We start from the raw sequence: 72,089 nt of genomic DNA on the forward strand, positions 1-72,089 counted from the left end.
CCTTAAGCAGATTACCATTGCCAGGAAAACCAGAATCAATTCCACAACCTGCCGAAACTGTTCTATTGATGGAGCCAATGAACCAATCTCCAGTTTCCACAGCAGATATTAAAGGTTGGACGGTTAAAGATCCAACACTTTCTCGAGTTCTTTACTACATTGAAAAGGGTTGGCCCAGCAATACTAATCCAAAAATTGAAAACTTGCAACCATATTGGATGGATCTGACAAAGAGAACTCTCTACACAAGATGGATGTATTTTGTGGGAAAATAGAATTGTTGTTCCACAGCCTGGTAGAAAACAGTTGCTACAAGCACTACATGACGGTCATACTGGAATTGTCAGAATGAAAAGTTTTGCTCGGGATTCGTTATGGTGGCCTAATATGGACAAAGACATATCAAAGCAGTGCGATACATGCCAATCCAATCAAACTTTACCACCTAAAGCACCATTGCACCCATGGAATTGGCCAAATAGACCATGGTCACGATTAAATATCGACTGTGCTGGACCATTTATTGGAAAAATGTTTTTAATACGATGCATACTCAAAATGGCTTGAGGTAATTCCGGTAAATTCCTCAACGACAAATACCACAGTGGATAAGCTCAGGCTTATATTTGCATCGCATGGATTGCCAGATAAAATAGTATCCGACAATGGAACATGTTTCACCAGTGATGAATTTCATACATTCGTAAAGCGAAATGGAATAAGACATTCTTTAACAGCCCCATATCACCCATCATCGAATGGTCTTGCGGAACGTGCTGTACGCACATTTAAAGAAACAATGAAACGTACGAAAGATGGATATATCGAAACAAAAGTCGCAAGATTCTTATGTTGTAATTTGTATGTTCTTGTTATCAGTTTCTTGTTTTTAGGACCCAAGTGGAAATAAGTTTTTAACTTTTCTTGGCATTCCTTGTAATCAAGGCCTGTTTTTTCCGTGCAATTGTTTTTCTATTTTCTATGTATTATATTTTATTGTTTTTTAACCTTGATTACCAAATAAAGTTAAAAAAAAAAACAATTCAAGATTCCTATTTAAATATAGAAATACACCTCATAGCACAACTGGCAAAACACCAGCAGAATTACTGAATGGCCGAAAATTGAAAACGCATTTTGATCTTTTACACCCTTATCAAGCAGATCGTGTTATCACTCAACTTGAAAAACAGAAATTAGCCCATGATCGTCATGCAAAGAACGCACTTTTGCAGAAGGAGAGTAGGTGTATATAAAGAACTTTAGAGGACAAAATCTGAAATGGTTACCCGGAACAATAATATTAAAATCCGGTCGCATCTCATTCAAGACAAAACTAGAAGATGGACGAGTTTGTCGTCGTCATGCCGACCATATCAGGAAGCGTTATAGGCCTGTTCAAACTCAGGATAAACAGCTTACAAACAAAGATGATCCTCCACAATTACCTCCAATGCTCATTAATCCAAATCTGAACAGTGGAAACATCACAATCGACTGTCGAAGCACAGTCTATTACTGCTCAGCGAAGAGTATACCTTACTCGCGATAGAAAACCGCCGGAAAGATATGGACATTTTTAATAACTGAAATATAGAAACTTTTATAGACATTATTACTGGACAATTTAAAATGTTGATCTTATGTTTTACTTTATACAGTGCATTATACCATATACATTTAAAGTGTTATTAAACCATAACTTAGTACAGTGCTGCTTTGATTCAATTATAAATAAATAGCTTAGAATTGTTTATAATAGAAGGGAGGGAATGTAATGTATTGAACTTGATTAATATTACTTGCTACCAATTATTTATACTTCCTTCACCTGTTACCATATATATTATGTTAACCCACTTCTATATAACCCTGGCTACTTAATGGTCACTAATGGCTAAAGTAGACCCCTCTGCTGAGACCACTAAACATTCCACCTTGACAGATTAATTACCCATTACCGATATTGTTATTATATATAGTAGATGTAGAATAAAGAATAAACACTTCAGTGCTAGCTTTCAACTATAACAGAACTTGTCTCTCTCTCACTTATTTGTATTGTAAATCGGTACATTACAAAAAGTATTGTAGGTAAGTGTACTAGGTTGATGAAAATAATGCAACTAGCAAGTAAGGATACACAATGATTTACATTTACGTAACTTGGATAAATGCAAGTGGTCCGTAGATATATAGGATAAATACTATTAGTACTTACCCTAAATTAGGTATATGTATGTAAACCCTGTTCTTGTCTCTGACTGTTACCTTCTTTGTACAGTACCTACAGCGGACATTGGGTGGATACCATCATCATTTGATGGATTGGTCATAGTAGCGTAATGATCTTTCTTACACGCAGTATCAAAATGAGCGAATGTGACATCTATTGATAAGAAAGAGCAAAATACCTTTATTTGTAAATAAATAAGTATGTTGAAATATATTCATTTGGTAAGTTTCACCAAAAATGTATTCCGATATTAAAGACATATTTTATGATAAAACAGTACTAAGGGACAACCTCAACATTACAGTGGTGATAACTTGGATACAATGGCAATTTTATGTTATCCAAATAAGCATTCAGCTTCATGTGTAAACAGTATGAGTATGCGTTTCCTGCAATAGAACTCAACTGGTTTGTCCAAGTAAGGACTAGGTTTGTCCAAGTAAGGACCAGATTATGTCATGCTTTTACATACCTTGCAATCTTGTGTTTCCAGCAATAGCTGGGTAATTATGTATACCATGAAATGGAAAAAATGGAGCACCATTATCACCAGACATGAAATTTGCCCTCACGTATCCAGCATTTCCATTGTCTGGACCACAAGGTGCACACTGTTTTGCACTTTGACCTGCATTCTCCGGTTGATTCTGAAATATTTACATGAAAATGTTAATGGGAAAATGTAATATTTTAATCAGAATTTATAAATTACGTGACTGATTACACAATGGAATGGCATTATCAGTACACGTTAAGAAAAAGAAGGTAGAAGAGTAAGAAAGTCCTTTGACAAATTTCCTTATGAAAGTCAAGTATGCATATATAATATCTATACATTGATTTTATTTGACAGAATGCAAAATATAGTTCCCCAAACTGACAAAATAATAACATTTGAAAAACAGAAATAAAATCTTTTAAAATGAATAATAAAAATGTTCATATTTATTGAAAATGTTTATATCTTTTTTTTGTGTCTTTTTTGGGTTTCCCACTTTTATTTCATCGTCATTAACATTGTTCCATTCATCATGATTTTTACATTTATACATTATCTAATCTAATTCATCATAATTGCTTAATTACAGTATTCAGTTTGTAACATGCTACAAATGTTTATATTCTTACTGAACCTACCTGTAACTCATCGCAATCAAAGAACAGGCTTGTACCAATTATAAACGATGACTACATTCTCACACATACTTATCAACAGCTTCATGACTAAGAGAAGATGGCCCAATGACAAATGGCATCACCCCAATGTTGTTGTCTAAAATCTAAAATGTAAGTTACTATATAAGGAAAAGAGAAGTATTTTGGTATTGCTTACCTGCTCCAACTGTGTGGTGAATTACATTATCCTGAATTGCATCCAGATAGCAGGACTGAAGCCATTATGAAATGTATAGGTAGAATATTGTTATCAGTAGACATGTATACCCCTATTAATGATATCTTAAGTACTCTTGGATGGAGTAGACTTACAGAAAAATGGAATGAAAATATTCTTATAATGCTATTTAAATGTTTAAAAGAAATAGCTCCAAGATACTTAACAATATTATTTCAATTTACTGTAGATAACCATAATAAATGCACTCGCTCCCAAAGTAATAATGATTTATCTATTCCGTTATGGAATAACTCTCAGGGTAAAAGAACTTTTGTTTATAGATCAACTAAATTATGGAATTCTCTACCAAATAACATAAAATCAGAACTCCATAATATGTCTTTGGCAACTTTTAAATCTTCACTATAGAAATCATATATGTATTAACCTTTTTGCCTTCACAATTGTAAATAGTTTTATATCTGTTTTCTTTCTTTTTGTTTTTCTTTTATATTTTATTTTTGTTGTAAATATGTTTACTGAACCACTTTGGAAATCAGTACATCTGTATTGAAAGTGTATTTCAGTTTAAAGAAAGAACAAATAAATAAATAAATAAATATTCACGTACAAACGATGGACTTTCTACAGTAACTTCTCCAATATCCAAGAAAGCAACTGAATAATGTGGCTCATAATAATCTGAAACAAATAAATAAGTGTCACTATCGAATGAATAAGTGCCAGACAAAAACCTCAGGGAAAAAAAAGTTACAATTACAGAACTAACACTTTCCAATGTAAGAATGTTCCTTTATAGAAGTATTTTAACACAACCTGTGTTATTATAATGTATTATTCTGGTCCTCAAGCTTTACTGGAAACTGAGGAAATTCGGATTAGGCCCTCCACGGACCCTCGACAGCCAGCAGTGCAGCGCCTACCAGATCAGCACACCGGGAGACAATCCCCTACTTTTTTCAAACAGTGTACCACGTTCTTTAATGTGCACTGTTAAGTACACAGGACCAACGGCTTTACATCTCATCCGAAGAATAAGGCAATGAGAGTAAAGCATCCTGCCTAAGGAACCATGGTGGTCTATTTATAATTATTTTCTCTCAATCTAATAACAATCATTGCCATGATTCAATAAATTGTTTATTAATTAAAAATATAAAAATCATCACCATTAATGACCAGAAATAATGAGTGATAGAGCTGATAATGTTAGTTTTCCCAACGATTATATAATCTTAAGTTTCCAAAGAAGGAAAGAAGGCAAATAAAGAGAATGCTAGAAGTTTGGACTGGCAAACAGTTTAGTGTACACATAAACAGTAGTTACTGGCACTGTATACTTCAACACAAAGAATAATTATTCTAAATATTTATTTCTTAGGCTTAATACTTACAATAGTTGATTAGATCCACTGCTAGCACTCTTCTTCCTTAGATTCATTCGCATAGTCTGACATTTTAACTTAAGGTACCTTCTCTGTGGGTGCTCAAATGAAAACTGTCAATGGATGTCAAAGGTTGAAAAAGCAATGCGTTGCTCAATTTCTAAACAATGACCCTGTTGTACACACATTTGACTGGATATTTGTTTAATTAATGTACAGTATGTATATGCATGTATGAACATGCTCGCCTGCATCTTAAATTGAGAGGATCTGTGTGTGTAGCATCCAATAAGAATTTAGTGAAGTTCGAGAAGCTGGGAAGAGCAACCCTGTGTTGATCTGGGCCTCCGTGGATAAATTGAACTTATTATACCTATTCATGGTAACAGTAACGTTTGTTGCTCTTAGAGTGGATACGGTAGTCTACAATTGAAGATGCTTTTAAAATTGGAGTAGGGGGAAGTATTAATAGAAGGTAGTGGGTTAAATAGAGGGAGACCTGCATTGAAAATTTGAAATGGACTGTAGTCTTCAAAAAGAAGTTGCTCTTAGATTGGATACACTAGTCTACAATTGATGGTGATTTTAGAATTATAATGCAGTATTAAATAGAAGATGGATGGTTAATTAGAGAGAAAAACTGCATTGACAATTTGAAAATGACTTATAATTAATTAAAAAATCACCAACCTTGGAATCCAGATGTTCTGCAATATCCATTGTAAAATCTTCAATTAGATTAAACTGAACATCAAATTTCTCAACAACTTTTAGTGTTGATCTGCGATTGATATGTGGAAAACACCCTCAATGACAGAAAACTCTGTTGAGTTGATACCTTCTAGCGTGGATGAGTTGGAATAAACAATGCTGAATTTAAAGAAGTAACCACTTCCTGACAGATTAATGGCAAGATCAGTGAAGTTGGCCCAGCCATGGATTATATCTACAGTGTTGTTGCTGACGAGCTCTGCATCAGATACTCCTGGGCATTTTCCATGGATGTAAAAATCATTGAATAATTCCTTTTTTTTCGTAGAATATTTGTATCAAACCTATGGTGTATTACCACAGCTTGATAGCCTATATTGGAGTTTAGAAAGAATTGTGTTAAATCTACACTGGTATCCAATATAGAGATGCAAGGTTGAATCTCAAATAGCATCAGCCGTTGTAAACGTATACTCATTGTGCTTGAGAATTGATAGATGATTTCTACTCCTGGGTCACTAGATGCCTCTTCTTCAGCTTGCTTCTCAGAATACCTGTGAACCAATTAGTTATGTTGTTTTGTAATGATATAGGCATTATGGTTATGTTCGTTACAAGCCACACATGAGAATACAATTTAAGACTTTGGACAAGACGATACAAGCCAGTTCTTTACAACAGTAACTCTACAGAAAACTCTACTTCAACTCATTACTTCTTAAATGTGACTTACGTTTTATTGCCTGTACTTGGACCTCCTGTTGTATTTGTTGCTCTCACACCCCTTGTTGGGTCTTCGGCTGGGGGAGAAGGATCGGTCATTGCTAATAACCTCAACTTCAAGACTCTCGTACAAAGTACCGGTTTGTGCTGCATTAACAATTTCTGCTTGAAGGTTAACTAACTCATCATGTTCTAGGGTTGAATTGCCTGTAAGGAAGAAATGTTAATTATTGTTTAGATATTAAAAGAATAGGCAATGAAATAAAATTCAACTCATTTCTAAACATATAAAACTGAAAAAAGAAGAAATCTGGATAGATTATGTGATACTTTAATATGGTTAAAGAAAGCTATTTACTTACTGTATTATATATACCAAACTGGCAAGATTGTTAACAAGATCTTCTTCATAGAAGTCATCAACATCAACAGAAGCCACACCAACGTCAACCATTATAACCGGTGTAGTGATGATGTCAATTGGGTCACTACCACGTATAAGTATCCAAAGAGTCTGCCAATCGCGATCAAAATAGTTCTCGCCATAAATGCTGGAGTCATGAACTGATCGTCTGGTCTATTTGGATCTTCTGGAACCCATATGAACATATCTCCATCCAGCTGCCTGTTATTTGGCATGACATAGTGACCTTGATGGTACGCATCTAAGCGTTGAGGATTGGCATACCAGATGCCGACAACTATTTTCTGATCTGGAGCTGTGTTCAGGAAATGAAGTCATAACGTTTGAGGATTCGTTGAACTCTCATAAACATCTCATAAGTCTCTCCAATTGCAACGATAGACATAAATGTGCTGATGCGCTCTTGACATGTGTACCCATGACACCAGCCGTGATCTTGTGGTCCATTGATCAAATCAACATAACCGTTAGACACAATGACGATTGGTGAAGACGTCGTAATTCTTGTGTCAGGATCAAGACTTTCAATAATCAACATAGCGTAATCGTAGTCATAGCATTCAAAAGCCTGCCAAGATTCATGCCATATGCAGTCTTCTGTACCAATGATACCTTAATGAAAAGAGCAGATTAGATAAAAGATTTTACTACCATTGATGTCTGTAACCATCATGTTTGAAATTCTATAATCCTATAATTCTAAGTCCACGTCTCGGATCTCTGTCCCACTCGTATGCAGAATCAGGAATAACATAACCAGGCCGTGATCCTACTAGAATTCCACCATCTTCGTCTCTGATCATTGCATTCTTAAATGCATCACAATCCATCTCCACGCACTCAGAAGGATTAAAGACCCCTTCCCTTCAATTTGTGACGTTTTGTAAAAATAATACATATATATTACTTTAAAAACATTAAACAAGGTCATTCCTTGTCTTAAATGTACGTTTTATGGTAAATTATGATAAAAAGTGAGAAACAATGCACTACCTATGTAGCTCGCGGCGAATGACCTCTCGTGGGCAGTCTTTAGGTCTAGCCTAGCTAGGCTGAGTTTTGTAGGCCTAGCCGGTAAACATCGGTAACGTACGAATATCGTATGCTAGTTATATACCTAGCCTGACGTTGTATAGTTGCTGCATTAATTGTCTTTCTATATTTGCCAGACTCCGTTGATACAAAATGGGGAAAACCTGGTACTTTCGGTGAAAATTTATGAGTCTTCCATTTGTTTTGGCCTCACGATCAATCAAAAAGTGGGTGAATTACAGAAGAAAAACAAAAATATCAATCCGCACGCAATGCATTTTGGGATTTATAGCGGGCCGCTAAAATTACTAGAATCAACTTATTTTTCACATTTTTAACCATTTAAAGACAAAAAAGTTACCATATAATATTTATTTTTACATTAATTGTAGTTTGTGACCTTAAATTAGATCTAAAAAACGTAGGGAAGGGGGTCTTTTTAACTTTACTGTAGTGTTAAGATTAAATGAAAAGTATTGTAGGTACAGAAAGTGTACTAGGTTGATGAAAATAATGCAATTAGCAAGTAAAGATACACAATGATTTACAATAACGTAACTTGGATAAATGCAAGCGGTCCGTAGATATATAGGATAAATACTATTAGTACTTACCCTAAATTAGGTATATGTATGTAAACCCTGTTCTTGTCTCTGACTGCTACCTTCTTTGTACCTATAAGCATTCAGCTTCATGTGTAAACAGTATGAGTATGCGTTTCCTGCAATAGAACTCAAACAATGGCAGTTGTTGGTTTGTCGAAGTAAGGACTAGGTTTGTCCAAGTAAGGACCAGATTATGTCATGCTTTTACATACCTTGCAATCTTGTGCTTCCAGCAATAGCTGGGTAATTATGTATACCATGAAATTGAAAAAATTGAGCACCATTACATGAAATTTGCCCACACGAATCCAGCATTTCCATTCTCTGGACGAGGTGCACGCTGTTTTGCACTTTGACCTGCATTCTCCGGTTGATTCTGAAATATTTACATGAAAATGTTAATGGAAAAATGTAATATTTTAATCAGAATTTATAAATTACGTAACTGATTACACAATGGAATGGCATTATCAGTACACGTTAAGAAAAAGGAGGTAGAAGAGTAAGAAAGTCCTTTGACAAATTTCCTTTCGAGTGAAAGTCAAGTATGCATATACTGTATAATAAATATACATTGATTTTATTTGACAGAATGCAAAATAGAGTTCCCCAAAATGAAAATATAATAAAAATTGAAATACAGAAAAAAAAAAAAAACATCTTTTAAAATGAATAATAAAAATGTTCATATTTATTGAAACTGTTTATATCTTTTTTTTTTTTTTTTTTGGTTTCCCACTTTTATTTCATCGTCATTAACATTGTTTCATTCATTATGATTTTTACATATATACAGTATTCGGTTTGTAACATGCTATTTAATGTTAAATCTTACTGAACCTACCTGTAACTCATCGCAATCAAAGAACAGGCTTGTACCAATTATAAACGTCCATTCTCACACATACTTATCAACAGCTTCATGACTAAGAGAAGATGGCTCAATGACAAATGGCATCACCCCGATGTTGTTGTCAGCAAGAACAAGATCAGTCATTTGGAAAAAGACTCCATAATCCCAATTCTTCCAGATGAAGAAATTGGCAATCTGTGTGCAGTCTCTCTGACCATCCCTCGTCATGAACACCGTGCAAAGAAGTATGGCCTTCGTTGTTGCTCCATTGACTTTCAACGTCACAATCTCCCCACTGACATGGTACAGCACCATCTCAGAGCCTACCACAGTGTTGTCTTGTAGGATGACATCTCTGGAGCTCTCAATTTCAATACCTGCTGGCCACGATATATCCTCAGCATTGTAGCGGTCTTGATATGTACCAGGAAAGACAGAACAGCAGATTAATCTAAAATGTAAGTTACTATATAAGGGAAAGAGAAGTATTTTGGCATTGCTTACCTGCTCCAACTGTGTGGTGAATTACATTATCCTGAATTGTTAGTCCTGAAGTACCAAACATCCCGATAGCAGGACTGAAGCCATTATGAAATGTATACAACCGCTGGACCTTCTACAGTAACTTCTCCAATATCCAAGAAAGCAACCTAAGGGAACATTATACTTACCTGTTGATTAAGTTAATTAACAATTGGGATGAAATATTTTACAGTACTTTGTACTTAATTTATTATTAACATTAAAACATATTTTAGTGTAAATTAAAAATAATTTTATTTTATAGTTGTTTATTTATAATTTAATTTAGCATTTACTTAAACTATAGGCTTAATATAATTAAGTTAAGTTATCTTGCCCAGTGGGCTAGTCACAACAAAAACAAAAATCAAGCCCTGCTGAAATGGAAGCCTTATAATTCTTTTTTGCACTTTTTTTTATAAAAAGAAGAATTATCTGCAATTGCGCCATTGGCTGCAACAGTATTTTTAATTAATGATTTATGATTTTTTTCAAATAACTACTGCATATATCACAATATATCACTTTTTAACAATTAGCCAGTAAATCATGGTCTGGTGTTAACATTCTGAATTTTCCACTGATGCAGTGATGCCTGAATTTCACTACACTGCATAAAATATTAGTAAGCCTATTATAAGATTACCTTTTCCTTCAAATAGAATACAGTAAATGTCCATCTGGGTCTTGTCTTCTAATATGTGATGCTTCAAAACACATATCCAGTCGTCTTCTGTTGGTCATTTTGAGATTTTTTTCTTCTGAAGAAACAATAACAATTCTACTAATTTTTTAATTAATTATTAATTATTAGGTCGTACAGACAGTGACCAACAACTTTATGTCTTGTCTGAAGAATCACCCAAGAACACAGACAAGTCAGCACAGATCTCGAATTATAAAATATTGCTTATTGAATCTATCAAAAGATGTGTACGGCGTAACAGTTAGCGTTATTTAAATATTCCTTGTTTTTAACTATATAAATATTGACTTTTTGGAACTGAAGTTGATTTATAAAAAGCATATAGGCCTATTTACATCGTATTTGTTACATATAACCCTGAATAGTCTTTGGTTTGGTGTTTAATATAGGACATGCGAATAGATTGTACTGTATTTATTAGGTATTGGTATATAGGCTAGGCCAATACTAGGATGATAGGTCCCAGCATGTAGGCTAGCCTGCTGGGCCTAAAAAAAATAAACCTTAAACCAAAATTACATTTCCTAGTTTTTAGAATGAAAGCTGTCAACAGAAAACCTAATTGAATATAGGGTCTTCGGCCGAGGCTAGCTTGATACTAGACTAACGATATAGCCTTTATAGTAATAATACTAGCCTAGCTAGGCCTTAGGCCTAGGCCTAACCCATTCCCATAAAAGAAAGAAGAAGAAAACAGATCTGTCATATAGGCCTAGCTAGCCTAACTAGGCCTAGAGCTATAATAGACTATAGGCCTAGTAGGCCTAGAGCTAATACTAGGCCTAGGCCTATTATTATGATAGGCCTAGGCCTAGGCCTATTCTATTGTTGCAACCACTTTACCTTAAAAAAAACAATTTGTATCCAAAGCTAATTTGATACGAAGACATCCTTCCACATGCCAATAAAAAAACTACTAGCTAGGGGCCTAGGCCTAGCTAAGTATAAAAAGTGTATTGCTATACAATACAATACAACGGATAGGCCAGCTAGGCCTAGGCCTAGGCTAGGCCGAAATCAAACTTCCCCGCAGGAGGTTCGTGCAGGCCCACACTTTTTGAGACTCGTCAACTTATTGTTTAAGAATGCAGATATTTTTTGCCCCGTCGATATAAAATATTTTCCGGTAGAAGTAATTATTAGTTTATTACTAATTCTTATGTTAAGGTAGTATAAGTATAGGATTTGGTAAATCATTTAATACAAATAAATATAAGTAGAACCACCAGAACTATTTCCGCTATACAGCCCTATTTAAAAATGGCCTGGTCTAAATTAACATTCTACCTACTAGGGAACGTAGGTTGGCCGAGGCACTCTGCTTGACTTTCTAGGCCCCCCACACTACAAGTCCTAGGCCTACCCGTTAGGCCAATTTCTCTCGCGTTGTGGTAATAAGGATACGCAGCTAAAGTGAATTTCCTCCGCTACACTGAACCACGAGCTAAGCCTACATATTTACCGATACTCGTCAATTTATTTTTTTATGGCATCAATGCTACACATTTTGCCCATTGATAATACATTTTCTCGTACTAAAAAGTACTTATTAATTTAATTCATTATGTCTATACTTTATTTATTTAGATATTTAGTTTCCGTTTCTTGTTGAATAAACTGCAAATAAATACCCAGGTAGCAAGCCCATATGGGAACCATATGGGACCCATATGAGAGCATACATGGGTACCATATGGGTTTCCCATATGGGATTCCACTATTTTTGCACCCAAGAACCATGTGGGTCCCATATGGGAAGGCCCACATAGCCCATATATAACCCATATGGGACCCATATTTCAAAGCATATGGGTATCATATTATGTTTCCCATATGGGATTCAACTATTTTTGCACCCAAGAACCATATGGGTCCCACATGGGAAGGCCCACATAGCCCATATATAACCCATATGGGACCCATATTTCAAAGCATATGGGTATCATATTATGTTTCCCATATGGGATTCAACTATTTTTGCACCCAAGAACCATATGGGTCCCACATGGGAAGGCCCACATAACCCATATATAACCACATGGGACCCATATCAGAAAAAAATTATGGGTACCATATGGGATTCATCTTGTTTTGCACCCGATACCCATGTGGGTCCCATATTGAGTAGCCCCATACAGAACCCACATGGGGCCCATATCCAAAGACTTAATGGGCAAATTACGTGTTGCCCATATGGGATTTCAACAGTTTTGCACCCAAGCCCTATGTGGGTCCCATCTTGGTAAGCCCATTCCAAACAAAACCCATATGGGGCCCATATCTGAAACCAAATAGGTATCATAATTGGTTGCCAATATAGGATTCTTCTGGTTTTGCTCCCACGACCCATGTGGGTCCCATCTTAGGAAGGCCATTCCATACAAAACCCACATGGGCCCCATATCCAGAAACGTATGGGCATTGCAATGGGTTATCGAAATGTAAAAGAATGCACAGATGCACATACAACTTACACATACAGGACAATTATAAATACTGTTATGAATTTATTATTTATAATTTGCATTACAAAGGCTACTGGAAATAGCTGAAGTGAGTACTTGATGATTGATTTATCGAAAGTTAAATTCTTTCTACAACAAAAAATAGACTAAATGATCTATAAATAATGAAAAATTTGACAATGTTCAACATGAATCTGTAGCGTTTAAACCAAGCGTCGTAAAGTTTATCTACGGGTTTTATTTCGGGCTTATCAAGCCTTCCATCGCGCCCCATCAGTACTTCTTTTCCTTCTACAAAATTGTCACTTTGTCATTTGTTGCCACAATATTTGATTTTTGGTTCCTGAAAAAAGAAACAAAAATGTAAACTCAATTATTTACGTATCTTAGATTGCTAAATTTGTAAACAAAACACTGTTGAGGACAGATTTATTTCGATCGATTATGATATTTTTATTAATGATTTAAAAAATAAATCTATTCCAAGATTTATTTATGTTACCCTCCTATTAACAAGTTAATATGTTTATATGTTAATATTGTTTTATTATTTTCTATAATTTAGAAAAACAATGTCCACCTTGCTTTTGAAAGAAGAAATAATTATGAAATTTGAATTATAGTATTATAAGTGTACGTGAATACGTTCCCCAATAATTGAAAGAAGACTAATATATAATGTGATTTAAACGCACTTACCGATGTTTGATTATACAGGCATCTTTTATTTCTTCTGAAATCTCTTTCTTATACCGGTCCAATTGATTTTTGCTAGCTAGTGCTGCAATTTTATTCTACTGGCTATCTCGGCTACATATATACGAGCCTATGATCTGAAAATGTGTTAAATAGAAATATAACTTAAGATGATTTTTATATAATAATTATACACAAAACATGGACCTCTAACATTTTATAATCTGCTAGTCATGGCCTAGCCTGCTTCTTAAACATACATGCTACACACATGCATTAATGCCTAAAATAATATTGTAATTAAAAGCTTTACATTGTTACATTACCGGCCGTATTATATAATAATAAATAGAGTATTCAAATTAATAACTTACCTTACATCTTGTTGCACTATAGTTTACTTTTGAAGACATAATTATGCTGTTGAGTCAATTTCATTTGACAGAACGCTGTAATGAATACTATGTGGTATAGTGTACTGTATTAAAAAGGTACAGTATTAAACTGATTTCAGGTTTGAGGTATTTCAAATGTGGGGGAGAACTCGACATTGAGGTCAGTTTATATTCCATTGGCCAATGGCAATGGTCATTTTACTATGGTCATCATATTGGAATGTGCCTTAACCGTTAATGCTCAGCAAGGGAATACTGTACTTGCCTTTGAAAGTTGACCTCGGATTGTTTCAATGTCAAAGATTCCCAATGATTATACAGTACATGCCTATATAAAACATTATGAATGCATTGATTTTAGTACCTGTACTTAGTTTGTTTTAATTCATATTGGTCGATAGGTATTGTATTGTTTAATACTGTATCTTGCCACCCAATCTTCAATACTTTTCATTCCCATACTTCAGTAATTTTAATATCTGTCTGCAATATTGAAATGTATATCTTAAATTTTTTCAGTACTGTATACACCGTCTTTATGGAAATGTTTACATATAGTAGGTTCATGTACGTTTTATACCTTTTTACGTTTTTTACGTTTTGTGGGTAACAAATAATTTATCAGGGCGTTTCTTATCCCATATGTGGCAACTGCATGCCCATATATTTTACAGATGAGCCCCATGTATGTTGTGGGTGTACCAAAATGTAATGAAAATACCCATATGTATTTGCCCATGCTTTTCGCTTACGAATCCCATATGGATCACAAATGGGCAACCCATATGTATTTGCCCATATATTGTACAGATGGGCCCCATGTAAGTTGTATATGGGCCTACCCATATGTATCAGCCCAGGTTTATGGCATATGGGCCCAGGTTTATGGCATATGGGCCCCGTGTATTTTCTGTGTCGGCAAACCCATATGTATTTGCCCATGCTTTTAGCTTATGAATACCATATGGGTCACAAATGGGCAACCCATATGTATACCTGCCCATCTATTGTATAGGTGGGCCCCATACGTTGTATATGGCCGCGCATACCTATATGTATCAGCCCAGGTTTATGGCATATGGGCCCGTGTATTTTTTGTGTTGCCAAACCCATATGTATTTGCCCATGCTTTTAGCTTATGAATACCATATGGGTCACAAATGGGCAACCCATATGTACCTGCCCATCTATTGTATAGGTGGGCCCCATATGTACGTTGTATATGGGCATACCCATATGTATCAGCCCATGTTTATGGCATGTGGGCCCCATATTGTGTGTGTGGGAAAACCCATATGTATTTGCCCATACTTTTAGCTTACGATACCCATATGGGTAAAAAATGGGCAACCCATATGTACCAGCCAATAAATTGTATATATGGGCCCCACGTACATTGTATATGGGCATACCCATATGTATCAGCCCATGTTTATGGCATGTGGGCCCCATGTATTTTTTGTATGGGAAAAACCATATGTATTTGCCCATGCTTTTAACTTACAAATCCCATATGGGTCACAAATGGGCAACCCATATGTATCTGCCCATATATTATACAGATGGGCCCCATGTACATTGTATATGGGCATACCCATATGTAACAACCCAGGTTTATGTCATATGGGCCCCATGTATATTGGGTGTGGGCAAACCCATATGCATTTTCCCAGCTGTTTGGTTTATGAATTCCATATGGGTTGAAAATGGGCAAGCCCATATGTATCTGCCCACATAGTTTACAGAAGGGCCCCATGTGGGTAAAATGTGGGCAGGTTATATGTGTGTTTTCCCACCTGGGCCCCATATGGGTTGAATATTCCATATCCCATATAAACTTTCCCAGGTAATTTATATATGGGCCCCATATGGGCTTGCTACCTGGGTAAAGCTATTGTATTTCTAAAGGTTCCTTTAGCAAAATGGAATCATCTTTCCTATAGTATTATAAGAATACAAAAATATTTAGGATCTCGCTATTTATCTGGGCGATGTAGTCTGTGGGGTTAAAGAATACTCGAGCGGAAGAATACAACACATAATAACCATATCTATTACCAGTAAAACAGCGTCCTCTCTTATTATTTCGCGTAGGTTTCAAATAATAACGGGGAAAAAAAGTTAAGTAATATTTAATAGCATAAGTGTGTTCCACTCATAAAAGAGTATTTAATTCCAAAATTGTAACACAGTATATCGAAAAGTTAGATTTTTATTAGTGATAGAAATTTAGTATTATTTGGATAAAATAAAACTGTAAAAACATCATTCAAAAACCATCGTGGAAAAATACTTAACCAACTTCAATTTTGTTCAAATTTGGTACAATAATTCTATATGTATTTATTTATCTTTAGTATAAAAATTGGGTAATTTACTAGAATTTTAGATGATTTGGACATTTTTTATTTTTCAAAATATGATGCCTATGGTTCTACTATACATTTACAACATTTTTTTTTACTAAAAGTGCGCCTAAGTTATTTTTAAAAAAAAACTTGATACTAGTATTTTTCTTTTACATTATAACATTTGTGTAGTAAATTTTTCTTCTCATAAGCTATTATAGTGTAGGCCTACATTTATATTATAGTAGAACCGTTTAATTGGGGACAGCTCTTTTTACTATTTCGCCTTAACGTCTGTTTTTTTAACATTCGCCATTTACATTGCAAATTATAAATGGTATTATTATTTTTTAGTGGATTTAGAATAGCTAGAACATGTGTGATAGTAGTTTTGACTACACTATATCAGGGAAGAGTGAGATTAAAGCAGTCGTGAATTAAAATTTCAATAAAATTTGTCAACAAATATAATTTTACTGTTTCGCCTTAACGTCTGTTTTTTTAACATTCGCCATTCAGGCCTAGGCCTACATCGCATTATAAATGGTATTATAATTTATACTGGATTTGGAATAGCTAGAACAGTGTGTAGTTTAAACTATACTATATCAGGGGAATGAACGTGAATTAAAATGTCCATAACATTTGTCAACAAATATAATTTTGCGATTTCGCCTTAACGTCTGTTTTTTTTTACATTCGCCATTTGCATTATAAATGGTATTATTTTTATAATGGATTTGGAATAGCTAGAACATGTGTGTAGATCTTTTCCAGATGGATTTCTTTCAAACTAAATGAGGGGATCTGCTAGGTTCCCGCCCGGAGAAATAGTTTTTCTTACAAGATTTGAATAATCAACAATATCAACATTCAACAGTGTGGCGTGTTGACCGCAATGAATAACAATACCATCTTCCCCACTACACCTGCACCAACTCATTTGCATAATAACGCACGGCATACCAACTGATCAATATTTGTATAGGAGTAGCAATCAATGGGTTGGTTGGATGGCTGCTGTTGTTCATCATGTAATTCATTGTATCAGTTGTTTTGATTTCTCATGATCAATTATTCACTTAATTCATTTAATTTATTCATGATCAAACACAGTAAAATGTAGTACATGGTTTGGAATAATGTTCGTTTGTTCAAAGTTAATAATTCACACAGAAATTGTGAAATTATTTATTACAATAATGCATATGTATTTAAATAAATAGAGAGAATACACTAGCCAGGCTAGGCATCGGCATCTTTACACATTTCTATTTATTTGTTCCTAATTTTCTGACATAACTTAGGTGTTCTTAAAATTGAGGGCGCCAAACATAAAATTTACGAGATCGGAAAGAGGCGGGAAGCCAAAAAAAATGATGGTGTGCTCCCTTGCCTCTAGCACGGTAAGGCTCTCTCACAGCCTTGGGGGTACCACACATCAGATGCTTTGATGTTATTGCCTCATAATGTGTGGTGGAAAGGGGGACGTTTAAGTCTGTGAACCCCAAACACAGAAGCTCGCATAGCTTTAACTCTTTTCCACCGACCGGCATGGGGTTTGAACCCACGATAATCGTGTTCCACGACGCTCTACCAACTGAGCTATCCGGCCCTCTGGTTAATAGCAAGGTTAAAACTAGATTCGTTTCCTCAAAAGTACGTCATGAATATGCAAATTTATGACGTAACGATTAGAATGACGTAATATGAAGCGCGTATAAGACTATACTATTGTCACCTTTTATTACTCGTGTACATTGTGGCATAACGGGTAGTGCTCTAGTAACTATCGTTTGGATTGTATTCTCTCAGCTCTACTGGCTGGGGTTCGAATCTCTACGGATTTCTTTTTTTTTAAAAATAAATATAAAATGCTTTTCTTTTATTTTGAAAGAGAGATATTTAGAGAGTCAGGTTAATTTAGAATAATATAATGTAAAAGATTAACAACATCAAAATTCAACAGTGTGGCGCGTTGACCGCCGCGAATGACTAACAATTGAATGTCAGAAAAAAAGGAATTATAGTTCTCTTCGTTACGTGTTTAGAAAAGAATTTATATCTCATCGTTGGTGGTATGTCGGCGTTGTTATGCAAATGGATTTGTACAGGTGTAGTGGGAAAGATGGTATTCCAACCGTTTAAAACCAAAATATCGGCTAAATATATTCTTTTTTGCGTTTCAACATAATTATATGTTAATGATTCCAATTACGATACAAACTTTTTTTTTATTTTGTAGGTAAATTGGCAGATATAACCCTTTTTGTCTTTCCCCTTAACGTTTTCATACCACAATCGCTGTGCTAAGGGGAATTTATTCTTACCCTTAACAGTCGGAGAGCCGCGTTGGGAAATATGACCGTTATCGCTGAATTTTCGACTTCGCATGACGTCATAAATTTTAGAAGCCCTCTCTCGGCACAGAAGCATCAACGTTTCGCGCGAAAACATTAGCATAAAGTATATGTCATTTAATAGCTGTTTAATAAACATTAGTAGGCGAAAAATTAACCATATATGGTAAGATCAGTTCCTTATATGTTTAAGATGTCGCAGGTCACCTAATTTTCTGAATAATTTGTTGGATTTGTTGTCAGCGACAATTTCTTTCCAAAGTTCGTGTGCGTCCGTCAAAACTGAAGTTTTCTAACAGGTGTTTGTTTACAAATTTTCCATTAGTGGGATTTGCATCCCATACAGTGAATTACCAAAAAACCGACGTATATGGATAGAGTAAGTATCAATAGTCTGTTTTACGTTAAAATTGGCTTGAAACCCTATTTAAGCTTCCTATAGCGAACATTTTAAAAAAGGTCCTCATGTCATATATTGTTACGTCTCGCGGCACTAGTTCCGTCGTGTGTGGTGCATGGTGTGTTGATTGTGGTTGTTGTAGGTGAGTATATGCACGACCTGGTGGATCGTTGTCGTATTATATCGGCCTAGGCCTAGTAACATGTTCTGTTAATAATTTAAATACTTTAGTTACAATTTAGTATTATTAAAGTATCGTTACAATCCTACTCTATATTGAAGATGCATTGGGAAGTTTTAAAAAGATAATTAAGCAAATCGCAGCCTGAAACAGGTATAGGCCTACCTATTCTATAGTTAAATATTTATTTATAGTAAAATTATTGACAACTGAGGGGTACAATTTATTTATAATATTAATAATTATTACAATAAACAGACATAAGGAAATTTTGTATTTGCTGCTTTTTCATGGTAGGCCTATATCTGAAAATGTTTTCAGGTTGTTGAATAATTATACTGTATAACGATGCAATGTTTTGTTCATATCATAGTGACAATTATTTAAATAGTTTCATTCATTACATTTCAGCTATTCATTTTCATTTTAGGTTTTTTGTTGGTATCAAGACTCGACGATTTTCTGTCTCGTTCTTCAATATGAGGTTGGACGGTGGAAGCTGTAATGGTTTTCTCGATTTCAATATCATTGCTGCAGCTGATAGTTTTTCATTTTATTCGCTAATAATAATATAACATATACATTCATACGCATTCAAGTTTTAGAAGCGTTTCAGATCAGTCAATGATAAGATATAAATTAAGTTGCAATTGATTGATTGATTTACTTTATTAACCAGAGTCACACAGATACATACAATATAAACATATAAAACAATCATAAAATCAGTACAACCGTAAGATGCACGTAAGTTAATATGATATAGGCCTAGCTAGTTTGTTATGTTTGATGAACAAGGTGCTATTTAAATAAAAGCAAGTTTTTATATACAGTAGTAGTATTTACTATTTATATCAGTATTGTTTGAAAGATATTTGTATTAAAAACTGCTTTTTCACATTCTGTATACGTAAACAAAAAATTGGTGTGTGAAATGCAAGTTGTATCTAATAAAGTAATATTTATATACAAGTGTGACATTTACTGCCAGATACTGAAATACTGAGTACCAACCAATCACTGTAAAAATACTCAAGTAAATGATGGACTTATATTTTTATATCTTGGTTTCAGCTGGGCCCATAATTATCTTTTTTAAAAACATGACCATATAAAAATACACGTTTGAGTCTCTGAAACAAACATGCCCGATTTTATAAAACATTCCCCATATATAAATTGAAAATTTTTTTTGTTTTTCCATTTATTGTTTTTTTAACAGTTTTTTATTTGTTCTGGGCCTAGTTTCTCCTTCAGGCTTCTTCAGGCTTCTTCTTGCTTGGTATATGAGCAGAGCTGGGATAGACCTACCACCAGCCTAGACTATAGAATACCCAGCTACTATTATTAACACTCACTAGGGTAGGCCTACCTATCTAATATAGTAATAGTATTATATCAGAATTACTCAGCCTAGCTAGGCCTAGAAAATACTATTTTTAGGCCTAGCTAGGCTAGAAATCAAGTAAGTAATTATAGTAGGTAGCCTTTCCTAGCTCAGAAACCAAATAGAACAATAATCGGGGAGCAAATTGAAATCTTAGGCCTATGACGTAATACACCTGCATGAAAACCGTATTGAACACAGACACGATTCGGTCCGGGACGATTCGTACCAGCTTCGTAAAACGTAAACAAAGTTTCAAAATGGCGATTTTTCGATCGAAACAGAACAGAAATGTAGTAGGTTTGGTTTGATTAGTGGGAGTTGCATCCCAAGAAAGCTTAAAATTAGATTTTTATTTTAATAGATAGCTTAATAGTTTATCTTGAAAGGATTTTAAATTCGCTTTGAAACCTTATCTAGAAAATATGAAATTTAATGATTTTTTACCATCATTTAAAAAAAAATGAAAGTAAAAAAGTTTATACATGAAATAATGATATTTCTTAAAACAAAAAATCTGTGGAATTTAGATCACAGTTTTTATCATTATTTACGCTTGTAGTTCAACTATTGAAATACGTTTATTGATTTCATTTAATATCTAAATTATACCATTTTCTAAGTGTACTAAAATAGCAAAAATTCCAACATTTTCCACGAAGCGCGCCCTCACAATGAATGAAATCAGTGATGCGTTACCAACGCGGCTTTCCGACTGTTAAGGCCATTTTACACTAAAAAGAGGGAAGTAAAATCAACCGATTGACCCCTATCTAAGTTTATTTTCTGTCAATCCTTAAGGCTACAATTTATATAAAACAAAATAATTAAATGGTTAAATTCTGTTTCACCAAATTTATAAATAATTCTAGGTCCTAGATGCATGTCTTTTAATTTGTTGTCGGTGTCTTCTATTCTAGGCCTAGAAGGCCTAGCCTAGGTCTAAGTGATGCGGCCTTTGCCGCCTGGCTGGGCGTGAGGTGAGTTGGTACCAATTTTAAAAACTAGTTGCATAGGCCTAGTCAGCTAAGCTAAAAGGTTAGGCCTAGCCTATTATAGTCGCCGCATATAGTACTGTATATCGCTATTAATTAGGGCCAAAATTAAATAACTAGCCTAGGGGCCTAGCTAGGCCTATTTAGCTTATCTTTCTTAGGCTAGGCCCTAGCCTAAGCCTAGCTAGGTAGGCCTAGAATAGGCCTAGTAGATATTCGCCCAGGATTCGCGTATGGGTGTTAAACGGATGATCGGGCCCACTTTTGTATGCGCACCAAACAAAAGGAGGCCTCCAAATAGCCATAAATAAACACAGAACTAAATGGCCATTAAACTAGTTTAGTATCTAGTCAAGTATCAGCCGCGCAATGTTTTTATGAATATAGTAAATATTAATTAATTATTAAACAGCCGATAAATACTAATCAATGTGTCTTAATACAAAACAAATTTTACTAATCTAACATCTAGTTTTAATGATTAATTATAATAATTAATCGTATATTTCTTTTCTTATTTCTGCATATCATTATTATACATGATACCCCAAACAACAAGGCTCATCTCATAAACACAATATTTCTTGTTTTTTTAATTGTACTTCTTCATTTCTTATGCACTTGGAGTTTATAACTTGATACAGAAACCATAATCCTGTTATCGATAAAATGAATATTAATTATTAATATTGGTAATGGTAACTAATAATAAATAAACTAATTTCCAACATTTAAAAAACCACAATTTGCAGAATAAAACCAAAACGGAAACAAAACAACTTTATTTATAAAAATCACACATACTTATTGGCACATGTAAAATAAATTAAAAAAAAAAATGTACTGGCATAACTGACGGCCGCAATAACTGGTGGCTGAAATGATCCCAAAAGAGTTATGTTGTCTGGTACTCGTTGTGTTAACATTAATAATGTCTTTTTCCTTTTCATATAGGCCTAGTGTCTGATGTGTTGATGGAGTAAATGTTCTTGGGCAGCTGGTTGCAGTTTTTCTCATTTTCTATTTTTATATTGTTCTTAGTTGATGTCATATTCTAAATATGTAATTTGTATTGTCATGACGTTGAAAATATTTAAATAACAATTGTCCATGTGGTTTTTAACATCTTTAGATTCATCAGAGATTCATCTGATGTTCAAATCCAGTAAAAGTATTGGATTATTTTATTGATGATTTGTTCTACTGTACAATCATGTAAGAATTAGAAATCTGGCTACTCGCTCAAAGCTGCTACAGTAATGTACTGTGTTAGGAATACTATTAATTGAATCTAACATACACTGGATAGTTCCTAATTTCAGTCTGTTACAGTATTAAATTTAAGAATTTTATTAGGGAACATACTACACTAATTGTGCTTCATATTTTCATATTCATACCGGTAATTTTTTAAAAAACATTTGACGTTTTTAACATGTATGAAATCTATCTCCAGCAGGATCAATTACAGGACAATTGTTCTTGTCTTATATGTGATGATTTTTATGTATAAATAAATGATCATAATGTAAAGAAAAATAAATTAGAAACATTGACATTCTAGCTGAAATACTTTGAAATATTTAATCACTGAATAACTTAATAAATTACACTTTAATATTGTAAACATTTCCAAATTGATCAGCTTGTATTATACCATGTACCGTCAATTCTAATAGTAACCCACACTCTAATAGTAACCCCCCTTCTAGTAGTAACCCAACTTATAAGTCAATCTATAGTAATAACCCACTACTACTACTAGTAACCCATGGGGGAGGTTATTATTAGAGTCACAAAAACTATTGAAAAAATGACATTAAGACTGGTCGTTTATTATGCAGCAATATTTTGAAAATAAGGAGATAATGCATGTTGATCTCGGGAGGACTGAGTGTTTTTGAGTTTATAAAATAAAGTTCAAACAAATTTATTTATTCTTACTGTTTTATTATTTTTCTATGATTTGCTGACCGGAAAAGTTGGGGTGGGTTACTATTTTCAGGTGCCTTACTATTTACAGGTGCCTAATTTAAGATTAGTAATAATAACCCACTACTCCAATAGTAATCCCCCTTCCCCCCCCCCCCCCACTTCTAATAGTAACCCACCCTAAAAAACAATCAAAAAATAATAACCCAGGGTTACAATTAGAAGATTTACGGAATCAATTAGTTTAAACTAATTAATACATGCTATAGACTATTGTAGCCCAAATATCAAATTACACTTTTAATATTGCAAACATTTCCAAATTGATCAACTTGTAGTATATAACCATGTATCAATTAGTTTAAACTAATTAATCCATGCTATAATCTATAGACTATTGTAGCCCAAATATCGAATTACACTATTATTTATAATAATAACAGCAACCGGGAATCCACAAAATGTTAGGATTCAGCCAAGTAGCCTTTTTTGCAATTAAAATCTCATTACACGGAATCTCTTCGATGTTATAGAACACACTTCTCGTAGGCGTGTTGAATATGCGTGTAATAGCGTGTTGTATAAACGCGCCCTTAGGTGCAACAGCCTGACAAATTGATATGGTAACACTATTAAAAACAAGTATATCAATCAGAACGTTAACATACGTTATGTTATATCTATTTTCAAACCTTTTAAAATCAAAAACTCATCAGCATCATTTTTTCATTCTTAACTTTCATCCTTATAATTATCCAATTTTGAATTGAGAATCCAGGATTTGATGTCAACAATTTCGCTACCTCTTTCTTGCCTGCAAAATGAGAAAAACAAAAATGCAATTATTCTATCATCTCTTACAGATGTATTTGTCCTAAATTTGTCCTATTTTGATGTCACATAACAGCTATCCACTTGGAATCGAGAAATTGAATATTTGCGACCAACAACCGGCCCATATTTTATAATGTAAAATAAATTTAAAAAAAAAATGTACTGGCATAACTGACGGCCGCAATAACTGGTGGCTGAAATGATCCCAAAAGAGTTATGTTGTCTGGTACTCGTTGTGTTGACATTAATAATGTCTTTTTCCTTTTCATATAGGCCTAGTGTCTAATGTGTTGATGGAGTAAATGTTCTTGGGCAGCTGGTTGCAGTTTTTCTCATTTTCTATGGCTATATTGTTCTTAGTTGATGTCATATTCTAAATATGTAATTTGTATTGTCATGACGTTGAAAATATTTAAATAACAATTGTCCATGTGGTTTTTAACATCTTTAGATTCATCAGAGATTCATCTGATGTTCAAATCCAGTAAAAGTATTGGATTATTTTATTGATGATTTGTTCTACTGTACAATCATGTAAGAATTAGAAATCTGGCTACTCGCTCAAAGCTGCTACAGTAATGTACTGTGTTAGGAATACTATTAATTGAATCTAACATACACTGGATAGTTCCTAATTTCAGTCTGTTACAGTATTAAATTTAAGAATTTTATTAGGGAACATACTACACTATAAATTGTGCTTCATATTTTCATATTCATACCGGTAATTTTTTAAAAAACATTTGACGTTTTTTACATGTATGAAATCTATCTCCAGCAGGATCAATTACAGGACAATTGTTCTTGTCTTATATGTGATGATTTTTATGTATAAATAAATGATCATAATGTAAAGAAAAATAAATTAGAAACATTGACATTCTAGCTGAAATACTTTGAAATATTTAATCACTGAATAACTTAATAAATTACACTTTAATATTGTAAACATTTCCAAATTGATCAGCTTGTATTATACCATGTACCGTCAATTCTAATAGTAACCCACACTCTAATAGTAACCCCCCTTCTAGTAGTAACCCAACTTATAAGTCAATCTATAATAATAACCCACTACTACTACTAGTAACCCATGGGGGAGGTTATTATTAGAGTCACAAAAACTATTGAAAAAATGACATTAAGACTGGTCGTTTATTATGCAGCAATATTTTGAAAATAAGGAGATAATGCATGTTGATCTCGGGAGGACTGAGTGTTTTTGAGTTTATAAAATAAAGTTCAAAGAAATTTATTTATTCGTACTGTTTTATTATTTTTCTATGATTTGCTGACCGGAAAAGTTGGGGTGGGTTACTATTTTCAGGTGCCTTACTATTTACAGGTGCCTAATTTAAGATTAGTAATAATAACCCACTACTCCAATAGGAATCCCCCTCCCCCCCCCCACTTCTAATAGTAACCCACCCTAAAAAACAATCAAAAAATAATAACCCAGGGTTACAATTAGAAGATTTACGGAATCAATTAGTTTAAACTAATTAATACATGCTATAGACTATTGTAGCCCAAATATCAAATTACACTTTTAATATTGCAAACATTTCCAAATTGATCAACTTGTAGTATATAACCATGTATCAATTAGTTTAAACTAATTAATCCATGCTATAATCTATAGACTATTGTAGCCCAAATATCGAATTACACTATTATTTATAATAATAACAGCAACCGGGAATCCACAAAATGTTAGGATTCAGCCAAGTAGCCTTTTTTGCAATTAAAATCTCATTACACGGAATCTCTTCGATGTTATAGAACACACTTCTCGTAGGCGTGTTGAATATGCGTGTAATAGCGTGTTGTATAAACGCGCCCTTAGGTGCAACAGCCTGACAAATTGATATGGTAACACTATTAAAAACAAGTATATCAATCAGAACGTTAACATACGTTATGTTATATCTATTTTCAAACCTTTTAAAATCAAAAACTCATCAGCATCATTTTTTCATTCTTAACTTTCATCCTTATAATTATCCAATTTTGAATTGAGAATCCAGGATTTGATGTCAACAATTTCGCTACCTCTTTCTTGCCTGCAAAATGAGAAAAACAAAAATGCAATTATTCTATCATCTCTTACAGATGTATTTGTCCTAAATTTGTCCTATTTTGATGTCACATAACAGCTATCCACTTGGAATCGAGAAATTGAATATTTGCGACCAACAACTTTTGTTGGCTGCCAGAGGCGCTTGACAGTGTTACTCCCATTCTGCTTTTAAAATCTTGCTTTTTGGGTTTTAAGTACACATTTTGAGAGTGATTTTACTACCAATATTGTTATCAGCACTTGCAACTATTGTATTGTATATTCTTTTTTCTTATTTTTATCAGCTAAACTGGATTTAGAAAAGATTTTTTATAGCTTATAGCTAGGCCCTATCTAGCTGTGTGCATGCTATTGTCTTAGCAGTGTTCAGTGAAGCAAAGCCTATTGTTGCCTAAGAACTTTGGGACAGCATAGCACAGAAGATTTGTTTACAGGGCCTAGAGTCGGTGTATGTGTGATATTATTATTATAATCTACCATTGCTGCGAGTAAACTATGTTGACCTATAACTATAGCTACTCAAAGCTACTTAACCTGAGACAATATGCTGGAAAAATTACTACTGCGGTTGGAAGTGTTTTGAAAGACTTGGGAATTTTCCATTATAGAGGTACCCGTGGTGGACGCAAGTCAAAATTTCACACAAAGAGTAATAAAGATATAGATTCTAAAAACCTTTCAAACATAAACAAGAAAGTACAAGAAGCAGTTAGGAAACAAAAGCCTGCAAAATATTTTCATTGGCGAGCAGGACAGATTAATGTTAATACCTGCTCAGATGACTTCTTACTACATGAAACCCTCATTCAAATTAAAGCAGCAAACCTTGACATCGTGTGTATGCAGGAAGTGAGACGGATTGGTACCGGTGCAATCTCACATGAGGGCTACAATGTATACTGGACTGGACTGAAAATCAAAAAGATGTATGGAGTTGCTATTGCCATCAAACAGTCACCCCATATCAAAGTGTCTAATGTTTATTATGTATATGAACGTCTAATGGCAATAGACGTCACAATAAAAAATTGTAAATTAAGAATTGTGTCTGCGTACTCTCCTACGGAATCCGGTTCAGAATCATCAAAGGATATTTTCTATGCAAAACTCTCCAAAGTAACAAGAGTCGAGAACAACACAAAACTCTTACTGATGGGAGACTTTAATGCAACATCAACAATAACAACCAGAAAATCACTCTTTGATGGAAACCTACATAGATTTCAAGACACAGATGACATTAGTAACGACAATGGCACAAGACTCATCAACTACTGCTCTGACTTCAAGCTATGCATACTGAACACCTGGTTTGACCATTCAAACGTTCATCGGATCACTTGGCATAGCAACGATGGTGTTACAAAGAAAACACTAGATTACAACATATGTGATCACTGGTTGAGGAAGTATGTTACTGACACAAGAGTCTATAACAACTATTATCTTTCGTCTGATCATAGAATCCTTGTGAGTAATATGACAACACCAGCCAACAAAGCAGCCAGGTGGAAGAAGCATAAAAAGAAAAAACAGAGCAAAAGAGCCAACATGAGTAAACTTAAAGATCGAGAAGTAAGAAATAATGTTAAAACAAAGATAGAAGAAGAAATTAATAAAATTAATAAAATTACTTCTCCTGAAAAGACAACAACCACTACATCAACTGAGCGCTATACAACACTTATGACAGTGCTAAATAAGGCAGTTGAAGAAGTCCCGAAGAAAACAAGAAACCAAAATGCTCATCCCTGGGATGGTGATGAAAGACTAAAACAGCTTATAAAAGAAAGAAAGAATATTAACAAAAGCACAGTTACCTACAAAGAAGAGGAGATCAAGGCTATGCAGAAAGCAATTAAGATAAGGGTTAAGGAACTACGGAATGAATATTTGTATGAAGAAGCAAGCAAGTTAAATGAAGCCCACCAAAATAGAAAAATATTTGATTTATGGAGAAAAGCTAAGGAGCACGGTGATGTTATAAGAAAAGCACCAAAGCCTATAAAATGTCCTGGATTACGTGAACACTTTAAAGATCACTTTAATCCAGACCAATCTAGCCTTAAAATCCCAGATGAAATTAGCACACCTCCAGAATATATTATCAACCTGAGACAACCAGAATTTGAGATAGACAATGAACCTCCGTCCAAGAAAGAAATTATTGATGCAATCGGACATCTAAAAGGTCGCAAAGCTACCCTAGATGTCGCTTCTGAAATGTTGCAAGTCGCCACAGAGAACCCAGTATTCGTCGACCATGTACATAGACTGTTTGAGGAAATTTGGAGAACGAAAGAAGTACCAAGTGATTGGGGACTGTCCAAATTAACAACCATTTGGAAAAAAAAAAGGCAGTCCACTTGATCCATCAATGTATAGAGGAATATCGATTGGGTCTACATTTTCAAAGATACTTATGGTTATCATTCTTTCACGTTTTTCCATCTTTTATGAAAGTCAACTTCTACGCACACAGTTTGGATTCAGGTCCAACAGAGGGTGCAATGGTGCTATATATGTAATCAAGCAGATCCAGGAAATTGCGTATCGCTCAAATCGCAAACTCTATACATGCTTCATTGATTTAACAACAGCATTCGACCATGTGAATCGTAATCTTCTTTTCCTAAGCGTTCGTAATAGGTTTCACTTAAACCAGTCTACTACTATGATTGACATTATACAATCACTGTACAGCTCAACGAAAGCATACCTTGCTGACGACGATCCGAGTGATAAGTTCGAAACATCTTCTGGGGTGCGACAGGGTGGTATTGAGAGTACCAGCATGTTTAACCAATATTTTGATTACGTTATTAGAGTGTTCAAACAACGCTGTAAAGATGCTAGTTTGGATGGCCTAATGATACAATACCTAATTCCTATTGAAGCTACAAATCGTGCTCAAAGACGTAAAGCACCATCAAGGGGCATCTATGACGACTTTGAAAGTGGCTATGCTGATGACTTTGCTGTAAGCTCCTGGTCACAAGAAGAACTGCAAACCATTGTGAACATCTTGAATAAAGTTTGTCTGGAATTTGGTCTAAGAATTAGTGCCCCCAAAACAGAAACCATTATATGGAACTGGAAAGAGGAAGTTGAAGAATACCCAAGATGCATCATACAAATTGGCGGCGTACACATTAACAACGTAACACACTTTAGATACCTTGGTGTATGGGCTACCTACAATGATGTTCATATTGGAGATCAAGAAGTAAAATACAGAATCAATTCAGCCAAAGGAGCATTTGCAGAGAATAGAGCATTGCTTACCAACAGAACGATCCACTTACAAACAAGAATGATGTTTCTTAATGGTCTAGTTAGGAGTAGACTCACCTATGGTTGCCATGCTTGGAGGGCAACAGGAAGTGAAATGTCCAAACTTAGCACAACATACAAAACCTTCCTAAGAAGAATGCTAGTGAATGGCTTTCAAAGAATCTGCCCACCAAACGATGTAGACATATCCTCAGATGAAGAAACAGATGAAAACTATATAGACTGGCGTTACGTTATTGATAATGACGATCTCTACAAAATTACTGGCTGTCAACCGCTAGAAGAATATGTCTACAAGCAACAATTCAACTGGATCGGACATGTAATTAGAAAAGAAAATGAAGATCCTACAAAAATTCTTACTTTTCACACAACCCAAAGTAAACGAAGAGGTCGGAAGATACCATCAATACTTGATAGAGTTGTACAACAAAGTCAACTTACTAGATGCAACTTCATTAGAGCCTGCTTCAACAGAAATTTATAATTCCCAGCAATGTTTTAACTGTATATATGAACTGTTTATAAGTTGTTTTGAGACTGTGTAATTTGGTAGTAGTCACTCTCATACTGTAGGCCTACATTTAAAAGTAACACATCCAAATGCCAACTTTAAGTCAATGGCTACCAGATGTCTCTGTGAGACGGTTATTTGAACCAGTACCAGTACCAGTAACAACCGGCCCATATTTTATAACTACTGTAGTACTGTACTTGTTCAAAAATAACACTATATTGATCTCTTTCCCTTTAATGTTCAACAATATTCCAATTAAAATGCTTAAATACAGAAGTATAGGCCTACAGGTACATATGACAACCTCAGACATCCATCCTATATTAGACTGTGTTCCAGCCCGTAAATTTTGGCACATATGGCGTTTTATACGTATAATATAATACTCAGATTTACGCACTGGGGAAATATGTGAAGAAATCGATTTGCATGCCCGCAAATATCCGATAAGAATGACGTAGGTTATCATACCATATGTGCCAAATTATTTATCTTTACTATTTACGGGCTGGAACCCAGTCTAATCATATATATGCACTGCTCTTTAACCAATTGAATGCTCTTTGGCATGTGAATAACGAACCTTTTTAAATATAAACTTACCTGTGAGATCGTCATGGTTGTATAGGTCATCTCCTATAGTAGTAAACAAAAACAATTTATAACATTAATATTTTATACATTTTCGTTCTTGATACATTGTACATTTGTGTTTTCAAATGTTTTGCTGCTAATATTGTAGTAGACTTACCTGATGTTGTGGCAATTTCTAGTTGTCCATAACTATCAGCATCATCTGCTGATAAACAACAATAAAATGTTAAGAATGTAATGTATTTATTCTTACTGTTTTATTATTTTTCTATGATTTGCTGACCGGAAAAGTTGGGGTGGGTTACTATTTTCAGGTGCCTTACTATTTACAGGTGCCTAATTTAAGATTAGTAATAATAACCCACTACTCCAATAGTAATCCCCCTTCCCCCCCCCCCCCACTTCTAATAGTAACCCACCCTAAAAAACAATCAAAAAATAATAACCCAGGGTTACAATTAGAAGATTTACGGAATCAATTAGTTTAAACTAATTAATACATGCTATAGACTATTGTAGCCCAAATATCAAATTACACTTTTAATATTGCAAACATTTCCAAATTGATCAACTTGTAGTATATAACCATGTATCAATTAGTTTAAACTAATTAATCCATGCTATAATCTATAGACTATTGTAGCCCAAATATCGAATTACACTATTATTTATAATAATAACAGCAACCGGGAATCCACAAAATGTTAGGATTCAGCCAAGTAGCCTTTTTTGCAATTAAAATCTCATTACACGGAATCTCTTCGATGTTATAGAACACACTTCTCGTAGGCGTGTTGAATATGCGTGTAATAGCGTGTTGTATAAACGCGCCCTTAGGTGCAACAGCCTGACAAATTGATATGGTAACACTATTAAAAACAAGTATATCAATCAGAACGTTAACATACGTTATGTTATATCTATTTTCAAACCTTTTAAAATCAAAAACTCATCAGCATCATTTTTTCATTCTTAACTTTCATCCTTATAATTATCCAATTTTGAATTGAGAATCCAGGATTTGATGTCAACAATTTCGCTACCTCTTTCTTGCCTGCAAAATGAGAAAAACAAAAATGCAATTATTCTATCATCTCTTACAGATGTATTTGTCCTAAATTTGTCCTATTTTGATGTCACATAACAGCTATCCACTTGGAATCGAGAAATTGAATATTTGCGACCAACAACCGGCCCATATTTTATAATGTAAAATAAATTAAAAAAAAAAATGTACTGTCATAACTGACGGCCGCAATAACTGGTGGCTGAAATGATCCCAAAAGAGTTATGTTGTCTGGTACTCGTTGTGTTGACATTAATAATGTCTTTTTCCTTTTCATATAGGCCTAGTGTCTGATGTGTTGATGGAGTAAATGTTCTTGGGCAGCTGGTTGCAGTTTTTCTCATTTTCTATGGCTATATTGTTCTTAGTTGATGTCATATTCTAAATATGTAATTTGTATTGTCATGACGTTGAAAATATTTAAATAACAATTGTCCATGTGGTTTTTAACATCTTTAGATTCATCAGAGATTCATCTGATGTTCAAATCCAGTAAAAGTATTGGATTATTTTATTGATGATTTGTTCTACTGTACAATCATGTAAGAATTAGAAATCTGGCTACTCGCTCAAAGCTGCTACAGTAATGTACTGTGTTAGGAATACTATTAATTGAATCTAACATACACTGGATAGTTCCTAATTTCAGTCTGTTACAGTATTAAATTTAAGAATTTTATTAGGGAACATACTACACTATAAATTGTGCTTCATATTTTCATATTCATACCGGTAATTTTTTAAAAAACATTTGACGTTTTTTACATGTATGAAATCTATCTCCAGCAGGATCAATTACAGGACAATTGTTCTTGTCTTATATGTGATGATTTTTATGTATAAATAAATGATCATAATGTAAAGAAAAATAAATTAGAAACATTGACATTCTAGCTGAAATACTTTGAAATATTTAATCACTGAATAACTTAATAAATTACACTTTAATATTGTAAACATTTCCAAATTGATCAGCTTGTATTATACCATGTACCGTCAATTCTAATAGTAACCCACACTCTAATAGTAACCCCCCTTCTAGTAGTAACCCAACTTATAAGTCAATCTATAATAATAACCCACTACTACTACTAGTAACCCATGGGGGAGGTTATTATTAGAGTCACAAAAACTATTGAAAAAATGACATTAAGACTGGTCGTTTATTATGCAGCAATATTTTGAAAATAAGGAGATAATGCATGTTGATCTCGGGAGGACTGAGTGTTTTTGAGTTTATAAAATAAAGTTCAAAGAAATTTATTTATTCGTACTGTTTTATTATTTTTCTATGATTTGCTGACCGGAAAAGTTGGGGTGGGTTACTATTTTCAGGTGCCTTACTATTTACAGGTGCCTAATTTAAGATTAGTAATAATAACCCACTACTCCAATAGGAATCCCCCTTCCCCCCCCCCCACTTCTAATAGTAACCCACCCTAAAAAACAATCAAAAAATAATAACCCAGGGTTACAATTAGAAGAATTACGGAATCAATTAGTTTAAACTAATTAATACATGCTATAGACTATTGTAGCCCAAATATCAAATTACACTTTTAATATTGCAAACATTTCCAAATTGATCAACTTGTAGTATATAACCATGTATCAATTAGTTTAAACTAATTAATCCATGCTATAATCTATAGACTATTGTAGCCCAAATATCAAATTACACTATTATTTATAATAATAACAGCAACCGGGAATCCACAAAATGTTAGGATTCAGCCAAGTAGCCTTTTTTGCAATTAAAATCTCATTACACGGAATCTCTTCGATGTTATAGAACACACTTCTCGTAGGCGTGTTGAATATGCGTGTAATAGCGTGTTGTATAAACGCGCCCTTAGGTGCAACAGCCTGACAAATTGATATGGTAACACTATTAAAAACAAGTATATCAATCAGAACGTTAACATACGTTATGTTATATCTATTTTCAAACCTTTTAAAATCAAAAACTCATCAGCATCATTTTTTCATTCTTAACTTTCATCCTTATAATTATCCAATTTTGAATTGAGAATCCAGGATTTGATGTCAACAATTTCGCTACCTCTTTCTTGCCTGCAAAATGAGAAAAACAAAAATGCAATTATTCTATCATCTCTTACAGATGTATTTGTCCTAAATTTGTCCTATTTTGATGTCACATAACAGCTATCCACTTGGAATCGAGAAATTGAATATTTGCGACCAACAACCGGCCCATATTTTATAACTACTGTAGTACTGTACTTGTTCAAAAATAACACTATATTGATCTCTTTCCCTTTAATGTTCAACAATATTCCAATTAAAATGCTTAAATACAGAAGTATAGGCCTACAGGTACATATGACAACCTCAGACATCCATCCTATATTAGACTGTGTTCCAGCCCGTAAATTTTGGCACATATGGCGTTTTATACGTATAATATAATACTCAGATTTACGCACTGGGGAAATATGTGAAGAAATCGATTTGCATGCCCGCAAATATCCGATAAGAATGACGTAGGTTATCATACCATATGTGCCAAATTATTTATCTTTACTATTTACGGGCTGGAACCCAGTCTAATCATATATATGCACTGCTCTTTAACCAATTGAATGCTCTTTGGCATGTGAATAACGAACCTTTTTAAATATAAACTTACCTGTGAGATCGTCATGGTTGTATAGGTCATCTCCTATAGTAGTAAACAAAAACAATTTATAACATTAATATTTTATACATTTTCGTTCTTGATACATTGTACATTTGTGTTTTCAAATGTTTTGCTGCTAATATTGTAGTAGACTTACCTGATGTTGTGGAAATTTCTAGTTGTCCATAACAATCAGCATCATCTGCTGATAAACAACAATAAAATGTTAAGAATGTAATGTTTACGAAAATCTAATTTGTGTCTGATAAGTGCCATTTCCGGCATCTACAGTTGCACAACTCTTAAACATTTCTTATGACACAGGGACAGATTGGAATGGAAAATGGGACATGGATTAATTAATTTTAACACTAAAAAAGAACTTCATAGAAAGAGTCAATCTTAATTTCACCTCACCTCAGCACCAGCTGGTATAGATTTTTATTAGTAATGTTTTATAAGCTTACCTGTGATGTTTTCTTCTTCTTTAAAAGTTTCATCTGCTGATCAATAATAAAAGAAAAGTTAACAATTTAATATATTCCTAATATCTATCTGTACATTAAGTACTTTGATTGCACTGATTGCATTGAAGAACTTAAGATCTACCATAAAATTTTTTTCCATGTTTAAAACAACAAATATATGGTCTTGATTTTATGGCACTCTGGAATTGTCTCTTCTATTAGCAAAAGAAGTATTCTCATTTTACATACTTTGTTTATAAACTATATTAAAGCTTACCTGTAAAAGTATTCATTTCTACTTCTAGGCTTCTGGGTTATCTCCTATAGAAAAACACAATAAAATAAGTTTTTCTTATTCTTCTTACCTGTACAAGTGTTGCCACTTGTTAATTTGACAAAATTTGCTGATTTTTCAATTACCTACTGGCAGAACAGGTAAGTAAAAGATATGTACTGTGTGGGTAATAAGCTGTACGGACTATATAAAGGGCAGGAAATATTTTGAGATAATCTAGGTTTTGGCGAGATTCTGGTTTTTAAGGTGTTTATGCTTTGTGAGAGTGAAGTTTGCATTGTACCAGCAACAATGCCTATTTTTTTTTTAAAAAGATGTGCCGTGTTTAAATCGTTTTCACCCGCAACTACAGCAATTGCATTATAATTCTTCAAGGTTGATATGTCCTTGGCTATTGGCTTGTCTTTAATTTGAGGCGATTTATACAGCCGATGAAATCAAATTTGAAAGTAGTCTGTAATTGGATTTTTATGGGAGTGTCGACTTGTAGGTACTTTTGGCTAGTCTTCAACATAAGTTGCTCTTAGAGTGGATACAATAGTCTACAATTGAAGATGCTTTTAAAATTGGGGTAGGGGAAGTATTAATAGAAGGTAGTGGGTTAAATAGAGGGAGACCTGCATTGAATATTTGAAATGGACTGTAGTCTTCAAAAAGAAGTTGCTCTTAGATTGGATACATCACTAGTCTACAATTGATGGTGATTTTTGAATTATAATGCAGTATTAAATAGAAGATGGATGGTTAATTAGAGAGAGAACTGCATTGACAATTTGAAAATGACTTATAATTAATTAAAAAATCACCAACCTTGGAATCCACATGTTCTGCAATATCCGTTGTAAAATCTTCAATTAGATTAAACTGAACATTAAATTTCTCCAAAACTTTTACTGTTGATCTGCGATTGATATGTGGAAAACACCCTCAATGACAGAAAACTCTGTTGAGTTGATACCTTCTAGCGTGGATGAGTTGGAATAAACAATGCTGAATTCAAAGAAGTAACCACTTCCCGACAGATTGGCCCAGCCATGGATTATATCTACAGTGTTGTTGTTGACGAGCTCTGCATCAGATACTCCTGGGCATTTTCCATGGATGTGAAGAATGTCCCAGATTTTGCACAATTTCAGCCTGAAAAAATCAAAAAATCATTATTCCTTTTTTTCGTAGAATATTTGTATCAAACCTATGGTGTATTACCAAAGCTTGATAGCCTACAGTATATTGGAGTTTAGAAAGAATTGTGTTAAAACCTACACTGGTATCCAATATAGAGATGCAAGGCTGAACCTCAAATGGATGGTTCTCCATAGCATCAGCCTTAAACGTATACTCATTGTGCTTTGGAATTGATAGATGATTTCTACTCCTTGGTCACTAGATGCCTCTTCTTCAGCTTGCTTCTCAGAATACCTGTGAACCAATTAGTTATGTTGGTTTGTAATGATATAGGCATTATGGTTATGTTTGTTGCACGCCACACATGAGAATACAATTTAAGACTTTGGACAAGACGATACAAGCCAGTTCTATACTACAGTAACTCTACAGAAAACTCTACTTCAACTCATTACTTCTTAAAATATGACTTACGTTTCATTGCCTGTACTTGGACCTCCTGTTGTATTTGTTGCTCTCACACCCCTTGTTGGGTCTTCAGCTGGGGGAGAAGGATCGGTCATTGCTAATAACCTCAACTTCAAGACTCTCGTACAAAGTACCGGTTTGTGCTGCATTAACAATTTCTGCTTGAAGGTTAACTAACTCATCATGTTCAAGGGTTGAATTGCCTGTAAGGAAAAAATATTAATTATTGTTTACATATTAAAAGAATAGGTAATTAAATAAAATTCAACTCATTTCTAAACATATGAAACTGAAAAAAGAAGAAATCTGGATAGATTATGTGATACTTTAATATGGTTAAAGAAAGCTATTTACTTATTATATATACCAAACTGGCAAGATTGTTAACAAGATCTTCTTCATAGAAAACATCAACAGGAGCCACACCAAAGTCAACCATTATAACCGGTGTAGTGATGATGTCAATTGGGTCACTACCACGTATAAGTATCCAAAGAGTCTGCCAATCGCGATCAAAATAGTTCTCGCCATAAATGCTGGAGTCAGGAGTTGGCATGAACTGATCGTTTGGATCTTCTGGAACCCATATTTCTCTTTCTATTAATGGCAATGATGTCGAAAGAGTTGACAATTTTAAATATCTTGGACTTACATTTGATTCACTTATGTCATGGAAACAGCATGTTGAACAAGTAGCTTCTAGAGTATCACAACGTATCGGTATTATTCGTAGATTAAGATATTATATTCCAAATTTTGCTTTAAGACTACTTGCTAATGCAATAGTATTACCTTGTTTTGATTACTGTAGTAATGTTTGGTCAAATTGTAACTTAGAACTTGTTAATCGTCTTCAAGTACTTCAAAATAGAGTAGCTAGAATCATTCTTTATGCTGATATGTACACCCCTATAACAGAATTGATGTCCTCACTAAAATGGAAGAGTGTCCATGACAGATGGGAAAATGATTTATTAATTATGCTATTTAAATGCCTACAGGGTTTAGCACCATCTTATTTAACAAATCTATTCAAATTTATGGACACTTTTCACACAAAAAATACAAGAAGTCAATCAACAAAAACTCTAAATGTTCCAGCATGGAACAATATTTATGGAAAGAGAATGTTTAACTATAGAGCATCAACCTTATGGAATAATCTTCCTGTACATATCCGTAAAAATTTTCGGTGAATGGACTGGTCTTGTTTCAAGAGTGCAACTTTAATAGGAGGAAAGATTTAGGGAAGAATCACAGTTTACAAAAGCTAAAATTCAACATTAAAGCAGACAACCAACCTTTATGTGGACATTTTTCATCATAAGGAATTTTAAGTCCACGTCTCGGATCTCTATCCCACTCGTATGGAGAATCAGGAATAACATAACCAGGCCGTGATCCTCCTAGAATTCCACCATCTTCATCTCTGATCATTGCTTTCTTAAATGCATCACAATCCATCTCCACGCAATCAGAAAGATTAACTTTACTGTTAAGATTAAATGAAAAGTGTAATGTATTGAACTTGATTAATATTACTTGCTACCAATTATTTAAACTTCCTTCACCTGTTACCATATATATTATGTTAACCCACTTCTATATAACCCTGGCTACTTAATGGTCACTAATGGCTAAAGTAGACCCTCTGCTTAGACCACTAAACATTCCACCTTGACAGATTAATTACCCATTACCGATATTGTTATTATAATATATAGTAAATGTAGAATAAAGAATAAACACTTCAGTGCTAGCTTTCAACTATAACAGAACTTGTCTCTCTCTCACTTATTTGTATTGTAAATCGGTACATTACACTACAGTGGCGACGAGAATGGCCCTTATTGGCAAAATTGAAGAATTTATTGAAGGAAGGGAAGATTGGTCACAGTTTGTTGAGCGTTTAGACTTTAGACTAGAGTCTGAGGAAGAAGAAGAACAACAGACAGAAGAAGAAGACTATATAAGGAAGTGCTTCCAGCATCTTTTATAGAAGACAATAACTACTATGTCCAGTAGTCATTAAGTTGATTAAGTTATGTCTTGATGTTTGATTTTAATTTTAAATGTAAATAGGTTGGGTAATCATCAGGAATAGTCCTGAACAGGGAGATGAGCGCCCCTGCCCACCGATGAGTTTCGGGATCCCTTTGACCCGGAGGGAGAGTACCCGTCAGGGTTACAGGTCCCAGGTTTTTAGTTGTTTTTAAAATTAATTAGTGTTCCATGACCTTCTCATCAAAATTAACGTCTCTCATAAAATTAAGAAAAGTTGTGCTATGTCAACATAATGTCAATGACGGCGAAATGTCCCCAATATTGGGGATAGCTATGAAAACAAATAAGTAAGTAAGTAACTTGTATTTCAAGGCAAAAGAAATTACTACAGAGGAGAAGAAACAAGCAACACTGTTAACAGTTATTGGCCCATCATCTTATAAGCTTTTACGAAATTTGGTTACACCAGAAAAACCCAAGGATAAACATTCGATGAGCTGGTAACAGCTATGAATGGGCATCACAGTCCATGTGCCTAGTGAAATTGTACAGCGATACAAATTCAACTCACGCTTTCGACGTGATAATGAAACAGTGCCTGAATTTATGGCATCGCTTCGATCGATGGCAGAATTCTGTAACTTTGGAGCCTCGCTCAATACAATGTTACGAGATCATCTAGTTTTTGGCGTCCGTAATCACGGAATTTGGTCTTTTGGCAGAAAAAGCACTGACACTGGAAAAAGCTGTTGAAATTGCAACTAGCATCGAAACTGCAACAAGAAATGTAAGAGATCTGGCGCAGCCAACCTCTGCAGCTGCAGTTGAAAATGTAAACAAAATTGCTTACAAAAAGAAGTCAAAATTTACGGAATTGTTCAAAAAATGTCCAAAATTTCCACTTTTTAAACTTCAAGAATTATGCTATAATATTGCCATTTATGCACATATATTATGGTAACATCATCTTATAAAGCCATAGTAACTAGTTGTGTAAAAAAATAAAAAGGTCTAAATTTTGACATTTTTCGAAAAATTCACTGCGGGGGACCAAAGGAATTTTTTAGAAAAATTGCCAAATTTTCTTCTTTTTAAAATTCAATAAGTATGCTATAATATTGCAATTTATGCACATATATTGTGTTAACATCATCTTATGGAGACATAAAAACTAGTTAAGTCAAAAAATAAAAGGGTAAGTATTTGGCCATTTTTCGAAAATTTCACTGCTGGGGACCGAAAGAATTTTTCGAAAATTTGCAAATGTTCACTTTTTAATATCCAATAATTATGCTATTATATTGTCATTTATGTATATATATTGTGTTAACATCATCTTATAGAGCCATAGTAACTAGTTATGTAAACAAATAAAAGGGTCGAAATTTTGCCATTTTTCGAAAATTTCAATGCGGGGGAAAAAAGGAATTATTTCGAAAAATGGCAAAAAAATTCGATAATTATGCTATAATATTGCAATTTATGCACATATATTGTGTTAACATAATCTTATGAAGCCATAAAAACTAGTTATGTCAAATACAAATAAGAAGTCGAAACCATGTTTTCGCTGTGGAAAGAATAACCATTTGCCAGACAAATGTTATTTTAAGCAAACAACTTGCCATTATTGTAACAAGGTAGGACACATTCAATCTGTTTGTCTTAGCAAAAAGAAGGGGAAGCCCCAAACAGTTAAAAATGTTGTGGCAGATGAGCCAAGCGATGAACCAAGCAACATAGCTACAGAAATGTATGAAGAATTATTTGGAATAAAGACCACGTCTAGTCCTCCACCTATGAAAGTTAAGATACTGTTAGAGGGTTTGGATACTGAAATGGAAATTGACACAGGAGCCTCGGTATCAATAATGTCGCAGACGAAATTTAGGCAATTATGGCCTGAAAGAAAACTTGAACCTTCGTCAGTTAAGCTACGTACGTACACTGGACAAATAATGGATGTTTTGGGTAAAATTAATGCTGAAGTTACATACCAGAGTACTACTACAATATTACCGTTAACGATTGTGCGAACAGATGGACCTACCCTAATTGGTCGAGACTGGCTTCAGTTTATAAAGTTGGACTGGCGACAAATCAAGGTAATAAACCAATTAGATTTAAGTTCACTGCTTGGTAAATACCAAGAAATATTTAAAGATGAACTAGGTACCCTTAAGGGTACTGAAGCAAAAATGTATGTTGATAAAGAGACAATGCCAAAATTTTGCAAAGCCAGAAATGTTCCGTATGCTTTGCGACAGAAAGTAGATGACTAACTTGATCGCTTACAACGAGAAGGCATTATTGAACCTATACAGTTTTCAGACTGGGCTGCACCAATAGTTCCGGTACTTAAGGCAGATAAATCTACCATTAGGATCTGTGGTGACTACAAAATTACTGTAAATAAAGCAGCCAAAGTTGATCAGTATCCTTTGCCCCGAAGAAAAATTTACTAAATTGGACATATGTCACAAGCGTACCAACAATTACTCTTGGATAAAGATTCTCGAAAATATGTTGTAATCAACACTCAAAAGGGACTTTACAATATACACGGTTGCCGTTTGGAGTCTCTTCAGCACCAGCGATTTTCCAGCATGTCATGGAAGGACTATTACAAGGAGTTAAAGGTGTTACAGTATACCTGGACGATATATTAATTACAGGAAAGAATGACTTTGAGCATTTCGAAACTCTTGAAACCGTCCTAAAGCGACTGGCAGATGCTGGACTTCGTCTAAAAAAGAGTAAGTGTGTTTTTATGGTTAAATCTGTTGGTTATTTGGGACACCTGATCGACAAAGAGGGATTGCATCCCACAAACGCCAAAGTGAGAGCAATTAAAGATGCTCCAGCGTCTCAAAACTTGACAGAACTGAGAGCTTATTTGGGATTATTATCTTATTATGAAGTTTTTACCAAACTTATCCAACACACTTAATTGCTCTGTTATATGCCTTACTTCGTAAGGATAAAGCTTTGAACTGGACAAATTTAGAACAATCTACTTTTGATAAATCAAAGGAATTGCTACTTTCCTGCAGAGTACTTGCACATTATGATCCAAAAAAGGAAATAATATTATCGTGTGATGCATCTCAATATGGAATTGGGGCTGTGTTAGCACATCGACAAAGTGACGGTACAGGAAGACCAATCGCATTTGCATCTAGAACACTTGCAGAAGCGGAAAAAAAGTATTCGCAAATTGAGAAAGAAGGTTTGGCATGCGTTTTCGGGGTAACGCGATTTCAGTCTTACATTTATGGTAGACATTTCACATTGGTAACAGACCATAAGCCATTGCTGGGTCTTATTAATGAGGACAGACTTGTGCCCAGCCAAGCATCAGCTAGAATCCAACGTTGGGCACTGAAATTAGGTACATACAAATATACATTAAGATTCAAACTGACAAAAGTCCCATGCCAATGCGGATGCCTTAAGCAGATTACCATTGCCAGGAAAACCAGAATCAATTCCACAACCTGCCGAAACTGTTCTATTGATGGAGCCAATGAACCAATCTCCAGTTTCCACAGCAGATATTAAAGGTTGGACGGTTAAAGATCCAACACTTTCTCGAGTTCTTTACTACATTGAAAAGGGTTGGCCCAATACTAATCCAAAAATTGAAAACTTGCAACCATATTGGATGGATCTGACAAAGAGAACTCTCTACACAAGATGGATGTATTTTGTGGGAAAATAGAATTGTTGTTCCACAGCCTGGTAGAAAACAGTTGCTACAAGCACTACATGACGGTCATACTGGAATTGTCAGAATGAAAAGTTTTGCTCGGGATTCGTTATGGTGGCCTAATATGGACAAAGACATATCAAAGCAGTGCGATACATGCCAATCCAATCAAACTTTACCACCTAAAGCACCATTGCACCCATGGAATTGGCCAAATAGACCATGGTCACGATTAAATATCGACTGTGCTGGACCATTTATTGGAAAAATGTTTTTAATACGATGCATACTCAAAATGGCTTGAGGTAATTCCGGTAAATTCCTCAACGACAAATACCACAGTGGATAAGCTCAGGCTTATATTTGCATCGCATGGATTGCCAGATAAAATAGTATCCGACAATGGAACATGTTTCACCAGTGATGAATTTCATACATTCGTAAAGCGAAATGGAATAAGACATTCTTTAACAGCCCCATATCACCCATCATCGAATGGTCTTGCGGAACGTGCTGTACGCACATTTAAAGAAACAATGAAACGTACGAAAGATGGATATATCGAAACAAAAGTCGCAAGATTCTTATGTTGTAATTTGTATGTTCTTGTTATCAGTTTCTTGTTTTTAGGACCCAAGTGGAAATAAGTTTTTAACTTTTCTTGGCATTCCTTGTAATCAAGGCCTGTTTTTTCCGTGCAATTGTTTTTCTATTTTCTATGTATTATATTTTATTGTTTTTTAACCTTGATTACCAAATAAAGTTAAAAAAAAAAACAATTCAAGATTCCTATTTAAATATAGAAATACACCTCATAGCACAACTGGCAAAACACCAGCAGAATTACTGAATGGCCGAAAATTGAAAACGCATTTTGATCTTTTACACCCTTATCAAGCAGATCGTGTTATCACTCAACTTGAAAAACAGAAATTAGCCCATGATCGTCATGCAAAGAACGCACTTTTGCAGAAGGAGAGTAGGTGTATATAAAGAACTTTAGAGGACAAAATCTGAAATGGTTACCCGGAACAATAATATTAAAATCCGGTCGCATCTCATTCAAGACAAAACTAGAAGATGGACGAGTTTGTCGTCGTCATGCCGACCATATCAGGAAGCGTTATAGGCCTGTTCAAACTCAGGATAAACAGCTTACAAACAAAGATGATCCTCCACAATTACCTCCAATGCTCATTAATCCAAATCTGAACAGTGGAAACATCACAATCGACTGTCGAAGCACAGTCTATTACTGCTCAGCGAAGAGTATACCTTACTCGCGATAGAAAACCGCCGGAAAGATATGGACATTTTTAATAACTGAAATATAGAAACTTTTATGGACATTATTACTGGACAATTTAAAATGTTGATCTTATGTTTTACTTTATACAGTGCATTATACCATATACATTTAAAGTGTTATTAAACCATAACTTAGTACAGTGCTGCTTTGATTCAATTATAAATAAATAGCTTAGAATTGTTTATAATAGAAGGGAGGGAATGTAATGTATTGAACTTGATTAATATTACTTGCTACCAATTATTTATACTTCCTTCACCTGTTACCATATATATTATGTTAACCCACTTCTATATAACCCTGGCTACTTAATGGTCACTAATGGCTAAAGTAGACCCCTCTGCTGAGACCACTAAACATTCCACCTTGACAGATTAATTACCCATTACCGATATTGTTATTATATATAGTAGATGTAGAATAAAGAATAAACACTTCAGTGCTAGCTTTCAACTATAACAGAACTTGTCTCTCTCTCACTTATTTGTATTGTAAATCGGTACATTACAAAAAGTATTGTAGGTAAGTGTACTAGGTTGATGAAAATAATGCAACTAGCAAGTAAGGATACACAATGATTTACATTTACGTAACTTGGATAAATGCAAGTGGTCCGTAGATATATAGGATAAATACTATTAGTACTTACCCTAAATTAGGTATATGTATGTAAACCCTGTTCTTGTCTCTGACTGTTACCTTCTTTGTACAGTACCTACAGCGGACATTGGGTGGATACCATCATCATTTGATGGATTGGTCATAGTAGCGTAATGATCTTTCTTACACGCAGTATCAAAATGAGCGAATGTGACATCTATTGATAAGAAAGAGCAAAATACCTTTATTTGTAAATAAATAAGTATGTTGAAATATATTCATTTGGTAAGTTTCACCAAAAATGTATTCCGATATTAAAGACATATTTTATGATAAAACAGTACTAAGGGACAACCTCAACATTACAGTGGTGATAACTTGGATACAATGGCAATTTTATGTTATCCAAATAAGCATTCAGCTTCATGTGTAAACAGTATGAGTATGCGTTTCCTGCAATAGAACTCAACTGGTTTGTCCAAGTAAGGACTAGGTTTGTCCAAGTAAGGACCAGATTATGTCATGCTTTTACATACCTTGCAATCTTGTGTTTCCAGCAATAGCTGGGTAATTATGTATACCATGAAATGGAAAAAATGGAGCACCATTATCACCAGACATGAAATTTGCCCTCACGTATCCAGCATTTCCATTGTCTGGACCACAAGGTGCACACTGTTTTGCACTTTGACCTGCATTCTCCGGTTGATTCTGAAATATTTACATGAAAATGTTAATGGGAAAATGTAATATTTTAATCAGAATTTATAAATTACGTGACTGATTACACAATGGAATGGCATTATCAGTACACGTTAAGAAAAAGAAGGTAGAAGAGTAAGAAAGTCCTTTGACAAATTTCCTTATGAAAGTCAAGTATGCATATATAATATCTATACATTGATTTTATTTGACAGAATGCAAAATATAGTTCCCCAAACTGACAAAATAATAACATTTGAAAAACAGAAATAAAATCTTTTAAAATGAATAATAAAAATGTTCATATTTATTGAAAATGTTTATATCTTTTTTTTGTGTCTTTTTTGGGTTTCCCACTTTTATTTCATCGTCATTAACATTGTTCCATTCATCATGATTTTTACATTTATACATTATCTAATCTAATTCATCATAATTGCTTAATTACAGTATTCAGTTTGTAACATGCTACAAATGTTTATATTCTTACTGAACCTACCTGTAACTCATCGCAATCAAAGAACAGGCTTGTACCAATTATAAACGATGACTACATTCTCACACATACTTATCAACAGCTTCATGACTAAGAGAAGATGGCCCAATGACAAATGGCATCACCCCAATGTTGTTGTCTAAAATCTAAAATGTAAGTTACTATATAAGGAAAAGAGAAGTATTTTGGTATTGCTTACCTGCTCCAACTGTGTGGTGAATTACATTATCCTGAATTGCATCCAGATAGCAGGACTGAAGCCATTATGAAATGTATATTCACGTACAAACGATGGACTTTCTACAGTAACTTCTCCAATATCCAAGAAAGCAACTGAATAATGTGGCTCATAATAATCTGAAACAAATAAATAAGTGTCACTATCGAATGAATAAGTGCCAGACAAAAACCTCAGGGAAAAAAAAGTTACAATTACAGAACTAACACTTTCCAATGTAAGAATGTTCCTTTATAGAAGTATTTTAACACAACCTGTGTTATTATAATGTATTATTCTGGTCCTCAAGCTTTACTGGAAACTGAGGAAATTCGGATTAGGCCCTCCACGGACCCTCGACAGCCAGCAGTGCAGCGCCTACCAGATCAGCACACCGGGAGACAATCCCCTACTTTTTTCAAACAGTGTACCACGTTCTTTAATGTGCACTGTTAAGTACACAGGACCAACGGCTTTACATCTCATCCGAAGAATAAGGCAATGAGAGTAAAGCATCCTGCCTAAGGAACCATGGTGGTCTATTTATAATTATTTTCTCTCAATCTAATAACAATCATTGCCATGATTCAATAAATTGTTTATTAATTAAAAATATAAAAATCATCACCATTAATGATGAGTGATAGAGCTGATAATGTTAGTTTTCCCAACGATTATATAATCTTAAGTTTCCAAAGAAGGAAAGAAGGCAAATAAAGAGAATGCTAGAAGTTTGGACTGGCAAACAGTTTAGTGTACACATAAACAGTAGTTACTGGCACTGTATACTTCAACACAAAGAATAATTATTCTAAATATTTATTTCTTAGGCTTAATACTTACAATAGTTGATTAGATCCACTGCTAGCACTCTTCTTCCTTAGATTCATTCGCATAGTCTGACATTTTAACTTAAGGTACCTTCTCTGTGGGTGCTCAAATGAAAACTGTCAATGGATGTCAAAGGTTGAAAAAGCAATGCGTTGCTCAATTTCTAAACAATGACCCTGTTGTACACACATTTGACTGGATATTTGTTTAATTAATGTACAGTATGTATATGCATGTATGAACATGCTCGCCTGCATCTTAAATTGAGAGGATCTGTGTGTGTAGCATCCAATAAGAATTTAGTGAAGTTCGAGAAGCTGGGAAGAGCAACCCTGTGTTGATCTGGGCCTCCGTGGATAAATTGAACTTATTATACCTATTCATGGTAACAGTAACGTTTGTTGCTCTTAGAGTGGATACGGTAGTCTACAATTGAAGATGCTTTTAAAATTGGAGTAGGGGGAAGTATTAATAGAAGGTAGTGGGTTAAATAGAGGGAGACCTGCATTGAAAATTTGAAATGGACTGTAGTCTTCAAAAAGAAGTTGCTCTTAGATTGGATACACTAGTCTACAATTGATGGTGATTTTAGAATTATAATGCAGTATTAAATAGAAGATGGATGGTTAATTAGAGAGAAAAACTGCATTGACAATTTGAAAATGACTTATAATTAATTAAAAAATCACCAACCTTGGAATCCAGATGTTCTGCAATATCCATTGTAAAATCTTCAATTAGATTAAACTGAACATCAAATTTCTCAACAACTTTTAGTGTTGATCTGCGATTGATATGTGGAAAACACCCTCAATGACAGAAAACTCTGTTGAGTTGATACCTTCTAGCGTGGATGAGTTGGAATAAACAATGCTGAATTTAAAGAAGTAACCACTTCCTGACAGATTAATGGCAAGATCAGTGAAGTTGGCCCAGCCATGGATTATATCTACAGTGTTGTTGCTGACGAGCTCTGCATCAGATACTCCTGGGCATTTTCCATGGATGTAAAAATCATTGAATAATTCCTTTTTTTTCGTAGAATATTTGTATCAAACCTATGGTGTATTACCACAGCTTGATAGCCTATATTGGAGTTTAGAAAGAATTGTGTTAAATCTACACTGGTATCCAATATAGAGATGCAAGGTTGAATCTCAAATAGCATCAGCCGTTGTAAACGTATACTCATTGTGCTTGAGAATTGATAGATGATTTCTACTCCTGGGTCACTAGATGCCTCTTCTTCAGCTTGCTTCTCAGAATACCTGTGAACCAATTAGTTATGTTGTTTTGTAATGATATAGGCATTATGGTTATGTTCGTTACAAGCCACACATGAGAATACAATTTAAGACTTTGGACAAGACGATACAAGCCAGTTCTTTACAACAGTAACTCTACAGAAAACTCTACTTCAACTCATTACTTCTTAAATGTGACTTACGTTTTATTGCCTGTACTTGGACCTCCTGTTGTATTTGTTGCTCTCACACCCCTTGTTGGGTCTTCGGCTGGGGGAGAAGGATCGGTCATTGCTAATAACCTCAACTTCAAGACTCTCGTACAAAGTACCGGTTTGTGCTGCATTAACAATTTCTGCTTGAAGGTTAACTAACTCATCATGTTCTAGGGTTGAATTGCCTGTAAGGAAGAAATGTTAATTATTGTTTAGATATTAAAAGAATAGGCAATGAAATAAAATTCAACTCATTTCTAAACATATAAAACTGAAAAAAGAAGAAATCTGGATAGATTATGTGATACTTTAATATGGTTAAAGAAAGCTATTTACTTACTGTATTATATATACCAAACTGGCAAGATTGTTAACAAGATCTTCTTCATAGAAGTCATCAACATCAACAGAAGCCACACCAACGTCAACCATTATAACCGGTGTAGTGATGATGTCAATTGGGTCACTACCACGTATAAGTATCCAAAGAGTCTGCCAATCGCGATCAAAATAGTTCTCGCCATAAATGCTGGAGTCATGAACTGATCGTCTGGTCTATTTGGATCTTCTGGAACCCATATGAACATATCTCCATCCAGCTGCCTGTTATTTGGCATGACATAGTGACCTTGATGGTACGCATCTAAGCGTTGAGGATTGGCATACCAGATGCCGACAACTATTTTCTGATCTGGAGCTGTGTTCAGGAAATGAAGTCATAACGTTTGAGGATTCGTTGAACTCTCATAAACATCTCATAAGTCTCTCCAATTGCAACGATAGACATAAATGTGCTGATGCGCTCTTGACATGTGTACCCATGACACCAGCCGTGATCTTGTGGTCCATTGATCAAATCAACATAACCGTTAGACACAATGACGATTGGTGAAGACGTCGTAATTCTTGTGTCAGGATCAAGACTTTCAATAATCAACATAGCGTAATCGTAGTCATAGCATTCAAAAGCCTGCCAAGATTCATGCCATATGCAGTCTTCTGTACCAATGATACCTTAATGAAAAGAGCAGATTAGATAAAAGATTTTACTACCATTGATGTCTGTAACCATCATGTTTGAAATTCTATAATCCTATAATTCTAAGTCCACGTCTCGGATCTCTGTCCCACTCGTATGCAGAATCAGGAATAACATAACCAGGCCGTGATCCTACTAGAATTCCACCATCTTCGTCTCTGATCATTGCATTCTTAAATGCATCACAATCCATCTCCACGCACTCAGAAGGATTAAAGACCCCTTCCCTTCAATTTGTGACGTTTTGTAAAAATAATACATATATATTACTTTAAAAACATTAAACAAGGTCATTCCTTGTCTTAAATGTACGTTTTATGGTAAATTATGATAAAAAGTGAGAAACAATGCACTACCTATGTAGCTCGCGGCGAATGACCTCTCGTGGGCAGTCTTTAGGTCTAGCCTAGCTAGGCTGAGTTTTGTAGGCCTAGCCGGTAAACATCGGTAACGTACGAATATCGTATGCTAGTTATATACCTAGCCTGACGTTGTATAGTTGCTGCATTAATTGTCTTTCTATATTTGCCAGACTCCGTTGATACAAAATGGGGAAAACCTGGTACTTTCGGTGAAAATTTATGAGTCTTCCATTTGTTTTGGCCTCACGATCAATCAAAAAGTGGGTGAATTACAGAAGAAAAACAAAAATATCAATCCGCACGCAATGCATTTTGGGATTTATAGCGGGCCGCTAAAATTACTAGAATCAACTTATTTTTCACATTTTTAACCATTTAAAGACAAAAAAGTTACCATATAATATTTATTTTTACATTAATTGTAGTTTGTGACCTTAAATTAGATCTAAAAAACGTAGGGAAGGGGGTCTTTTTAACTTTACTGTAGTGTTAAGATTAAATGAAAAGTATTGTAGGTACAGAAAGTGTACTAGGTTGATGAAAATAATGCAATTAGCAAGTAAAGATACACAATGATTTACAATAACGTAACTTGGATAAATGCAAGCGGTCCGTAGATATATAGGATAAATACTATTAGTACTTACCCTAAATTAGGTATATGTATGTAAACCCTGTTCTTGTCTCTGACTGCTACCTTCTTTGTACCTATAAGCATTCAGCTTCATGTGTAAACAGTATGAGTATGCGTTTCCTGCAATAGAACTCAAACAATGGCAGTTGTTGGTTTGTCGAAGTAAGGACTAGGTTTGTCCAAGTAAGGACCAGATTATGTCATGCTTTTACATACCTTGCAATCTTGTGCTTCCAGCAATAGCTGGGTAATTATGTATACCATGAAATTGAAAAAATTGAGCACCATTACATGAAATTTGCCCACACGAATCCAGCATTTCCATTCTCTGGACGAGGTGCACGCTGTTTTGCACTTTGACCTGCATTCTCCGGTTGATTCTGAAATATTTACATGAAAATGTTAATGGAAAAATGTAATATTTTAATCAGAATTTATAAATTACGTAACTGATTACACAATGGAATGGCATTATCAGTACACGTTAAGAAAAAGGAGGTAGAAGAGTAAGAAAGTCCTTTGACAAATTTCCTTTCGAGTGAAAGTCAAGTATGCATATACTGTATAATAAATATACATTGATTTTATTTGACAGAATGCAAAATAGAGTTCCCCAAAATGAAAATATAATAAAAATTGAAATACAGAAAAAAAAAAAACATCTTTTAAAATGAATAATAAAAATGTTCATATTTATTGAAACTGTTTATATCTTTTTTTTTTTTTTTTTGGTTTCCCACTTTTATTTCATCGTCATTAACATTGTTTCATTCATTATGATTTTTACATATATACAGTATTCGGTTTGTAACATGCTATTTAATGTTAAATCTTACTGAACCTACCTGTAACTCATCGCAATCAAAGAACAGGCTTGTACCAATTATAAACGTCCATTCTCACACATACTTATCAACAGCTTCATGACTAAGAGAAGATGGCTCAATGACAAATGGCATCACCCCGATGTTGTTGTCAGCAAGAACAAGATCAGTCATTTGGAAAAAGACTCCATAATCCCAATTCTTCCAGATGAAGAAATTGGCAATCTGTGTGCAGTCTCTCTGACCATCCCTCGTCATGAACACCGTGCAAAGAAGTATGGCCTTCGTTGTTGCTCCATTGACTTTCAACGTCACAATCTCCCCACTGACATGGTACAGCACCATCTCAGAGCCTACCACAGTGTTGTCTTGTAGGATGACATCTCTGGAGCTCTCAATTTCAATACCTGCTGGCCACGATATATCCTCAGCATTGTAGCGGTCTTGATATGTACCAGGAAAGACAGAACAGCAGATTAATCTAAAATGTAAGTTACTATATAAGGGAAAGAGAAGTATTTTGGCATTGCTTACCTGCTCCAACTGTGTGGTGAATTACATTATCCTGAATTGTTAGTCCTGAAGTACCAAACATCCCGATAGCAGGACTGAAGCCATTATGAAATGTATACAACCGCTGGACCTTCTACAGTAACTTCTCCAATATCCAAGAAAGCAACCTAAGGGAACATTATACTTACCTGTTGATTAAGTTAATTAACAATTGGGATGAAATATTTTACAGTACTTTGTACTTAATTTATTATTAACATTAAAACATATTTTAGTGTAAATTAAAAATAATTTTATTTTATAGTTGTTTATTTATAATTTAATTTAGCATTTACTTAAACTATAGGCTTAATATAATTAAGTTAAGTTATCTTGCCCAGTGGGCTAGTCACAACAAAAACAAAAATCAAGCCCTGCTGAAATGGAAGCCTTATAATTCTTTTTTGCACTTTTTTTTATAAAAAGAAGAATTATCTGCAATTGCACCATTGGCTGCAACAGTATTTTTAATTAATGATTTATGATTTTTTTCAAATAACTACTGCATATATCACAATATATCACTTTTTAACAATTAGCCAGTAAATCATGGTCTGGTGTTAACATTCTGAATTTTCCACTGATGCAGTGATGCCTGAATTTCACTACACTGCATAAAATATTAGTAAGCCTATTATAAGATTACCTTTTCCTTCAAATAGAATACAGTAAATGTCCATCTGGGTCTTGTCTTCTAATATGTGATGCTTCAAAACACATATCCAGTCGTCTTCTGTTGGTCATTTTGAGATTTTTTTCTTCTGAAGAAACAATAACAATTCTACTAATTTTTTAATTAATTATTAGGTCGTACAGACAGTGACCAACAACTTTATGTCTTGTCTGAAGAATCACCCAAGAACACAGACAAGTCAGCACAGATCTCGAATTATAAAATATTGCTTATTGAATCGATCAAAAGATGTGTACGGCGTAACAGTTAGCGTTATTTAAATATTCCTTGTTTTTAACTATATAAATATTGACTTTTTGGAACTGAAGTTGATTTATAAAAAGCATATAGGCCTATTTACATCGTATTTGTTACATATAACCCTGAATAGTCTTTGGTTTGGTGTTTAATATAGGACATGCGAATAGATTGTACTGTATTTATTAGGTATTGGTATAAAATAGGCTAGGCCAATACTAGGATGATAGGTCCCAGCATGTAGGCTAGCCTGCTGGGCCTAAAAAAAATAAACCTTAAACCAAAATTACATTTCCTAGTTTTTAGAATGAAAGCTGTCAACAGAAAACCTAATTGAATATAGGGTCTTCGGCCTAGGCTAGCTTGATACTAGACTAACGATATAGCCTTTATAGTAATAATACTAGCCTAGCTAGGCCTTAGGCCTAGGCCTAACCCATTCCCATAAAAGAAAGAAGAAGAAAACAGATCTGTCATATAGGCCTAGCTAGCCTAACTAGGCCTAGAGCTATAATAGACTATAGGCCTAGTAGGCCTAGAGCTAATACTAGGCCTATTATTATGATAGGCCTAGGCCTAGGCCTATTCTATTGTTGCAACCACTTTACCTTAAAAAAACCAATTTGTATCCAAAGCTAATTTGATACGAAGACATCCTTCCACATGCCAATAAAAAAACTACTAGCTAGGGGCCTAGGCCTAGCTAAGTATAAAAAGTGTATTGCTATACAATACAATACAACGGATAGGCCAGCTAGGCCTAGGCCTAGGCTAGGCCGAAATCAAACTTCCCCGCAGGAGGTTCGTGCAGGCCCACACTTTTTGAGACTCGTCAACTTATTGTTTAAGAATGCAGATATTTTTTGCCCCGTCGATATAAAATATTTTCCGGTAGAAGTAATTATTAGTTTATTACTAATTCTTATGTTAAGGTAGTATAAGTATAGGATTTGGTAAATCATTTAATACAAATAAATATAAGTAGAACCACCAGAACTATTTCCGCTATACAGCCCTATTTAAAAATGGCCTGGTCTAAATTAACATTCTACCTACTAGGGAACGTAGGTTGGCCGAGGCACTCTGCTTGACTTTCTAGGCCCCCCACACTACAAGTCCTAGGCCTACCCGTTAGGCCAATTTCTCTCGCGTTGTGGCTATTGTATTTCTAAAGGTTCCTTTAGCAAAATGGAATCATCTTTCTAGGCTAGTCAATCTAGCATTTTGAGTGAAACAAATTGCAAACAGAGATTTTTTTTTTTTAAATGGTTACATATGATAAGGTGATTATTTTTTGAGCATCACACCTCTGACACTCATCCCGAAGGTATGCAAATTAGCTTAAATATGCAAATTAGGGTGAAATTACAGGGTTACCATATCTTCAAAACTACTAATCCTAGAGAGTTCGTTTTTGCACAGTCTGATTCAGAATATATATATTTATATTTGCTCTGAGACATTTTACAAAAAAATGACCGGAAGTACCAGATTTTGACCCTTGACCCCATTTCTCAATATTTACATAAATATGTGATTAAAATGTCTGTAGAGACTTTTTTTTGGACTCAATGACTTGGATATTGTTTTTCAATACCCACCATAGAACTGTATTATAATTCCCAAAATCACACCTTCGTCACGCACCTCGAAAGTATGCAAATTAGTAGTACAAGTAATATTAAATATGCAAATTAGGGAGTGAAATTACAGCGTTGCCATATCTCGAAAACCGCTAATGCTAGAGTGTTGATTTTTTCACTAAAATATTTAAAATATGTATATTAATATTTGCTCCAATGAAACATTTTACAAAAAATTGACGGGAAGTATGACATTTGACCCTCGACCCCATTTCTCAATATTGCATATATAATGAAACTAAAATGTCTGTAGAGACTTTGTTTTGCCCTCAAATGACTCAGATACAGGTTTATAATAGCCAACATAGAACTGTTTAGTAAATCTCAAAATCACACCTGTATCACTCACCTCCAAAGTATGCAAATTATTAGTACAAGTTACATAAAATATGCAAATTAGGGGGTGAAATTACAGGTTCCTATATATCGAAAACTACTAAGGCTAGAGAGTTGATTTTTTCAATAACTTGTTCAAAATGTACATATTTATATTCGCTCTAATAAAACATTTTACGAATAAATGACCGGAAATACAACAATTGACCCTTGACCCTATTTATCAATGTTTGTATACATAATGCGACTAAAATGTCTGTAGATAATTTTTTTTGACTCAAATGACTCGGATACAGTTTTCCTATCGTCAGCATAGGACCGCTTTGTAATTCCCAAAATCACAATTTTGTCACACACCTTGAAAGTATGGAAATTATTAGTACAAGTTACATGAAATATGCAAATTAGGGGTGAAATTACAGTCTTCCCATATCTCGAAAACCATTAATGCTAGAGAGTTGATTTGAATTCAGAGTTGATTCAGAATGTACATATTTATATTCGCTCTAATGAAACATTTTACGCAAAAATTGTCGGAATTATGACATTTGACCCTCAAATCTATTTCTCAATATTTTCATATAATGCAACTAAAATGTCTGTACAGACTTTGTTTTGGCCTCAAATGACGCAGATACAGGTTTTCTATAGCCAGCATAGAACTGTTTAGTAATTCTTAAAATCACACCTCTGTTACTTCGCTTGAAAGTATGCAAATTAATAGTACAAGAAAGTTGCCATATCTCTATCGGTCATTAGCGTTTTCGACATACATAAGGCAATTCACTGTAATTTGCGTATTTCATATAGCTTGTACTACTAATTTGCATACTTTCGGGGTGCTTGACTTATACTGGCTATATAAAACCTGTATCCGAGTCATTTGAGGCCAAAATAAAGTCTGTACATACATTTTAGTTGCATTATATGCAAATATTGAGAAATAATAATAATAATTATAATATTAATATCCTGGATGGTTCTAGGACACCTACCCCCTAGACAGTTACCCCCCGGATGTTTACCACCCGGACAACTACCTCCTTAGGACAACTACCCCCCGGACAACTACTCCCCGGACAACTACCCCCTTAGGACAACTACCCCCTTAGGATAACAACCCCGCGGACAACTACCCCCCGGACAACTACCCCCTTAGGACAACTACCCCCTTAGGATAACTACCCCCTTAGGATAACTACCCCCGGTCAACTACCTATTATACACTGTTGCAGAGTCAGGTTGTTCCTAGGGGGTAGTTGTCCGGGGGGTAGTTGTCCAGGGGGTAGTTGTCCTAAGGGGGTTGTTGTCCGGGGGGTATTTGTCCGGGGGGTAGTTGTCCTAAAGGGATAGTTGTCCTAAGGGGGTAGTTGTCCAGGTGGTAGTTTTCCGGGGGTAAATGTCCAGGGGGTGAATATCCGGATACGTCCTGGATTTATATAGCGCCTAATGTTGTGAAACCTCTAAGCGCTGTACATAAACTAATACGAAAAAGGGAATTCCAACCGTGCCAAAAAAAACCCAAACCGAAGTATAGAGATACGCCTTCGTCGCTGAGATATGGGAAGACTGTAATTTATTTATTCACCCCCTTATTTGCATATTTCATGTAATTTGTACTACTAATTAGCATAATTTTGAGGTGCATGACGAAGGCGTGATTTTGGGAATTACAAAGCGGTCCTATGCTGACTATAGGAAACATGTATCAGAGTTATTTGAGTCCAAAACAAAGTCTCTACAGACATTTTAGTCGCATTATGTATGCAAACATTGATAAATGGGGTCGAGGGTCAATTGTTGTATTTCCGGTCATTTTTTCGTAAAATGTTTTATTAGAGCGAATATAAATATGTACATTTTGAACAAGTTATTGAAAAAATCAACTCTCTAGCCTTAGTAGTTTTCGATATATAGGAACCTGTAATTTCACCCCCTAATTTGCATATTTTATGTAACTTGTACTAATAATTTGCATACTTTGGAGGTGAGTGATACAGGTGTGATTTTGAGTTTTACTAAACAGTTCTATGTTGGCTATTATAAACCTGTATCTGAGTCATTTGAGGGCAAAACAAAGTCTCTACAGACATTTTAGTTTCATTATATATGCAATATTGAGAAATGGGGTCGAGGGTCAAATGTCATACTTCCGGTCAATTTTTTGTAAAATGTTTCATTAAAGCAAATAGAAATATGTACATTCTGAATACGGCTGTGAAAAAATCAACTCTCTAGCATTAGTGGTTTTCGAGATATAGGACAACTGTAATTTTTTCCCTTATTTGCATATTTTATTTAAATTGTACTACTAATTTGCATACTTTCGAGGTGTGTGACAAAGGTGTAATTTTGGGAATTACAAAGTGGTCCTATGCTGGCTATTAGGAACCTATGTCTGGGTCATTTGAGGGCAAAATAAAGTCTCTACAGACATTTTAGTCACATTGTATATGCAAACATTGAGAAATGGGGTCGAAGGTCAAATGTTGTACTTCCGGTCATTTTATCGTAAAATGTTGCATTAGAGTAAATATAAATATATACATTTTGAATAAATCAGTGAAAAAATCAACTCTCTCGGACTAGTAGTTTTTGAGATATGGTTACCCTGTAATTTCACCCTAATTTGCATATTTAAGCTAATTTGCATACCTTCGGGATGAGTGACAGAGGTGTGATGCTCAAATTTTCATCTCCTCATCATATATGACCATTTAAAAAAAAAAAATCTCTGTTTGCAATTTGTTTCACTTTGAGCTGTTTTTTTTGCTAGATTGACTAGCCTAGTATATAAGAATACAAAAATATTTAGGATCTCGCTATTTATCTGGGCGATGTAGTCTGTGGGGTTAAAGAATACTCGAGCGGAAGAATACAACACATAATAACCATATCTATTACCAGTAAAACAGCGTCCTCTCTTATTATTTCGCGTAGGTTTCAAATAATAACGGGGAAAAAAAGTTAAGTAATATTTAATAGCATAAGTGTGTTCCACTCATAAAAGAGTATTTAATTCCAAAATTGTAATACAGTATATCGAAAAGTTTTAGATTTTTATTAGTGATAGAAATTTAGTATTATTTGGATAAAATAAAACTGTAAAAACATCATTCAAAAACCATCGTGGAAAAATACTTAACCAACTTCAATTTTGTTCAAATTTGGTACAATAATTCTATATGTATTTATTTATCTTTAGTATAAAAATTGGGTAATTTACTAGAATTTTAGATGATTTGGACATTTTTTATTTTTCAAAATATGATGCCTATGGTTCTACTATACATTTACAACATTTTTTTTTACTAAAAGTGCGCCTAAGTTATTTTTAAAAAAAAACTTGATACTAGTATTTTTCTTTTACATTATAACATTTGTGTAGTAAATTTTTCTTCTCATAAGCTATTATAGTGTAGGCCTACATTTATATTATAGTAGAACCGTTTAATTGGGGACAGCTCTTTTTACTATTTCGCCTTAACGTCTGTTTTTTTAACATTCGCCATTTACATTGCAAATTATAAATGGTATTATTATTTTTTAGTGGATTTAGAATAGCTAGAACATGTGTGATAGTAGTTTTGACTACACTATATCAGGGAAGAGTGAGATTAAAGCAGTCGTGAATTAAAATTTCAATAAAATTTGTCAACAAATATAATTTTACTGTTTCGCCTTAACGTCTGTTTTTTTAACATTCGCCATTTAGGCCTAGGCCTACATCGCATTATAAATGGTATTATAATTTATACTGGATTTGGAATAGCTAGAACAGTGTGTAGTTTAAACTATACTATATCAGGGGAATGAACGTGAATTAAAATGTCCATAACATTTGTCAACAAATATAATTTTGCGATTTCGCCTTAACGTCTGTTTTTTTTTACATTCGCCATTTGCATTATAAATGGTATTATTTTTATAATGGATTTGGAATAGCTAGAACATGTGTGTAGATCTTTTCCAGATGGATTTCTTTCAAACTAAATGAGGGGATCTGCTAGGTTCCCGCCCGGAGAAATAGTTTTTCTTACAAGATTTGAATAATCAACAATATCAACATTCAACAGTGTGGCGTGTTGACCGCAATGAATAACAATACCATCTTCCCCACTACACCTGCACCAACTCATTTGCATAATAACGCACGGCATACCAACTGATCAATATTTGTATAGGAGTAGCAATCAATGGGTTGGTTGGATGGCTGCTGTTGTTCATCATGTAATTCATTGTATCAGTTGTTTTGATTTCTCATGATCAATTATTCACTTAATTCATTTAATTTATTCATGATCAAACACAGTAAAATGTAGTACATGGTTTGGAATAATGTTCGTTTGTTCAAAGTTAATAATTCACACAGAAATTGTGAAATTATTTATTACAATAATGCATATGTATTTAAATAAATAGAGAGAATACACTAGCCAGGCTAGGCATCGGCATCTTTACACATTTCTATTTATTTGTTCCTAATTTTCTGACATAACTTAGGTGTTCTTAAAATTGAGGGCGCCAAACATAACATTTACGAGATCGGAAAGAGGCGGGAAGCCAAAAAAAATGATGGTGTGCTCCCTTGCCTCTAGCACGGTAAGGCTCTCTCACAGCCTTGGGGGTACCACACATCAGATGCTTTGATGTTATTGCCTCATAATGTGTGGTGGAAAGGGGGACGTTTAAGTCTGTGAACCCCAAACACAGAAGCTCGCATAGCTTTAACTCTTTTCCACCGACCGGCATGGGGTTTGAACCCACGATAATCGTGTTCCACGACGCTCTACCAACTGAGCTATCCGGCCCTCTGGTTAATAGCAAGGTTAAAACTAGATTCGTTTCCTCAAAAGTACGTCATGAATATGCAAATTTATGACGTAACGATTAGAATGACGTAATATGAAGCGCGTATAAGACTATACTATTGTCACCTTTTATTACTCGTGTACATTGTGGCATAACGGGTAGTGCTCTAGTAACTATCGTTTGGATTGTATTCTCTCAGCTCTACTGGCTGGGGTTCGAATCTCTACGGATTTCTTTTTTTTTAAAAATAAATATAAAATGCTTTTCTTTTATTTTGAAAGAGAGATATTTAGAGAGTCAGGTTAATTTAGAATAATATAATGTAAAAGATTAACAACATCAAAATTCAACAGTGTGGCGCGTTGACCGCCGCGAATGACTAACAATTGAATGTCAGAAAAAAAGGAATTATAGTTCTCTTCGTTACGTGTTTAGAAAAGAATTTATATCTCATCGTTGGTGGTATGTCGGCGTTGTTATGCAAATGGATTTGTACAGGTGTAGTGGGAAAGATGGTATTCCAACCGTTTAAAACCAAAATATCGGCTAAATATATTCTTTTTTGCGTTTCAACATAATTATATGTTAATGATTCCAATTACGATACAAACTTTTTTTTTATTTTGTAGGTAAATTGGCAGATATAACCCTTTTTGTCTTTCCCCTTAACGTTTTCATACCACAATCGCTGTGCTAAGGGGAATTTATTATTACCCTTAAGGCCATTTTACACTAAAAAGAGGGAAGTAAAATCAACCGATTGACCCCTATCTAAGTTTATTTTCTGTCAATCCTTAAGGCTACAATTTATATAAAACAAAATAATTAAATGGTTAAATTCTGTTTCACCAAATTTATAAATAATTCTAGGTCCTAAAGGCATGTCTTTTAATTTGTTGTCGGTGTCTTCTATTCTAGGCCTAGAAGGCCTAGCCTAGGTCTAAGTGATGCGGCCTTTGCCGCCTGGCTGGGCGTGAGGTGAGTTGGTACCAATTTTAAAAACTAGTTGCATAGGCCTAGTCAGCTAAGCTAAAAGGTTAGGCCTAGCCTATTATAGTCGCCGCATATAGTACTGTATATCGCTATTAATTAGGGCCAAAATTAAATAACTAGCCTAGGGGCCTAGCTAGGCCTATTTAGCTTATCTTTCTTAGGCTAGGCCCTAGCCTAAGCCTAGCTAGGTAGGCCTAGAATAGGCCTAGTAGATATTCGCCCAGGATTCGCGTATGGGTGTTAAACGGATGATCGGGCCCACTTTTGTATGCGCACCAAACAAAAGGAGGCCTCCAAATAGCCATAAATAAACACAGAACTAAATGGCCATTAAACTAGTTTAGTATCTAGTCAAGTATCAGCCGCGCAATGTTTTTATGAATATAGTAAATATTAATTAATTATTAAACAGCCGATAAATACTAATCAATGTGTCTTAATACAAAACAAATTTTACTAATCTAACATCTAGTTTTAATGATTAATTATAATAATTAATCGTATATTTCTTTTCTTATTTCTGCATATCATTATTATACATGATACCCCAAACAACAAGGCTCATCTCATAAACACAATATTTCTTGTTTTTTTAATTGTACTTCTTCATTTCTTATGCACTTGGAGTTTATAACTTGATACAGAAACCATAATCCTGTTATCGATAAAATGAATATTAATTATTAATATTGGTAATGGTAACTAATAATAAATAAACTAATTTCCAACATTTAAAAAACCACAATTTGCAGAATAAAACCAAAACGGAAACAAAACAACTTTATTTATAAAAATCACACATACTTATTGGCACATGTAAAATAAATTAAAAAAAAAAATGTACTGGCATAACTGACGGCCGCAATAACTGGTGGCTGAAATGATCCCAAAAGAGTTATGTTGTCTGGTACTCGTTGTGTTAACATTAATAATGTCTTTTTCCTTTTCATATAGGCCTAGTGTCTGATGTGTTGATGGAGTAAATGTTCTTGGGCAGCTGGTTGCAGTTTTTCTCATTTTCTATTTTTATATTGTTCTTAGTTGATGTCATATTCTAAATATGTAATTTGTATTGTCATGACGTTGAAAATATTTAAATAACAATTGTCCATGTGGTTTTTAACATCTTTAGATTCATCAGAGATTCATCTGATGTTCAAATCCAGTAAAAGTATTGGATTATTTTATTGATGATTTGTTCTACTGTACAATCATGTAAGAATTAGAAATCTGGCTACTCGCTCAAAGCTGCTACAGTAATGTACTGTGTTAGGAATACTATTAATTGAATCTAACATACACTGGATAGTTCCTAATTTCAGTCTGTTACAGTATTAAATTTAAGAATTTTATTAGGGAACATACTACACTAATTGTGCTTCATATTTTCATATTCATACCGGTAATTTTTTAAAAAACATTTGACGTTTTTAACATGTATGAAATCTATCTCCAGCAGGATCAATTACAGGACAATTGTTCTTGTCTTATATGTGATGATTTTTATGTATAAATAAATGATCATAATGTAAAGAAAAATAAATTAGAAACATTGACATTCTAGCTGAAATACTTTGAAATATTTAATCACTGAATAACTTAATAAATTACACTTTAATATTGTAAACATTTCCAAATTGATCAGCTTGTATTATACCATGTACCGTCAATTCTAATAGTAACCCACACTCTAATAGTAACCCCCCTTCTAGTAGTAACCCAACTTATAAGTCAATCTATAGTAATAACCCACTACTACTACTAGTAACCCATGGGGGAGGTTATTATTAGAGTCACAAAAACTATTGAAAAAATGACATTAAGACTGGTCGTTTATTATGCAGCAATATTTTGAAAATAAGGAGATAATGCATGTTGATCTCGGGAGGACTGAGTGTTTTTGAGTTTATAAAATAAAGTTCAAACAAATTTATTTATTCTTACTGTTTTATTATTTTTCTATGATTTGCTGACCGGAAAAGTTGGGGTGGGTTACTATTTTCAGGTGCCTTACTATTTACAGGTGCCTAATTTAAGATTAGTAATAATAACCCACTACTCCAATAGTAATCCCCCTTCCCCCCCCCCCCCCACTTCTAATAGTAACCCACCCTAAAAAACAATCAAAAAATAATAACCCAGGGTTACAATTAGAAGATTTACGGAATCAATTAGTTTAAACTAATTAATACATGCTATAGACTATTGTAGCCCAAATATCAAATTACACTTTTAATATTGCAAACATTTCCAAATTGATCAACTTGTAGTATATAACCATGTATCAATTAGTTTAAACTAATTAATCCATGCTATAATCTATAGACTATTGTAGCCCAAATATCGAATTACACTATTATTTATAATAATAACAGCAACCGGGAATCCACAAAATGTTAGGATTCAGCCAAGTAGCCTTTTTTGCAATTAAAATCTCATTACACGGAATCTCTTCGATGTTATAGAACACACTTCTCGTAGGCGTGTTGAATATGCGTGTAATAGCGTGTTGTATAAACGCGCCCTTAGGTGCAACAGCCTGACAAATTGATATGGTAACACTATTAAAAACAAGTATATCAATCAGAACGTTAACATACGTTATGTTATATCTATTTTCAAACCTTTTAAAATCAAAAACTCATCAGCATCATTTTTTCATTCTTAACTTTCATCCTTATAATTATCCAATTTTGAATTGAGAATCCAGGATTTGATGTCAACAATTTCGCTACCTCTTTCTTGCCTGCAAAATGAGAAAAACAAAAATAAAACAAAAATGCAATTATTCTATCATCTCTTACAGATGTATTTGTCCTAAATTTGTCCTATTTTGATGTCACATAACAGCTATCCACTTGGAATCGAGAAATTGAATATTTGCGACCAACAACCGGCCCATATTTTATAATGTAAAATAAATTTTAAAAAAAAATGTACTGGCATAACTGACGGCCGCAATAACTGGTGGCTGAAATGATCCCAAAAGAGTTATGTTGTCTGGTACTCGTTGTGTTGACATTAATAATGTCTTTTTCCTTTTCATATAGGCCTAGTGTCTGATGTGTTGATGGAGTAAATGTTCTTGGGCAGCTGGTTGCAGTTTTTCTCATTTTCTATGGCTATATTGTTCTTAGTTGATGTCATATTCTAAATATGTAATTTGTATTGTCATGACGTTGAAAATATTTAAATAACAATTGTCCATGTGGTTTTTAACATCTTTAGATTCATCAGAGATTCATCTGATGTTCAAATCCAGTAAAAGTATTGGATTATTTTATTGATGATTTGTTCTACTATACAATCATGTAAGAATTAGAAATCTGGCTACTCGCTCAAAGCTGCTACAGTAATGTACTGTGTTAGGAATATTATTAATTGAATCTAACATACACTGGATAGTTCCTAATTTCAGTCTGTTACAGTATTAAATTTAAGAATTTTATTAGGGAACATACTACACTATAAATTGTGCTTCATATTTTCATATTCATACCGGTAATTTTTTAAAAAACATTTGACGTTTTTTACATGTATGAAATCTATCTCCAGCAGGATCAATTACAGGACAATTGTTCTTGTCTTATATGTGATGATTTTTATGTATAAATAAATGATCATAATGTAAAGAAAAATAAATTAGAAACATTGACATTCTAGCTGAAATACTTTGAAATATTTAATCACTGAATAACTTAATAAATTACACTTTAATATTGTAAACATTTCCAAATTGATCAGCTTGTATTATACCATGTACCGTCAATTCTAATAGTAACCCACACTCTAATAGTAACCCCCCTTCTAGTAGTAACCCAACTTATAAGTCAATCTATAATAATAACCCACTACTACTACTAGTAACCCATGGGGGAGGTTATTATTAGAGTCACAAAAACTATTGAAAAAATGACATTAAGACTGGTCGTTTATTATGCAGCAATATTTTGAAAATAAGGAGATAATGCATGTTGATCTCGGGAGGACTGAGTGTTTTTGAGTTTATAAAATAAAGTTCAAAGAAATTTATTTATTCGTACTGTTTTATTATTTTTCTATGATTTGCTGACCGGAAAAGTTGGGGTGGGTTACTATTTTCAGGTGCCTTACTATTTACAGGTGCCTAATTTAAGATTAGTAATAATAACCCACTACTCCAATAGGAATCCCCCTTCCCCCCCCCCCCCCCCACTTCTAATAGTAACCCACCCTAAAAAACAATCAAAAAATAATAACCCAGGGTTACAATTAGAAGATTTACGGAATCAATTAGTTTAAACTAATTAATACATGCTATAGACTATTGTAGCCCAAATATCAAATTACACTTTTAATATTGCAAACATTTCCAAATTGATCAACTTGTAGTATATAACCATGTATCAATTAGTTTAAACTAATTAATCCATGCTATAATCTATAGACTATTGTAGCCCAAATATCAAATTACACTATTATTTATAATAATAACAGCAACCGGGAATCCACAAAATGTTAGGATTCAGCCAAGTAGCCTTTTTTGCAATTCAAATCTCATTACACGGAATCTCTTCGATGTTATAGAACACACTTCTCGTAGGCGTGTTGAATATGCGTGTAATAGCGTGTTGTATAAACGCGCCCTTAGGTGCAACAGCCTGACAAATTGATATGGTAACACTATTAAAAACAAGTATATCAATCAGAACGTTAACATACGTTATGTTATATCTATTTTCAAACCTTTTAAAATCAAAAACTCATCAGCATCATTTTTTCATTCTTAACTTTCATCCTTATAATTATCCAATTTTGAATTGAGAATCCAGGATTTGATGTCAACAATTTCGCTACCTCTTTCTTGCCTGCAAAATGAGAAAAACAAAAATGCAATTATTCTATCATCTCTTACAGATGTATTTGTCCTAAATTTGTCCTATTTTGATGTCACATAACAGCTATCCACTTGGAATCGAGAAATTGAATATTTGCGACCAACAACCGGCCCATATTTTATAACTACTGTAGTACTGTACTTGTTCAAAAATAACACTATATTGATCTCTTTCCCTTTAATGTTCAACAATATTCCAATTAAAATGCTTAAATACAGAAGTATAGGCCTACAGGTACATATGACAACCTCAGACATCCATCCTATATTAGACTGTGTTCCAGCCCGTAAATTTTGGCACATATGGCGTTTTATACGTATAATATAATACTCAGATTTACGCACTGGGGAAATATGTGAAGAAATCGATTTGCATGCCCGCAAACATCCGATAAGAATGACGTAGGTTATCATACCATATGTGCCAAATTATTTATCTTTACTATTTACGGGCTGGAACCCAGTCTAATCATATATATGCACTGCTCTTTAACCAATTGAATGCTCTTTGGCATGTGAATAACGAACCTTTTTAAATATAAACTTACCTGTGAGATCGTCATGGTTGTATAGGTCATCTCCTATAGTAGTAAACAAAAACAATTTATAACATTAATATTTTATACATTTTCGTTCTTGATACATTGTACATTTGTGTTTTCAAATGTTTTGCTGCTAATATTGTAGTAGACTTACCTGATGTTGTGGCAATTTCTAGTTGTCCATAACTATCAGCATCATCTGCTGATAAACAACAATAAAATGTTAAGAATGTAATGTTTACGAAAATCTAATTTGTGTCTGATAAGTGCCATTTCCGGCATCTACAGTTGCACAACTCTTAAACATTTCTTATGACACAGGGACAGATTGGAATGGAAAATGGGACATGGATTAATTAATTTTAACACTAAAAAAGAACTTCATAGAAAGAGTCAATCTTAATTTCACCTCACCTCAGCACCAGCTGGTATAGATTTTTATTAGTAATGTTTTATAAGCTTACCTGTGATGTTTTCTTCTTCTTTAAAAGTTTCATCTGCTGATCAATAATAAAAGAAAAGTTAACAATTTAATATATTCCTAATATCTATCTGTACATTAAGTACTTTGATTGCACTGATTGCATTGAAGAACTTAAGATCTACCATAACATTTTTTTCCATGTTTAAAACAACAAATATATGGTCTTGATTTTATGGCACTCTGGAATTGTCTCTTCTATTAGCAAAAGAAGTATTCTCATTTTACATACTTTGTTTATAAACTATATTAAAGCTTACCTGTAAAAGTATTCATTTCTACTTCTAGGCTTCTGGGTTATCTCCTATAGAAAAACACAATAAAATAAGTTTTTCTTATTCTTCTTACCTGTACAAGTGTTGCCACTTGTTAATTTGACAAAATTTGCTGATTTTTCAATTACCTACTGGCAGAACAGGTAAGTAAAAGATATGTACTGTGTGGGTAATAAGCTGTACGGACTATATAAAGGGCAGGAAATATTTTGAGATAATCTAGGTTTTGGCGAGATTCTGGTTTTTAAGGTGTTTATGCTTTGTGAGAGTGAAGTTTGCATTGTACCAGCAACAATGCCTATTTTTTTTTTAAAAAGATGTGCCGTGTTTAAATCGTTTTCACCCGCAACTACAGCAATTGCATTATAATTCTTCAAGGTTGATATGTCCTTGGCTATTGGCTTGTCTTTAATTTGAGGCGATTTATACAGCCGATGAAATCAAATTTGAAAGTAGTCTGTAATTGGATTTTTATGGGAGTGTCGACTTGTAGGTACTTTTGGCTAGTCTTCAACATAAGTTGCTCTTAGAGTGGATACAATAGTCTACAATTGAAGATGCTTTTAAAATTGGGGTAGGGGAAGTATTAATAGAAGGTAGTGGGTTAAATAGAGGGAGACCTGCATTGAATATTTGAAATGGACTGTAGTCTTCAAAAAGAAGTTGCTCTTAGATTGGATACATCACTAGTCTACAATTGATGGTGATTTTTGAATTATAATGCAGTATTAAATAGAAGATGGATGGTTAATTAGAGAGAGAACTGCATTGACAATTTGAAAATGACTTATAATTAATTAAAAAATCACCAACCTTGGAATCCAGATGTTCTGCAATATCCGTTGTAAAATCTTCAATTAGATTAAACTGAACATTAAATTTCTCCAAAACTTTTACTGTTGATCTGCGATTGATATGTGGAAAACACCCTCAATGACAGAAAACTCTGTTGAGTTGATACCTTCTAGCGTGGATGAGTTGGAATAAACAATGCTGAATTCAAAGAAGTAACCACTTCCCGACAGATTGGCCCAGCCATGGATTATATCTACAGTGTTGTTGTTGACGAGCTCTGCATCAGATACTCCTGGGCATTTTCCATGGATGTGAAGAATGTCCCAGATTTTGCACAATTTCAGCCTGAAAAAATCAAAAAATCATTATTCCTTTTTTTCGTAGAATATTTGTATCAAACCTATGGTGTATTACCAAAGCTTGATAGCCTACAGTATATTGGAGTTTAGAAAGAATTGTGTTAAAACCTACACTGGTATCCAATATAGAGATGCAAGGCTGAACCTCAAATGGATGGTTCTCCATAGCATCAGCCTTAAACGTATACTCATTGTGCTTTGGAATTGATAGATGATTTCTACTCCTTGGTCACTAGATGCCTCTTCTTCAGCTTGCTTCTCAGAATACCTGTGAACCAATTATAGTTATGTTGGTTTGTAATGATATAGGCATTATGGTTATGTTTGTTGCACGCCACACATGAGAATACAATTTAAGACTTTGGACAAGACGATACAAGCCAGTTCTATACTACAGTAACTCTACAGAAAACTCTACTTCAACTCATTACTTCTTAAAATGTGACTTACGTTTCATTGCCTGTACTTGGACCTCCTGTTGTATTTGTTGCTCTCACACCCCTTGTTGGGTCTTCAGCTGGGGGAGAAGGATCGGTCATTGCTAATAACCTCAACTTCAAGACTCTCGTACAAAGTACCGGTTTGTGCTGCATTAACAATTTCTGCTTGAAGGTTAACTAACTCATCATGTTCAAGGGTTGAATTGCCTGTAAGGAAAAAATATTAATTATTGTTTACATATTAAAAGAATAGGTAATTAAATAAAATTCAACTCATTTCTAAACATATGAAACTGAAAAAAGAAGAAATCTGGATAGATTATGTGATACTTTAATATGGTTAAAAGCTATTTACTTATTATATATACCAAACTGGCAAGATTGTTAACAAGATCTTCTTCATAGAAAACATCAACAGGAGCCACACCAAAGTCAACCATTATAACCGGTGTAGTGATGATGTCAATTGGGTCACTACCACGTATAAGTATCCAAAGAGTCTGCCAATCGCGATCAAAATAGTTCTCGCCATAAATGCTGGAGTCAGGAGTTGGCATGAACTGATCGTTTGGATCTTCTGGAACCCATATTTCTCTTTCTATTAATGGCAATGATGTCGAAAGAGTTGACAATTTTAAATATCTTGGACTTACATTTGATTCACTTATGTCATGGAAACAGCATGTTGAACAAGTAGCTTCTAGAGTATCACAACGTATCGGTATTATTCGTAGATTAAGATATTATATTCCAAATTTTGCTTTAAGACTACTTGCTAATGCAATAGTATTACCTTGTTTTGATTACTGTAGTAATGTTTGGTCAAATTGTAACTTAGAACTTGTTAATCGTCTTCAAGTACTTCAAAATAGAGTAGCTAGAATCATTCTTTATGCTGATATGTACACCCCTATAACAGAATTGATGTCCTCACTAAAATGGAAGAGTGTCCATGACAGATGGGAAAATGATTTATTAATTATGCTATTTAAATGCCTACAGGGTTTAGCACCATCTTATTTAACAAATCTATTCAAATTTATGGACACTTTTCACACAAAAAATACAAGAAGTCAATCAACAAAAACTCTAAATGTTCCAGCATGGAACAATATTTATGGAAAGAGAATGTTTAACTATAGAGCATCAACCTTATGGAATAATCTTCCTGTACATATCCGTAAAAATTTTCGGTGAATGGACTGGTCTTGTTTCAAGAGTGCAACTTTAATAGGAGGAAAGATTTAGGGAAGAATCACAGTTTACAAAAGCTAAAATTCAACATTAAAGCAGACAACCAACCTTTATGTGGACATTTTTCATCATAAGGAATTTTAAGTCCACGTCTCGGATCTCTATCCCACTCATATGGAGAATCAGGAATAACATAACCAGGCCGTGATCCTCCTAGAATTCCACCATCTTCATCTCTGATCATTGCTTTCTTAAATGCATCACAATCCATCTCCACGCAATCAGAAAGATTAACTTTACTGTTAAGATTAAATGAAAAGTGTAATGTATTGAACTTGATTAATATTATTTAAACTTCCTTCACCTGTTACCATATATATTATGTTAACCCACTTCTATATAACCCTGGCTACTTAATGGTCACTAATGGCTAAAGTAGACCCTCTGCTTAGACCACTAAACATTCCACCTTGACAGATTAATTACCCATTACCGATATTGTTATTATAATATATAGTAAATGTAGAATAAAGAATAAACACTTCAGTGCTAGCTTTCAACTATAACAGAACTTGTCTCTCTCTCACTTATTTGTATTGTAAATCGGTACATTACACTACAGTGGCGACGAGAATGGCCCTTATTGGCAAAATTGAAGAATTTATTGAAGGAAGGGAAGATTGGTCACAGTTTGTTGAGCGTTTAGACTTTAGACTAGAGTCTGAGGAAGAAGAAGAACAACAGACAGAAGAAGAAGACTATATAAGGAAGTGCTTCCAGCATCTTTTATAGAAGACAATAACTACTATGTCCAGTAGTCATTAAGTTGATGTCTTGATGTTTGATTTTAATTTTAAATGTAAATAGGTTGGGTAATCATCAGGAATAGTCCTGAACAGGGAGATGAGCGCCCCTGCCCACCGATGAGTTTCGGGATCCCTTTGACCCGGAGGGAGAGTACCCGTTAGGGTTACAGGTCCCAGGTTTTTAGTTGTTTTTAAAATTAATTAGTGTTCCATGACCTTCTCATCAAAATTAACGTCTCTCATAAAATTAAGAAAAGTTGTGCTATGTCAACATAATGTCAATGACGGCGAAATGTCCCCAATATTGGGGATAGCTATGAAAACAAATAAGTAAGTAAGTAACTTGTATTTCAAGGCAAAAGAAATTACTACAGAGGAGAAGAAACAAGCAACACTGTTAACAGTTATTGGCCCATCATCTTATAAGCTTTTACGAAATTTGGTTACACCAGAAAAACCCAAGGATAAAACATTCGATGAGCTGGTAACAGCTATGAATGGGCATCACAGTCCATGTGCCTAGTGAAATTGTACAGCGATACAAATTCAACTCACGCTTTCGACGTGATAATGAAACAGTGCCTGAATTTATGGCATCGCTTCGATCGATGGCAGAATTCTGTAACTTTGGAGCCTCGCTCAATACAATGTTACGAGATCATCTAGTTTTTGGCGTCCGTAATCACGGAATTTGGTCTTTTGGCAGAAAAAGCACTGACACTGGAAAAAGCTGTTGAAATTGCAACTAGCATCGAAACTGCAACAAGAAATGTAAGAGATCTGGCGCAGCCAACCTCTGCAGCTGCAGTTGAAAATGTAAACAAAATTGCTTACAAAAAGAAGTCAAAATTTACGGAATTGTTCAAAAAATGTCCAAAATTTCCACTTTTTAAACTTCAAGAATTATGCTATAATATTGCCATTTATGCACATATATTATGGTAACATCATCTTATAAAGCCATAGTAACTAGTTGTGTAAAAAAATAAAAAGGTCTAAATTTTGACATTTTTCGAAAAATTCACTGCGGGGGACCAAAGGAATTTTTTAGAAAAATTGCCAAATTTTCTTCTTTTTAAAATTCAATAAGTATGCTATAATATTGCAATTTATGCACATATATTGTGTTAACATCATCTTATGGAGACATAAAAACTAGTTAAGTCAAAAAATAAAAGGGTAAGTATTTGGCCATTTTTCGAAAATTTCACTGCTGGGGACCGAAAGAATTTTTCGAAAATTTGCAAATGTTCACTTTTTAATATCCAATAATTATGCTATTATATTGTCATTTATGTATATATATTGTGTTAACATCATCTTATAGAGCCATAGTAACTAGTTATGTAAACAAATAAAAGGGTCGAAATTTTGCCATTTTTCGAAAATTTCAATGCGGGGGAAAAAAGGAATTATTTCGAAAAATGGCAAAAAAATTCGATAATTATGCTATAATATTGCAATTTATGCACATATATTGTGTTAACATAATCTTATGAAGCCATAAAAACTAGTTATGTCAAATACAAATAAGAAGTCGAAACCATGTTTTCGCTGTGGAAAGAATAACCATTTGCCAGACAAATGTTATTTTAAGCAAACAACTTGCCATTATTGTAACAAGGTAGGACACATTCAATCTGTTTGTCTTAGCAAAAAGAAGGGGAAGCCCCAAACAGTTAAAAATGTTGTGGCAGATGAGCCAAGCGATGAACCAAGCAACATAGCTACAGAAATGTATGAAGAATTATTTGGAATAAAGACCACGTCTAGT

At 34.1% G+C, this 72,089-nt stretch overlaps 3 protein-coding genes and 1 long non-coding RNA gene across 4 annotated transcripts; 3 read left to right on the top strand and 1 right to left on the bottom strand.

The window, feature by feature from the left end:
- Nucleotides 1-13,120: 13,120 nt before the first annotated feature.
- LOC144854686 (uncharacterized) lies at nucleotides 13,121-14,249 on the bottom strand. The gene is made up of 3 exons (XR_013614660.1): nucleotides 14,090-14,249; nucleotides 13,719-13,852; nucleotides 13,121-13,362 (listed from the first exon to the last, which is right to left on the bottom strand). It is a non-coding gene; the product is annotated as an uncharacterized LOC144854686 (long non-coding RNA).
- A 12,873-nt stretch (nucleotides 14,250-27,122) lies between these two features.
- On the top strand, nucleotides 27,123-28,997 carry LOC144853448 (uncharacterized). The gene is made up of 2 exons (XM_078711145.1): nucleotides 27,123-28,202; nucleotides 28,275-28,997. Exons 1-2 carry the CDS (start codon nucleotides 27,123-27,125, stop codon nucleotides 28,995-28,997), a joined length of 1,803 nt encoding a protein of 600 aa, XP_078567271.1.
- A 52-nt stretch (nucleotides 28,998-29,049) lies between these two features.
- Nucleotides 29,050-30,408, top strand: LOC144853449 (uncharacterized). The gene has a single exon (XM_078711146.1). The coding sequence runs from the start codon at nucleotides 29,050-29,052 to the stop codon at nucleotides 30,406-30,408; it is 1,359 nt and encodes a 452-aa protein (XP_078567272.1).
- An 8,526-nt stretch (nucleotides 30,409-38,934) lies between these two features.
- On the top strand, nucleotides 38,935-42,819 carry LOC144853450 (uncharacterized). Its single transcript, XM_078711147.1, has 5 exons — nucleotides 38,935-39,071; nucleotides 40,768-41,237; nucleotides 41,645-41,937; nucleotides 42,078-42,347; nucleotides 42,529-42,819. The coding sequence occupies exons 1-5, from the start codon at nucleotides 38,935-38,937 to the stop codon at nucleotides 42,817-42,819; spliced, it is 1,461 nt and encodes a 486-aa protein (XP_078567273.1).
- Nucleotides 42,820-72,089: the final 29,270 nt, after the last annotated feature.

This window comes from Antedon bifida, chromosome 10 (assembly GCF_963402885.1).
Source record: "Antedon bifida chromosome 10, ecAntBifi1.1, whole genome shotgun sequence".
NCBI lineage: Eukaryota > Metazoa > Echinodermata > Crinoidea > Comatulida > Antedonidae > Antedon > Antedon bifida.

What these genes read in the sequence shown, in the direction of transcription:
- LOC144853448 (XM_078711145.1), top strand. Translation starts at nt 27,123, where the DNA reads ATGTTGACCTATAACTATAGCTACTCAAAGCTACTTAACCTGAGACAA. An exon ending in GTAAACTTAAAGATCGAGAA is followed by an intron (nt 28,203 to 28,274) that starts GTAAGAAATAAT and finishes TCTCCTGAAAAG; the next exon opens with ACAACAACCACTACATCAAC.
- LOC144853449 (XM_078711146.1), top strand. Translation starts at nt 29,050, where the DNA reads ATGGTTATCATTCTTTCACGTTTTTCCATCTTTTATGAAAGTCAACTT.
- LOC144853450 (XM_078711147.1), top strand. Translation starts at nt 38,935, where the DNA reads ATGGCCCTTATTGGCAAAATTGAAGAATTTATTGAAGGAAGGGAAGAT. An exon ending in GAAGAAGACTATATAAGGAA is followed by an intron (nt 39,072 to 40,767) that starts GTGCTTCCAGCA and finishes TGTTTGTCTTAG; the next exon opens with CAAAAAGAAGGGGAAGCCCC. An exon ending in TGCATCCCACAAACGCCAAA is followed by an intron (nt 41,938 to 42,077) that starts GTGAGAGCAATT and finishes TTACTTCGTAAG; the next exon opens with GATAAAGCTTTGAACTGGAC.